We start from the raw sequence: 67,333 nt of genomic DNA, 5'->3' as shown, positions 1-67,333 counted from the left end.
CTGTCTCCATCCACAGCATTGATTGGCCCGGGAGAGAAGTCCAGAAGAATGTCCTATAACAGAGACAACATTAACTCAATACATCAGTCCCTAACCGCTAACCACCGACACCTACCACCGACACCTACCACCCTAACCCTGGTCACTAACCTGTTCGCCTTCTGTGATGTTAACCATGTAGATAGGATTGGTGCAGACACGATTTGATTGGTCGTTGGAGAGGGGCGTGCACGGCAGGAATTGTGGGTACTGGTCGTCTCTGTCCAAGATATTTACGGTCAGGATGGCACTGGTGAACTTCTCTGCAGTGTTCATCTCCTACACATACATAAATACACACATACACACACACAGACCGTATCAGACTGAAACAGACTGGTTGGTGGTTAGGAACAGTTCCAGTCATGCAATCTGATTGGTGTGCATTATTCACAAAATATATCACGCAGATTGTAGGCGCAGCCAAACTCTTTCTGTAGCAGTAGGTCGTTTTAGTATACCAAAGCGGATATGGTGATCTCCAGTTGTGTTTTGGTCTCGTAGTCTAGAGGCTTGGCCAATATCACCTCTCCACTGTTAGGGAGATCCACTCTGAAGTAGGCAGCATCAGGCTGGAACAGAGACCACCCACAAATACTGTACACACTCATTTAAATACACAACATTATTGATGCAGTAAGGAGACCTGGTGTATATTTATGTATAAAACGTTATTAATACTGTACCGAGGTCTGGTCGATGGAGTACATAATGGCGTCGTCATCTGCATCTGTGGCCTGGACTGTAAACACCACTGTATTCACCTCAGCCAGCTAGACAGCACGTAATAGTCTGTTTCAGTGTGTGTGTGTGTGTGTGTGTGTGTGTGTGTGTGTGTGTGTGTGTGTGTGTGTGTGTGTGTGTGTGTGTGTGTGTGTGTGTGTGTGTGTGTGTGTGTGTGCTTACATGTGTAGTTTACTTACCTCACTGATGCTGCGAGGCTGAATGGTGCTCTCCACAAACTCAGGAGTGTTATCATTCTCATTCAGAATCTCCACCATGATCCTGTACTCACTCTGAAACACACACACACACACACACACACACACATACACACATTTAGAAGTTTGGGATCCATAATAAAATCACTGTGGTACAAGGGACAAATATATTTCCAGAAATTAATAGTCTCTACCTGCACAATGTCCTCCTCATAGCAGGTCAACGCTGCCATCAGGACCGGGCCCTGCACCTGAAACACACACACACACAAATACACACACACGCACACGCACACACACTTCATATCTGCACAGCAAGTTGGCAATTATTGTCATGAATCTTGACCTGGAGGGAGCTCTGCAGAGAGGTCACTAGCAGCCACAAAGTCATAAAATCTTCAGGGCAAGATTAATGCGGGGGCTTACAGGCGCCCAAGTCGTAGAGGGCCCCAGAGTCAAAAAAAAGAAAAAAAATGGTTTATCCAACCATAGGAGCCCGCTCTCAATGTTCAAAATACACCAGTCAGCATAATTTTGCCACAGAGGATCAATAGTTTCTAAAAAAAAAGAACTGTGGATTAAGTTTTATCATGAATTATCATGGATTAAGTTTTATCATCATCCTTGACATAGATTCTACAAGTGGACCTAAACCATGCAAGGAAAATGCACCGCACACCATAACGTAATCTTCGTATTCTTCATTTACTCAAGTGCTTCCTTTATTTCGTCAGTTACCAGTATGCCTACAGTCGGGAAGGCCGCAATTTGGGCAGCATGCACGCCAGATATACAGTTTGTTGCATTGTGGTCAAATAGACATATAATCCATAGAAGGGTTTTTGGCCCTATTACCCTGGCAATATGACTGTTACACTCGTAGGTACACTCATGGGTACACTAACAATGGCTGTCAGTCCTGATTTGAATGGAAACTACCACCTATGATTTCTTAATCTGGTCCTGCTCATTTTAACTCTAACCTTAACCACACTGCTAATCCTAATGCTTAACCCTAACCTTAAATTAAGACCAAAAAGCTACTTTTTGTTTTCATAAATGTTAACAATTTAGCCAATTTTGACTTTGAAGCTGGTCCATCTTGCAGAAATCGCTCAGTTCTACCTCCAGTGCAGGATTCATGATAATAAAGGTCAACCTGAATCTGCATATGACTCTGCTGTGTGTTGTTGTTTGAGTCATGTACCAAACCAAGACCAAATCCTGTCATCATTGTGACAAAGTTGCAATAACATTTTTAAGATTACCTCCCGGTCCAGAACTCTGTCCAATGGGGCCTTGAGTCTGATGCTCCGCCCTTCCAGGAAGAACCAATCAGCATCCTCCCCAGTTAGGCTCCAGACAACATCATTGGCTGTCAGCTCTGTGTTAAGCTCAATGATAAGTTCTCCCATCATGCTGTTCTCTCTAACTGTGGAAAACACATCCTGGCCCTCCAGACATGGGTTCCCTGCCAATCAGACAAGTCTATGATTAGCACAGTAGCCAATCAGACAAAGTGCTGAGCCTTTGAGATATAAGCCACGCAGGAAGCACAATTTCTGCTGAAAACACCTTGTAGGTAGATATTTAAAGGTTATTTCAACTAATGGATTTAATCAATAAATACATGAATTCTGGCAAAGTAATAACAGAACAGCCTACAAGAAGGTGTGCCAACCCTGCTAAAAAAACAGTACAGACCAGCATAAATTTCAAGCTGGTCCATGCTGGTCAAGCTGGTCTGACCAGCAGATGTGTAGTGGAGGGTATACGCAGGTATTCGCCGTATACCCACCTTTTTTTGTGGGTGTTGCGGATACTCACAATGCTTATCAAAGTAGTGTGGTGTAGTGGAGGTATCAATTAATAAGGCTGATGGAACAGATCTGTAACGGCTGTTCTCCTCCTCGTTTGAGGAGGAGCATGGATCGGACCAAAACGCAGCGTGTTGTGAAGACATGATGATTTTATTTAGACAAGACGAACACGAAGTACACTTGATAAATTTACAAAAACAATAAACGACGTAGACCGACCTGAACATGAGAACTTACATAAAACGAAGAACGCACGAACAGGAACAGACTAGACAAAACAAAACAGTCCCGTGTGGTACATAAACTGACACGGAAGACAATCACCCACAAACAAACGGTGTGAACAGCCTACCTTAATATGGTTCTCAATCAGAGGAAACGTCAAACACCTGCCCCTGATTGAGAACCATATAAGGCTAATTAACAATGAAACTAAACATAGAAACAAACAACATAGACTGCCCACCCAGCTCACGTCCTGACCAACTAAACACAGCTAAACAAAGGAAAATAAGGTCAGGAACGTGACAAGATCAGAATGTTTAGCTTAAAATGTTGATAAACTATAATTTCTTCACATTTTAAGCGCAGCAATATGTACACAGCGGTAGGCATACTCGCAAATGTTCCAAAATGCAATTGGCTGCAAAACACTGTTCTAAAATGCGCACAGCGCATGCAAGAGGTTTCATGTACAGAGATAAAAATATCCTTAGAAATGTTGAAAGAGGGGAGATGCAACAACTACTACAACTACAGTGCCTTCGGAAAGTATTCAGACCCCTTGACCTTTTCCACATTTACAGCCATTACATCCGTATTCTAAAATTGATTCACTTGTTTTTTTCCCTAAAAAAACGACACACAATACCCCATTAAGACAAAGCAAAAACAGATTTTAGCAAATTTATATTCATTTATGAAGTAATAAATGCTGAAATATCACAGTTATTTTCAAGTCTCTACAGAGATGTTCGATCGGGTTCAAGTCCGGGCTCTGGCTGGGCCACTCAAGGAAATTCAGAGACTTGTCCCCAAGCGTTGTCTTGGCAGTGTGCTTAGGGTCGTTGTCCTGTTGGAAGGTGAACCTTCTCCCCAGTCTGAGGTCTTGAGCACGCTGGAGCAGGTTTTCATCAAGGATCTCTCTGTACTTTGCTCCGTTCATCTTACCCTCGATCCTGACTAGTCTCCCAGTCCTTACCGCCGAAAAACATCTCCACAACATGATGCTGCAACCACCATGCTTCACCGTAGGGATGGTGCCAGGTTTCCTCCAGACATGATGCTTGGCATTCAGGCCAAAGAGTTCAATCTTGGTTTCATCAGACCAGAGAATCTTGCTTCTCATGGTCTGAGATTCGTTTAAGTGCCTTTAGACTGAAGAGTGGCTTCCATCTGGCCACTCTACCATAAAGGCCTGCTTGTTGGAGTGCTGCAGTGATGGTTGTCCTTCTGAAAGGTTCTCCCATCTCCACAGAGGAACTCTGGAGCTCTGTCAGAGTGACCATCGGGTTCTTGGTCACTTCCCTGACCAAGGCCCTTCTACCCCGATTGCTCAGTTTGGCCGAGCGGCCAGCTCTTGGAAGAGTCTTTGTGGTTCCAAACTACTTCCATTTAGAAATGATGGAGGCCACTGTGTTCATTTTTTAGTACCCTTCCCCAGATCTGTGCCTCGACACAATCCTGTCTCAGAGTTTTACAGACAATTCCTTTGACGTCATGGCTTGGTTTTTGCTCTGACATGCACTGTCAACTGTGGGAACTTATATAGAGAGGCGTGTGCCTTTCCAAATCATGTCCAATCAATTTAAATTTACCACAGGTGGACTCCAATCAAGTTGAAGAAACATCTCAAGGATGATCAATGGAAACAGGATGCACATGAGCTCAATTCCGACTCTCATAGCAAAGTATCTGAATTCCTATGTAAATCATTTCAGTTTTTTATTTTTAATAAATGTGCAACAAAAAAATGTAACCTGTTTTTGCTTTGTCCTTATGGCGTATTGTGTGTAGATTTACAAGGGAAAAAATGACTCATTTCCTTGGGCGCGTGTGCGCGTGTGTGTGTTTTCAGATTTTTTTCAGCAGGGAAGGAAGAAGCTTAGGGAAACGTGGTGATGGGTGTAAATTGCGATAAACATATACCAGTACACTACAATTACTTACAATTTTCTCGTCTCACAGTTTGGTCACCACTCCCGGCCTCCCAAGGCAAGCCATCTTCTACAATTGTATAGGGATGCCCTGCACGAACAAAAACAGCTAACTTTTACACACAGCTTCATTGGATACTCAGTCTAAATTAAATGAAAGTGCTTACAAATTCGTAACATATTGCACGAATTGAAATGTGTAACATATCATACGAAATGGATGGTGTTGTACAAAATTGTGCACAATATTCGGGACCCGTTTTGGCTCGTGGGTGCTACTTTCAGTACTAATAGCTAAAAAGTATGTACAAAACCTCTGGAACGCATCTTTAATTACGATGTGGAACACTGACAGTCCAACAGGGTCTCGTTCAATAGTTCTACTTGTTCACAAACACACACACACCATTCAACAGAAAACTGTCCTCCCTCCCTACTTGTTTTCTTTTCTTCTTCTATGAGACAGTCAGGGTAAGATAATAATACGGTTGTGGTGATGGGTCTTACCTGTGGCTCTGAGTGGACTGAGGAGGAGTAGTGGGAACCAGAGCAGGACCCTCCACCTGCACAGACAAGGCCTCTGTGGTTGCATCATTACAGCCTCAATCCAACACCAGGTCTCAATCACAGCCCCTAGCCCTGGATCTAGAACCTTCCTTAGCACAGCTCCATGCTCCGGGCCCAGTCCCAGCCTCTCATACCACAACCCCTGGCCTGGAACAGAGGAAGATAAGTGTGGTAACATAAGAGTCATTTTGTTGTTAAACAACAAATCGTTTTGCCACTGATCAATGCTAGGCTATCTGTGGCTAGCTAGCCGTATTAACATGTCTGTCACTGAGCAATGCTAAGCTAACTACGACTAGATAGCTGTCTTTATTGTCATTGTTGTAACTTAAGTGAGTGATGCTAGGCTAACTATGGCAAGCTATATGTCTGTATTTACATAGGCAAGCTGTCATTGAGCAGTGCTAGGAAGGCTACAACTAACTGACACAGTGGCCATTGAGCAAAGCTAAGCTAACTATGGCTAACCAGCTGTCTGTATTGACAAGGCTGCCACTGAAAAATGCTTGGTTAACTATGGCTAGCTTGCTGTCTGTTTTATCATGGTGGTCACTTTGACTAAACGATGCTAGGCTAACTACCTAGCTTTCTGTATTGACATTGCTTGATTGACTGTGGGCTTGTTCCCTCTATATCCCTCACCTTTTCACATTACACTTTATTCAGTGGCTAATGTTAGAATTGGGCACATTGGAATTCCTGGTCCTGCTTTTAACTGATCAAGTTAAGGTCTTTACTGAACCTGTAATTAATGTTTAGTTGGATGGAGATAATCTCTAAGGGTCAGGACTTTAACACACTTATACACACTTGCATGCACACACATACAACACAGACACACACACAAGTAAGTGGGATTTTCTTCAGCTTTCCCTGTCTGACAAACCACCTCACCTCTAAACCCCCCTTTCACCCCACCTCACCCCTGCTCTCCCCCACCTCAGCCCTCCCTGAACCCCTCTCCTGCTTGACTCTGAGACCGACAACCACCCTTCACCCTTCCTATAACCCTCCCTCTCTCCACTGACACAGCAGTACCTTCTAGATGTGAATGGGCTATTGCCAGGTAAGTGATTGAGAGTCACGTAAGGTGACAAATCAGGTCAGGATAAACAACATTGTCAGATCTGTAGAGTATTTAAAGACACATATCCATTCCTGGAGTCTAAATAATGAATCCTGTCTCTTGGCTGTGCTGCCATCAAACCTCCTTCCATGGGGCCTAGTTCTGGTTCCTGTCAGGGTTGGGGATCACTCCATTCCATCTCAATTCCAACAAATAAAGCATCCATGAGTAAATTTGAAATCACGCTGAAATGACAGTCCCATTCCATTTAATTCAGATCATTCATCTCTCCTAATAAGGGCCCATTCTCTAGTCTACTCGCCCTCTGAGAACCTAGAAACACAACCAGTAATACACTAACAATGTACCAGCAATACCATCCCGTTACCCAACTACACACACACACACACACACACACACACACACACACACACACACACACACACACACACACACACACACACACACACACACACACACACACACACACAATGCGTAGTCACTTTACCCCTACCTACATGTACAAATTACCTCGACTAACCTGTACCGGTACCCCCTGTATATAGCCTCGTTATTGTTATCTAATTTTATTGTGTTACTTTTTATTTCCATTTTTTACTTTATTTTATTTAGTAAATATTTTATTAACCTTATTTCTTATAACTGCATTGTTGGTTAAGGGCTTGTAAGTAACCATTTCACGGTAAGGTCTACACATGTTGAATTCGGTGCATGTGACAAAACAAATTTGATTTGATTTTGATGAACTCAAAAATATTACCCTGCACACACACGCACGCACGCACACACGCACACACACACACACATCATTTTCCTTGCTTTACTATCCTTGTGGGGACTTTTGGGGTTTTCCGGTACCCACAAGGATAATAATACAAGCCCCTCCCCCCACACACACATACAGACACACCACCTTTACTTGTGCTGACTGACCTTTCGGTGTTAGATCATCTGTGGGTTATGTTCTTAATGCCTAGAGAATACAACATATCTGCTGGACGGACTGTAGGAACACATATACATACACAGCCTTCCAAGCTGACCCAGGGAGCGTGTCCTCACAGCAATAAGCACACACTAAGAAACATAAGCACAGATACACAAGCAGACACCACCAAACGTACAGAAAGAAACACGGACGCAAACACACAGCACTTGAACTCTCTCACACACACCAGACAGCAGCTTAAAAGGTATTTCCTGAGGATAACTGTCGGCTCAGGGGGAGGGATTTACCTGGTGACAGTCCGATAACCAAACAGGGTACTTCGAGAGCACTAGAAAGATCATACTAGAACAGCATGGAGGTTAAAGACAGGAGTCAAATCTCACCTGACTGCCCCATTTGCCTTCCTGCACACACACCTCTGGGATCCCTGGTGGTTGAATATGGTTTCCATCAGGCATTACAGGTCCGGGTTGTGGTGTGGATATAAAGATGTGGCTGATTAAGCCTATCGATGATCTAGTTACAGTGGAGGCAAGGGACACACGTCTTATTAGGGTGTTGTTTGAGCCAGTGTGCGAGTGCGTCAGATGTTCAAGCTTTAGAGAGAACATGCTCTTCGCTAATCAGGCTTGACAAGGGATTACCAATCAAACATAGGCTTTTAACCATGACACCCCCGCCCACTTCTCTACACACACACACACACACACACACACACACACACACACACACACACACACACACACACACACACACACACACACACACACACACACACACACACACACACACACACACACACACACACACACACACACACACACCAGACCCAGAGAGAGAGAGGCAGAGAGTAAAGACTCTATTTCTCTCTCTCTCTCAATTCAATGGGCTTTATTGGCATGTGAAACATACTGTATGTTTACATTGCCAAAGCAAGTTAAATAGATAATAAACAAAGTGAAATAAACAATAAAAAATTAACAGTAAACAAGTTTCAAAGGGATAGAGGCATTTCAAATGTCATATTAAGGCTATGCACAGTGTTGTAACGATGTGCAAATAGTTAAAGTACAAAAGGGAAAATAAATAAACATGCACATCGGTTGTATTTACAATGGTGTTTGTTTTTCACTGGTTGCCCTTTTCTTGTGTCAACAGGCCACAAATCTTGCTTCTGTGATGGCACACTGATATTTCATCTAATAGATATGGGAGTTTATCAACATTGGATTTGGTTTTGAATTGTTTGTGGGTCTGTGTAATCTGAGAGAAATATGTGTCCCTAGTATCGTCATACATTTGGCAGGAGGTTAGGAAGTGCAGCTCAGTTTCCACCTTATTTTGTGGGCAGACCCACACCAGAGCTGAAGACCGGCTTAAAACTAGTTGGCTCATGGAGGTCTTGTCTAGGATGTGGTTGTGGCTGCCTGGTTGGTCAGGTAGACTCACAGCTTTCAGGTAGATCAGATGCTGGCCCCTTCGAGGGGTACAACTGATAACAGGACCTTTGTGTCTGCACAGCTAAATCAATGGTGTACATTTAACTTTAAAGGTGTAAAATGAACACTAATTTCAGTGAAGATATGAGTCCCACTGTACTGGGGTTAAAATAACAATTTTGGAAATGTTAAAGATTGAACTATGTTGCAGTGTGTAGGAGGAAGTGCTTAGACATATAGAGACAGATATCACATTATTGAGCAAAGACAGGTGTACATTAGAATACAAGAGGAGAAGGCAACTCGTGATTTGCCATTCTGGTAAAAACAGGAAACTAAGACATAACAGACATAATGGCCAAAGCCATTAAAAAGCATAAAGGCTTAGGGTAAAAAGGAAGAGGCGACACTTAAAGTGCATTGTCTATTGTAGAGGACAGGAAACTAAAGCAAGGCCATAAGTGCATATGATAGCTGGACATACCGAGGTCAGAGGGACACACAAAGGAGGGTGCCAGCCAAATGACCAACAGATGGACTATAGGCATAATACATACATCATTCTTAGGACACGAAAGGGTCCTGCCACCATTGTAATCTAATCAAGAGCGGATACAGGCGTTATTGGGCATGAACAAGCAGGAAGTCTGAACTGAAAGATAATGGTGGCAGATGACCTAAGGGAAGTAACTTAATTTACATGTAGGATGGACTCATATGCTGTATGTGTATAAAGACAGAGCCAGTGCTCTGTGAAAGTGTGTGTGGTCCACGGACCATCCCGGCTTCTGATATTTTGTATTAAAAGCCTATATTGAATTCACAAGTTCTTGTAAGTGTTATATTTTGAAACGATTATCCACGACAAGTGTTGCCCATTTATCTCTTAAATGTAAGCATCTGCCTCTGGCGCTAAAGGTTGCACGTTCAAATCTACTGATAGAAAGTTATTATTTCTTTTTTTTTTCGGAGCCTATCCCAAACCTTAACCCTTACCTTAACCATTCATTTCTTAACTTAACACTAACCTTAAAAATTCAAAGTTAATGCCTAAACTTATCCTTAAACACTTTGAAATTTGACGTTTGAGAAACATGGATGAACAACTAATTCTGATGTCAGACTGTGATATCTTGTTGGTTGAGGTGTCATTTGATGTTTATATCTCTCATATAGGCTTAAAAGGTGTCATGTGATATTTTTCTCTTCACTATGGCTGCGGTTCAAACTCATAAAAGACACACCCTCGTCCACTTACCCTCGCCTTATGCCCTTGGGGGAATCCCCTTCACCATCTTGGAGTGCGGTCCAAATGATTAGCCAAGCAAGGGAAACTTGCAACATAAGCTCCTCAGCCCTCGTTTTTTAGTCGAGTTTGCGAGTGTACAATTATGTTCACTCCGGGGCCTGAAACTCCCCATAATTCAATTTGCGACAATTGTACATCTGCTAAGAAAAGACAGCCCAAAATTAAAACCCCAAAGTCAATATGGAGTCAACATACAAGGGGGGTGTCAATGTAAATAGTCCAGGTGGCCATTTGATTAATTGTTCAGCAGTTATGGCTTGGGAGTAGAAGCTGTTAAGGAGCCTTCTAGTCACTTGCCGTGCAGTAGCATAGAGAACAGTATGACTTAGATGACTGGAGTCTTTAACAATTTTGGGGGCTTTCCTCTGACACTGCCTAGTATATAGGTCCTGGATGGCAGGAAGCTTGGCCCCAGTGATGTACTGGGCCATATGCAGTACCCTCTGTAGCACCTTACGTTCAGATGCCAAGCTGTTGCCATACCAGGCAGTGATGCAACCGGTCAGGATACTCTCGATGGCGCAGCTGTAGAACTTTTTGAGGATCTGGGGACCCATGCCAAATCTTTTCAGTCTCCTTAGGAGAAATGGTGTTGCCATGCCCTCTTCATGACTGTCTTGGTGTGATTGGACCATGATAATTCATTGGTGATGTGGACACCAAGGAACTTGAAACTCTTGACCCGCTCCACTGCAGCCCTGTCGATGTTAACGGGGGCCTGTTCAGACCGCCTTTTCCTGTAGTCCACGATCAGCTCCTTTGTCTTGCTCACATTGAGGGAGAGGTTGCTGTCCTGGCACGACACTGCCAGTTCTCTGACCTCCACCCTATAGGCTGTCTCGTCATTGTCGATAATCAGGCCTACCACTGTTGTGTCATCAGCAAACTTAATGATGGTGTTAGAGTCATGTTTGGACACACAGTCGTGGGTGAACAAGGAGTACAGTAGGGGACTAAGCACGCACCCCTGAGGGACCCCAGTGTTGAGGATCAGTGTGGCAGACATGTTGTTGCCTACCCTTACCACCTGGGGGCGGCCCGTCAGGAAGTCCAGGATCCAGTTGCAGAGGGAGGTGTTTAGTCCCAGGGTCCTTAGCTTAGTGATGAGCTTTGTGGGCACTACGGTGTTGAACACTGAGCTGTAGTCAATGAACAGCATTCTCACATAGGGGTTCCTTTTGTCCAGGTGGGAAAGGGCAGTGTGGAGTGCAATTGAGATTGCGTCATCTGTGGATCTGTGTGAGCGGTATGCAAATTGGAGTGGGTCTAGGGTATCCAGGATGATGGTGTTGATGTGAGCCATGACCAGCCTTTCAAAGCACTTCATGGCAGTGTGGAGTGTGATTGAGATTGCATCATCTGTGGATCTGTGTGAGCGGTATGCGAATTGGAGTGGGTCTAGGGTATCCAGGATGATGCTGTTGATGTCAGCCATGACCAGCCTTTCAAAGAACTTCATGGCTACCGTGAGTGCTACGGGGCGGTAATAATTTTGCCAGGTTATCTTCGCTTCCTTGGGCACAGGGACTGTGGTGGTCTGCTTGAAACATTTAGCTATTACAGACTCGGTCATGGAGAGGTTGAAAATGTCAGTGAAGACACTTGCCAGTTGGTCCGCGCATGCTTTGAGTACACGTCCTGGTAATCCGTCTGGCCCATGCCTTTGTGAATGTTAACCTGTTTAAAAGTCTTGCTCACATCGGCTACCGAGAGCGTTATCACACAGTCGTCTGGAACAGCTGGTGTTCTCATGCATGCTTCAGTGTTGCTTGCCTCGAAGCGAGCTTAAAAGGCGTTTTGCTCATCTGGTAGGCTCACGTCACTGGGCAGCTCGTGGCTGGGTTAACCTTTGTAGTCCGGAATAGTTTTCAAGCCCTGCCACATCCAACGAGCATCAGAGCCGGTGTAGTAGGATTCTATCTTAAAGCGTCTGGATTAGTGTCCCACTCCTTGAAATTGGCAGCTCTAGCATTTAGCTCGATGTGGATATCATAAGGTACTCTACCGGAGTGTGTGTGTGTGTCAGGGAGGGTCGACTGACACGCCTCAGAATGCCCCTGACCTCACTGCACCACACCACTCCCAGGGACCTGTTGCTGAAACAACTGTAACAGTACACACACACACGCCACACACACGCACTCAGGAATACACACACATATATACAGCATACAATTCTCAGCAGATCCTCTCAAACTCTGTCAGGTTGGATAGGGAGCGTTGCTGCATAGCTATTTTCAGGTCTCTCCAGAGATGTTCAAGTCCGGGCTCTGGGCCACTCAACGACATTCAGAGACTTGTCCTGAAGCCACTCATGCGTTGTCTTGGCTGTGTGTTTAGGTTCTTTATCCTATTAGAAGGTAAACCTTCGCCCCAGTCTGAGGTCCTGAGCGCTCGGGAGCAGGTTTTCATCAAGGATCTCTCTGTACTTTGCTCTGTTCATCTTTGCCTCGATCCTGACTAGAGAATCTTGTTTCTCATGGTCTGAGAATAAGGACCGATGCTGGAGATGAGAAGCAGGTACAGGGAGTTAAACATTTAATGAGGAACAGACAGGTAGCAGGACAGGAACAGCGTCAGCACACTGGTAAACAAGGACATATGACAATCAATGCAGAAGCAGAGAACAGAGCGGGGAACAAGACAGATATAGGGGAGGTAATGACAGAGGAGATTGAGTCCAGGTGAGTCCAATGATCTCAGACGCACGTGACGAGGGGAAGGCAGGTGTGCGTAATAATGGCAGCAGGAGTGCTTAATGCTGGGGAGCCTAGCGCCTTCGAGTGCCAGGGAGGGGGAGCGAGAACAGGTGTGACACAGAGTCTTTAGGTGCCCTTTGGCATACTCCAAGCGGATGTGCCTTTTACAAAGGAGTGGCTTCCGTCTGGCCACTCTACCATAAAGGCCTGATTGGTGGAGTGCTGCAGAGATGATTGTCCTTAAGGAAGGTTGTCCCATCTCCACAGAGGAACTCTAGAGCTCTGTCAGAGTGACCATCGGGTTCTTGGTCACTTCCCTGACCTTGGCCCTTCTCCTCCGATTGCTCAGTTTGGCAGGGCGGCCAGCACTAGGAAGAGTCTTTGTGGTTCCAAACTTCTTCCATTTAAGAATGATGGAAGACACTGTGTTCTTGGGGACTGTCAATGCTGCATAAATGTTTCAGTACCCTTCCCCAGATCTGTGCCTCAACACAATCCTGTATCGGAGTTCTACAGACAATTCCTTCGACCTCATGGTTGGTTTTTTCCTCTGACATGCACTGTCAACTGTGGGAACTTATATAGACAGGTGTGTGCCTTTCCAAAATCATGTCCAATCAATTGAATTTACCACAGGTGAACTCCAATCAAGTTGTAGAAACAACTCAAGTATGATCAATGGAAACAGGATGCACAAGAGCTCATTTTCGACTCTCATAGCAAAGGGTCTGAATACTTATGTAAATAAGGTATTTCTGTTTTTGTGGGGTACTGTATGGGATACTGTGTGTAGATTGCTGAGGAAATGTTTTTATCTAATGCATTTTAAAATAAGGCTGTAATGTAACAAATTGTGGAAGAAGGAAAGGGTCTGAATACTTTCCGAAGGCACTATATAGTGTCCATGTCTATGTAACCATGTCAATAAAATTGACATCCTACAGTAGCTCAAGGTATGTGTGACTGTCCCAAAGGCCTACAGATGTAGGATCTTAAGTCATTTGAGTCATTTTACTACAGCAGGAAAATAATCCTACAGCAACAGGAAATGTGAATTATTATATGGATTATAATTAATGGACATTTATGTAGCGGTTGAAACATTTTTCGTAAGGGAAAATCAAGTATGACATTTCTAAGTGGAAATTACAAACTTCAGAACCATTTTTAAACCTCAAATGTGTGTGCACCTGTTCATTTACATGCGTGCATACATGTACCTGTGTGTCAAGATTTTGATTGTGTGACTTAATTTGTTTTCCTGCAACAGGATGATCAAATTAAGATCCTACATCTGTGTGTGTTTCAGGCTGTCTGTATGAGGGTTGGGTGTGGGCCAACGGGGAGTCTTGGGGTGATGTGTCTGACCCGTGTGAAGTGTATGCGTGTCGCGATGGGTTCAGTCCGCTGTGCGAGGAAACGCTGCCCTGCTGTCAGCTGTCCTTACCCAATACAGAGCGAGTGCTGCCTAGCCTGTGACGGTGAGATGGTGTTCTTGCCAAGTAGCACACACACACGGTCACACACACAATATGCACACACATTATTCAGTGCTTAATACAGTGTTTAATACCTGTTTGTACAATAGAAAGAAAGTATACCCAAACCTGCATCAGCCTAGTTTGAACAAAAAGGGAATCAGGTGTTCAACTGAGGCGATAGAAAATCCCTCCAAAAAATCTCACCCAGGACACTTTGACGGGTGACTATCAAGGAAAAGAAAGACAAAGGAGTACTCTGTTTCTGGATAGATCTGATTATTTATTGACGGAACATACAGTCAGGCGTTTCAGTGTAATCGCCTTCATCAGACATATATTTGTACGTTGTGTGTGTAACTTCCTTTTTCTCTTTCTCCCCCCCCACCCCACCCTCTCTCTTTCTCTCTCTCTCTGTAGGGTGGATCAGTGAGGTGTGTGAAGAAGTTGTGTCCAACCCACTACCACAGAATTGTGTGTGTGTGTGTGTGTGTGTGTGTGTGTGTGTGTGTGTGTGTGTGTGTGTGTGTGTGTGTGTGTGTGTGTGTGTGTGTGTGTGTGTGTGTGTGTGTGTGTGTGTGTGTGTGTGTGTGTGTGTGTGTGTGTGTGTAGAGAGGAGAGGAGAGGTAGTGTGTAAAAAGCAGAGGTGCCCTGCTGTGTCCTGTCCACACCCTGCGCTGGACGGCTACGCGTGTGCGGTGTGTGTGACGGCTGTCGCTTCAACGCACAAGACTGTTCCAATGGAGAGCGCAGTGTCTCGGTATTTGTCTGTTCAGACTGTGTGTTTAAGGAAAGAGTGTATGTCCAGGAGACAGCCTCTACCATGCAGACGACCCCTGCAGGGGCGGCAGGTAGCCTAGCGGTTAAGAGCATTGGGCCAGTAACCAAAAGGTTGCTGGTTTGAATCCCCGAGCTGGCAAGATGGGAAAAAAAATGGACTGTTCTGCCCTTAAGATAGGCAATTAACCCCCAACAACAACTGCTCTCAGAGTGTGTGTATGACGTGGATGTCGATTAAAGCAGCCCCCTGCATCTTTTTGATTGAGAGTGGTTGGGTTAAATGTGGAAGACACATTTTGGTTGAATGCACTGTTGTGCAACTGACTAGGTATCCCCTTTCCCATCTGCAAAGTACTACACACACAAACACAGCCTTGGGTCTCGATACTGTAGCTCGTGATTGTGTCCAGGTGATGCTGGATGGAGAGCAGCATCCGAGGTGTTACTGTAAGCAGTGTCCCAGCCTGGAGGACTGTCCTAAAAGCAATATTCTGTTCTCTGGACCAGACCCTTGCTGCCCGGTCTGTGCACGTCAGTACACACACACACAGATCCCCCAGTTTACACACCTACTGTACCTCAGTACACACACACACAGATCCCCCAGTTTACACACCTACTGTACCTCAGTACACACACACACACAGATCCCCCAGTTTACACACCTACTGTACCTCAGTACACACACACACAGATCCCCCAGTTTACACACCTACTGTACCTCAGTACACACACACCTACATAGGTAGTATATCAGTACACATACACTCTCTCTCACTTTAAGGCTTCCAGTAACGTGCATGTGTGTATAGCCCCTCAGAAACTGCACAACAACTCTGATGAACCCTGCTTCACCTGCCAGTGTAAGGTACCTTGACCACTGACCTGTGTTGATTGTGTTTGTTTACAACTGTATATTGTGTGAAGTAGTTGTATAATCATGTAAAGCTGTGTATTGTGTGTTGGACTAGTGGTATAACATGTGTGTTGTTGTGTTGGTCATGACCTGACGTGTCTTTACCAGAGCTGCCCCCCTGAAGAACACCACACATTCCCTGACTCCTGCTGCCCCGTGTGTGACTGTACCGGCTCAACCCTACTCCCTGTTCCGTCTGATTCTCAGTGTTCCATCTGGTCTCTCAATATTCCATCTGGTCTCTCTGTGTTTTTCCGTCTGGCCTCTCTGTCTTCTGTCTGGTCTTTCAGTGTTCCGTTTCACTCGTGTGTGACAGGACAAGACTTCCGCTGTGATCCCAGGTGTGTGTTGTCCCCACTGCATTCCACAGCCAGCCACCTGTGTAGCGTTCGGGGATTCCCACTAAAGGACCTTCGATGGCCGCATGCGCCACTTCCAAGGGACCTGCACCTACCTACTGGCCCAGGACTGTGACGGAGGGGACTCCAGGTATGCAGTAAGGTTTTTTGTATTAACAAAATTTATATTTAGCAAGGTTTGGTATTTGGTTGATTTGAAGTCATTTATGTACACCTGTCTGTATGTATCCAGTATCCATACGACCAATGATGACCGTGGTCAAAAGGGAGTGTCCTGGACCAAAGAGGTGACTGTCTTCATAGGAGATGTGGTGGTGCAGCTACTCCAGGACTGGGTTGTTAAGGTGAGAAAGTTTTTGGGTGTGGATGTTCTAGCAGAGAGCCAATCAGAGTGTGTGTATTAGAGGTAAGAGCCAATCCGAGGTGAGATGTTTTTTTAATTCCAGGTAATCACCCTGCCATTCCTCAAGGAACCATACATCTACCTGGAGCGCCGGACAAATACCATCCTACTCAACATTATAGGAATAAAGGTACTGGAACTACTGTATCTATTTACTCTTAGCTGTCTTAACCCTTACCGTGTTCACTCTTACATGTCTGAACTCCCCTCCCCCCGCAGGTGTTGTGGAGTGGGCGGTCCCACTTGGAGGGAGGTGTTCCGGGGTCGTATAAAGGTCACACCTGTGGTCTCTGTGGCAACTTCAACAACTACCTCCAGAGTGACCTGCGAACCCCTGCAGGAAAAGTCAGCCAATCAGAGGCCGCCTTTGGAAACAGCTGGAAGGTGTGTGTCTGTCTTGTAGAGTGTTAACCACAGACAGACAGACAGACAGACAGACAGACAGACAGACAGACAGACAGACAGACAGACAGACAGACAGACAGACAGACAGACAGACAGACAGACAGACAGACAGACAGACAGACAGACAGACAGACAGACAGACAGACAGACCGACAGACCGACCGACCGACCGACCGACCGACCGTCCGTCCGTCCGTCCGACCGTCCGTCCGTTGGTGGGCAGGGATAACAGCAGTCGTCCTGTAGGCCTGGGGAGGATGTTGACCCCTGTAAGGCAGCAGGCTACCAGGCCAGGAAGTCAGCTAACGCATGCTGCAGGTAACACACACACACATACATCAGACTTGGGTTAAAAAAGTATATATTTTTTTCAAATACATTAGCTGCTCTTGAGCTTACCTACTTACTTGATTGATTGCGGAGCATTGCAACATTGCCTGCGGAGCCAATGTTGACAAGTTTCTGTGTGATGCCCTGGAGGCCTACGCAGCGCAGTGCAGAGAGGCAGGGGCTAGACTGTACTGGAGGAGCTCCTCACTGTGTGGTAAATACACACACAAACAAAACCACATTATAACACATTGTTTTATAACATTATTTTACATCTGTCTGTGTTGACATAATCTCTCCCCCTATGTATACCCTCCTCATTTCCCCCTTGCTGTCTCTCTTTCTCGCTCTCTCTCTCTAGCGGTGGGCTGTCCAGCAGAGCGTGGTTTCGTGTTTGATGTGTGTGTTCCGCCATGTCCAGTGACATGTGTTAACGGTGAAGTACCACTAGGAGTGATAGAGAGACACTGTTTTAAACCCTGTGTACCCAGATGCCAATGTCCTGCTGGACTGGTACTACACAACAACCACTGTGTACCGCCAAAGACATGCCTCAAGATCATACACGACAAATCCTAACGCGCAGACACATACATACATTTCTAAGGACTGCATGGACCTCTCCCAGCTCTGACAGTGTGAATGAACTTTCTGAGGAGGAACCTCACTCACTCCCTTACCTTGTTGTTGATTTATTAAGATTCTGTGAAGCTGAATGCATTTTTATCAACATTGTAATGAATGCTCTGTATTTTAGGACTGTACTGTCAGTGTTTGTGATGTGACCATTCCCTGCCTCTGTAGCACTCAGGATGTTGATGGACATATTCAATATCTCCCTATCCCAGTCTGCTGTCCCCACATGCTTCAAGTTGGCCACCATTGTTCCTGTACCCAAGAAAGCAAAGGTAACTGAACTAAATGACTATCACCCCGTAGCACTCACTTCTGTCATCATGTGCTTTGAGAGACTAGTCAAGGATCATATCACCTCTACCTTACCTGACACCCTAGACCCACTTCAATTTGCTTACCGCCCCAATAGATCCACATACGATGCTATCGCCATCGCACTGCACACTGCCTTATCCCATCAGGACAAGAGGAATACCTATGTAAGAATGCTGTTCATTGACTATAGCTCAGCATTCAACACCATAGTACCCTCCAAGCTCATCATTAAGCTTGAAGTCCTGAGTCTGAACCCTGCCCTGCTGTGCAACTGGGTCCTGGACTTCCTGACAGCGGCCGCCCCCAGGTGGTGAAGGTAGGAAACAACACCTCCACTTCGTTGATCCTCAACACTGGGGCCCCACAAGGGTGCGTGCTCAGCCCCCTCCTGTACTCCCTGTTCACCCATGACTGCAGGGCCACGCACGCCTCCAACTCAATCATCAAGTTTGCAGACGACACAACAGTAGTAGGCTTGATTACCAATGACGAGACAGCCTACAGGGAGGAGGTGAGGGCTCTGGGAGTGTGATGCCAGGGAAATAACCTCAACCTTCACTCAACATCAACAAAACAAAGGAGCTGATCGTGAACTTCAGGAAACAGCAAAGAGAGCACCCCCTATCCACATCGACGGGACCGCAGTGGAGAAGGTGGAAAGCTTCAAGTTTCTCGGCGTACACATCACTGACAGACTGAAATGAGAGCATCCTGTCAGGCTGTATCACCGCCTGGTATGGCAACTGCACCACCAGCAACCACAGGGCTCTCCAGAGGGTGGTTTGGTCTGCCCAACGCATCACCGGGGGCAAACTACCTGCCCTCCAGGACACCTACAGCACCCGATGTCACAGGAAGGCCAAAAAGATAATCAAGGACAACAACCACCCGAGCCACTGCCTGTTCACCCCGTTATATTCCAGAAGGCGAGGTCAGTACAGGTTCATCAACGCTGGGACCGAGAGACTGAAAAACAGCTTCTATCTCAAGGCCATTAGACTGTTAAATAGCCATCACTAGCACATTAGAGGCTGCTGCCTATATACAGTACATAGACTTGAAATCACTGGCCACTTTAATAATGGAACACTAGTCACAATTTTTTTTTTTACATATTTTGCATTACTCATCTCATATGTACAGTATATACTGTATTCTATTCTACAGTTTCTTATTCTATGCCGCTCTGACATTGCTGGTCTATATATTTATATATTCTTAATTCCATTCCTTTAATTAGATTTGTGTGTACTGTGTGTATTGTTGTGAAATTGTTAGATATTACTTGTTAGATATTACTGCACTGTTGGAGCTAGAAACAAGCATTTCGCTACACACACAATAACATCTGCTATTTGATTTGATTTGATAGGGCTGCTGGTACACTATGGTGCTCTGCAGGGATGTAGTGGGAAAATAAAAAGGTGGATAAACACTGTTATTGTCACGTTCCTGACCTTATTTTCCTTTGTTTAGTCTTGTTTAGTTGGTCAGGACGTGAGCTGGGTGGGCATTCTATGTTATGTGTTTCTATGTTGGGTTCATTGCATTAGCCTGATATGGTTCTCAATCAGGGGCAGGTGTTTTACGTTTCCTCTGATTGAGAACCATATTAAGGTAGGCTGTTCTCACTGTTTGTTTGTGGGTGATTGTTGCTGTGTCTGTGTTTGTTCACCACACGGTACTGTTTCGTTTCGTTCGTTCGTTCGTTCGTTCGTTTGTTCCTGTTCGTGCGTTCATTGTTTTATGTGTTCTCAAGTTCAGGTCTGTTAACGTCGTTTATTATTTTGTAGTTTGTTCAAGTGTATTTTCGTCTTCGTTATTATTATTAAAATTATTATGTATTCAACCCACGCTGCGTTTTGGTCCGATCCTTGCTCCTCTTCAGACGAGGAGGAAGACGAGCGTCACAGTTATTAACATGTTGTTACTCCACTACATCCCAGGAGCTTTTACTGTAGAAACCCTGTTGTATCCACAGGGAATTATTGGAATATATTTGAATACATGATTTTTCTTTGTTACTTAATGTGTAATGTAACATGTGTTATGCCGGACACAGACTGGCAATATTGGTCACATTCCCTCTGCCATTTCACAACAAATAAAGATGACTGTCCAATGTGTGGTTTCTGTGCGTGTTTTAATACTTTATACAGGCCAGGGGAACTACTTGCTCCTAGGTGAGACCAGTAACATGGTCAGGTGTCACCTGTCTGACTTAGGCTGGCAGACAACTTTCGGTATTGTTGCCTGGTAACCTAATCCGGCTGTTGTCAGGGCGACTGACGTAATAATGGCGATAGTGTGTATAATTCATCAGTCTACAGCGTAAACATGGAGCAGGTAAGACACTATGGCTGGCTGACAATATTTATTTTCTTCAGTACTGTCTTATTAGTATTGTGTTTGTGTAATGTGTGATGTGTACTGTGTGTGTGATCTCTCCAGGGTGTGATGGAGCAGTGTGTGGCTGGTCTGTACCAGTCTTTAGGTCGTTCTCTTGGAGGACAGCTCTCTCCTCAGGATGTGTGTGTTCTGTTCCACAAGGTGTTCCGTCTACACACTGGCTTGGAGGATGCACACACAGCTATAAAGAAGGTGACACACACAAACAAACACCCAGCGATAATGAAGTTAGAAGTACACACAAACAAACACCCAGCGATAATGAAGTTAGAAGTACACACAAACAAACACCCAGCGATAATGAAGTTAGAAGTACACACAAACAAACACCCAGCGATAATGAAGTTAGAAGTACACACAAACAAACACCCAGCGATAATGAAGTTAGAAGTACACACAAACAAACACCCAGCGATAATGAAGTTAGAAGTACACACAAACACTCTTTCTGTTTCTCCTCCTCTCTAAATTCAATTAGCCTGGTTGACGTCTCTGTTCAGCTATTACATTCCACTCCTTGCCACTCCTGTCTTTGGCAAATTAAAGAAGTGACAACCCACTGGGCACAGACCATCAATTCAACGTCTATTCTACGTTGGTTAAACGCAATTTCATTGAAATTACATGGAAACAACGTTGATTCAACCAGTATGTGACCAGTGGAAAGGAGTGGAATGTTAGCTAAAATGACTGGTACCCAGACAAAAATTATATAGGTTTGACAGGCAAATATGTGTTACTATTGCCAAGCTGTATTGTTTAAACCTCTTCCCCTGCCTCACTCAGGTTGCAGGGGGTGATGAGAGTTGGTCCTGCAGTGATGGAAAGGTTTTAGAAGTTCTCCTTGAGATGGAAAGAGAGAGAGAAAGGAGAGATGAGGTATAGTAGCTATCACAGCTCTGTGTGTATGTGTGTGTGGGGGGGGGGTGGGGGGGGGGGGGGGGGGGGTGATGTCTGTGTATTACACCTGGGTTCAAATACAATTGAAATTCTTAATGTTTGAGCTTAAAACAATTTGAATGAGGTTTGTTTCTGAACCCTGATTCTACAGATCTACTGGGACCTTCAGTTGCTCAACACAGGAAAACTCAGAGACCTGTACCACACAGACACACACACACACACCACAGACACACATACAAGAGACACGCACAACATACACCTCAACCAAGACCTGTACCACACCACCAGTCACGCTCAGTACGACAGAGACACACAGAACATACCCACAGAGAAAGAAAAGGGAAAGGAGAGAAAAGAGGGAGGAGTGTGTGAGTGGAGACTGAGGAGAGCAGTTAGACAGCGCTGGGCCAGGTAAGCTGTTAGTTTGTAAGACTCTCTCTGTCTCCCTCCCACTCTCTTTCTCTCCCTTTATCTGTCTGCCCCCCTCTCTCATATATGGGTGTGTGTGTCTGTCCCCAGACTGGTGCAGGAAGGTGTGTGTGGAGCCCTGCCGTCTTTAAGCGGTGGTTGGAGGTCAGGGGTGAGAAGTCAGGCATTGGGGTGTGTCTCTCTGTCAGAGCTACTCCTACTGGTAGGAGTGAAGTATGATGCCGTCACACACATACTCTTCACAGAGATGCTGCAGGAACACCATGGTGAGACACACACACACACACACACACACACACACACACACACACACACACACACACACACACACAGTACATCACATTTGTATACTCAGTACATATCATCATGTTTGTGATATTACAGGGCTGGTTGCCTGGAGGACACTGTTGCCATGGGAGCGTGAGGAGAGGGAGGCGGAGCTGGGTTTGCTATGGGAGGAGACTCAGGAGTCAGGTGACATGCTGAGTCTGTCTGACCTACCTGGAGCCTTCAGGATATACAGGTAACACACATACTTAGGATAGTTTTGGGCTGTGCACAACAAAGATGCACACTGAGTTTATTTTGAGGAGTGATCTAATTGATTGGCAAACCTGAGGATGAGCAGGTATATGTGCAGCAGATGGCTATGCCTCTGACCAGGTGATGATATGATTGACAGGTGCAGTGAGGGTGTGTCCCTGATGGGCTGTCCTGATTGGGTGAAACCCAGGGAGCAGTCTTGGTCGGCCATCTCTCTCCTCACTGAAATACACACCAGCCTTGAGCACGAGACAAACACTCTCACTGCCCTGGCCAAGAGGTACAAACACATAGACACACACACACCAATTCCACAATAACAGCCCTGACGAGAGGCAAGCACAACATTTTCCAGGTCCTGCAATAAGCCAATTACAACCTTGACTGTCAGATCGTGTCCTTCTTCCCCTGCAGACTGGACAGGGAAACCCTGCAGTTGATGGGTCTGTATGCCAGCCTGGCCACCATCAGAGCTCAGAGGGAGACACTGTCCCATGGTGCACTGCTGGCTGCCAGACAGGACTGGGAGACATGGTGAGGCCTTCATGACAACCACAATGGGAATAAGTCTCTGACTTTAATGTGTCAATGATTTCCTACATCTGCCTTGTTTCCAGGCCCAGGATTATAGGGTCCTGCAGGAGAGATCAGGCCCTGCTCTGGCTACAGGAGGAGAAGGAGGAGGAGGAGGAGGAAGAGGAAGAAGAGGAATCCTCTGTCTTTGAACAACAGGTTATGTCTAGCATCTGTCAGTAACACTGCTGTTGCCTCTTTGTTTTACTGTTATATGCCCCCCTCCTGCCCCTCTCAGCTACTGGAGTTTGACCTCTAGCCTCTGACCTCTGACCAGGTGTTGCTGAGGTGTCTGGTACTGAATCAGGAGCGGGAGAGAAAGTGTCTGCTGAGGCTGCTGCACGGGGACTCTCCAGACAAGCTACAGGGCCCAGGAGAGCAGAAGTCACCTACAGAGGGTCAGTCTGTATATCAAATATAGCTAAATGACTGCTTTTATCTATCTGGATCTCTGCTATTATCTGTAATGTAATCAGTGATGTCCAGTAACCAGTTGTGTGACTGTGATCTGTGAGGTGTTGTGTTAGCAGAGTGGGTCCAGCAAAGGGAGGGGGCGCTGAGAACGGGGTGTATGAGGAGGCTGAGACACACACACACCTTCCTGCTGACTCAGGCCCAAACACATGCCCAGCTCCAGTCCTGTCTTCAGCCCCAAACCCAACCCCAATCCTCCCTCCAGCACCAGTCCCAGTGGGAAGGCTGTGCTCTGGTCCTGCTGGTTGAGCTGATGGATCTCCATGAGGCCCAGGTCTCTGCAGTGCTGTTAACTCTACTGGACAGGGTCAGTCACAACACTGTGTTAAAATCAAAGCAACTTTCCATTGTGGCTACACTGGCAGTTCTATTTGGTTCACCATTTGAAGTGTGTGTGTGTGTGTGTGTGTGTGTGTGCGTGTGTGCGTGTGTGTGTGTGTGTGTGTGTGTGTGTGTGTGTGTGTGTGTGTGTGTGTGTGTGTGTGTGTGTGTGTGTGTGTGTGTGCGTGCGTGCGTGCGTGCATTGCGTCTGTGTCCAGGGTGAACAGCGCCTGCTGACCCTGATAGAAGAGTATGAGTCTGAACTCAGAGAGCCTCGTCTCTCCTGCTTGCTCACACTCCTCACCTCTAACCCCTGCCTGACCTCGGACCCCAACACACTACTGACTGCTGTTGACCCCTGCCTGGGGCCTTCTGACTCAATCTCAGTCCAGAACAACTCCTCAGCCTCCCCGCCCACAGACCTGACCAGAGGTGACACAGAACAACAACACACAGGGGACCTCTGCACAGATAATACACAGACACACAGATCATTAAAAATGACACATCACATATTGTGTGTATGTGTGTCTCCAGGCTGTGGGACGGCCCTGGCTCCAGAGGACCTGCCCTATCTGGAGATCCTGTGTGTTTCAGACACCATCCACTCCCTCGACACACACCACACACCCTCTGCCTCCAATGGATTCTCTGCAGAGCGAGAGGTGTGTGAGGGACGAGAGGCGAGAGAGGGCAGCCACAGAAAGACTCCTCAGAGCTATGAGAAGCAGGGTTCTCTCATCACTCTGGCCTGGAGCAAACCACCGGATGGAGACACTGAGCAGCAGACAGGAACAGTAAGATATGCTACATTACCTCACACACAGATCTAGGATCAGAAACACTACCACACACCAGACCTGGCATAACTATAGTTTTTACTATGCTTAATGGAAAGTAACTATTTTTCCAGGGGAACAAATAGATCCCAAAGAATGACTACTTTTCAAAATTATTTGAATACAGATTTGAGAAAGCAACAACATTTTCAAAATATCTGAATACAGATCTCAGCAAGAGACTACCTTTCTGAAACTATTGGGTTGATTGCCTTCAACTAATGGCAGGGCTGTATCTGGAACGGCATGTTGAAGATAGAAATATCTGAAAGTCATATTTGATCAACACAATACATTTCTATCTGAACTTTCTGTAACTGTCCATTCTCCTGAATGTCCATTGCCCCACGTGTACATAATCAAGTCAAATAAGTTGTGACGCTCAACTACTGTATGACTCTATCAACATGCCACTGAATCTGTCGAAAGCTGCAATGCATTTGATCATTTCGTAAAATACTTCAGAGTAATTCAAAGCCAATTGCAAACAATGCAAACAGCAAGTTGGATGCTTACAGAGCAAATTATACGATTGTTAAATCAACACTGAAAGTGTGGAGTCTGTGGACCCATATAGGCACTGAAATAGTGTTAAAATTAACACATTGCTTAGTGTAAAGTCTTATTTAAATATTTCCCAGAGTGCCTTGCCTTTCGAGTAAGTTGTAGAGTTACCACCCATGACTGTATTTGTTAGTGACAGAGACATGGTTGTTGCATTCATAAATGTTTATTTCTGTAGACTTCACAGAATAAGGTCTGAGGCAAATATGTAAAATATATATATATATACTGCACAATACCACACGTATTTCATAAGGCCTTATTTTGAGGGGCTGGATTTACCCTAATACAGGGGCCAGAAACTATACACCATCTATCACATTGAACCAAAACCACACCCATCATTATTATATTTCCCAGCATGCTCTATGGCCGTTAGATAAAAAAAACATTGTTTCAATATCTATGTTTGTGCATGTATATTGATTGATTGATTAATCTTATGCGACACAAAGATAAATAAAATACTTTTTTCTAAACAAATCCAATCAAGTTAGTTAGATGTTTTTTGCAGCCCTTATTGAAATGTTTGTTTCAGTTTAAATGCCTTAGGTAATTATAATCCATACATTTAGCTCGTGTGGCCATGAGATAGGGGTAAAATGGTGTACAGGGAAAAAAAATAGTAATCGGAAGCTGAGGCTTTCTGAAAGCTTTGGTGCTTTCACCAAATTGTGCTGAAAAACGGTTATTTTGTCGGTGCTTCGTTATCTATTCACAATGCACATTAGAGACATCTGCTGGTCATTTTGCAACACAAGGGATGCAGTCCAAACACTTAAAAGAAACATCCTCGTCCACTTACCCTCACCTTATGCCCTTGGGGGAATCCCCGTCGGTCATCTTGGTGGGCGGTCCAAATGGTTAGCCAAGCAAGTTTGCAGCGTAAGCCCTCAACCCTCGTTTTTAGTCGGCTTTGCGAGTGTACAGTTATGTTCACTCCGGGGCCTGAATCTCCCCATAATTCAATTTGTGACGATTGTACATCCGCTAAGAAAAGTCAGCGAAGTGTATACTCGTAAGACGTCATGATACGTCATCAGAAGTGTCTTCTTAATTTGAAGGCTGAGAGGATAGGGTGTGTATTTTAAGTGTTTGGACCAGTATGAAAAAGCATGTGATCAAATGAAGCTTTGTATGTTATTGATGACGTACTTCTGATAAAGCGATTTCGACACATCCCTCATAGCTCCGGTATCAAATGTAACATCACTAGAAAAAAATTAGAAAAATGGAACATACAATAAGTAAATATGGAATGGGAGAATGAACAAGCCTTCTGGAAGATCTGATGAAGGAGAACATGGTGGATAGGAAAAAAAGTAGAAAATTAGAACATGTTTTGAGTGAATATGGAGTGGTGGATCACACAGAACTTTTGGAAAAGCTACAGAAGGAAATTGAACGTGACCAGAGTGAGGATGAATCAATTGTGGTGGCAGGTGCGGTGAAGACCGCCAAGTTTGAGCCTCGTCCTTATGATGACAAAGATTATTCTGGCCCAGTGGGAGTAAGATTTTTGGAGAGAAGGTATCGTTGCCTTGTGGCAGATCCATATGTGGTGTCAGGCTGGGTGGAGAAGAGGTTGGGTTGATGAAAGTGATTCGAAATGTAATCGTGTTGATGTTTTGCGTTTCTGCCGTTCAAAGGGAGCGTGCGCTCCGCGCCATGCGACTGGGGTCAAGAACTGTGTCTGCGGTCCAAACACTTAAAAGACACATCCTCGTCCACTTACCCCCGCCTTAAGCCCTTGGGGGAATCCCCGTCGCCATCTTGGAGGGCGGTCCAAATGGTTAGCCAAGCAAGGGAAGTTTGCAACGTAATCCCCTCAGCCCTCGTTTTTAGTCGGCTTTGCGAGTGTACAATTATGTTCACTCCGGGCCCGAAACTCCCCATAATTCAATTTGCGACGATTGTACATCCGCTAACAAAAGTCTGCGAAAACTTAAAAACAACATCAATGGAGAAGTGAACATACAAGTGTAAGTAAAAACGAATGCAAATAAGTTAGAAATTGTGCTACTAATGCACATGACGGCACAAACACGTCTCATAAAAAGTAAATATGTTTTTGTTTGGTTAGCTTTTGGAAATTGTAGAAATAAAACATTTCCTTCTTCAGAAGTTCCGGCTAGGCAGGCTAACGTTAGGTAACTAATTAATTTGCTAGCTATCATACAGTAGGTGTATATTAATAATTATATATTTAATATAAGTAGACATGCACTCATAATTGACTGTAGCGCATACAAAGCACCCACAAGCTACCAGTGGCTGAAAACACAATCATCGCGGGATGAATGGGTGACGAATTTCCGGCCAAGGGTGGTCCATTTAAAAATCCTTCTTTCCTCACTCGCCCCTTGCCCTGCAAGTGTATACGCGTCAGACGTCATGATACTTCATCAGAAGTGTCCACTTAATTTGAGCTTTGGACCACAACCTGTGACTTGCTTTCCTATCTGGAGCAGGGCACGGTTGAAAGTAGTGGTAAGTGGAGTGGCGTTAAGTATTGAGGAGGATCAACTGAAGTTGAAGATTCCCGGTGTGACTCTCGCCGTTGGGTGCAATGCAGACCCAGTGGAGAGCGTGGTGAAACAGAGAAGACACTGTCTGTACTACTGAGTTTTTCCATTACAGATTACAGTGTTTCAGTTGTTAAATGTATGGTCATGTGGCAGTAGTGTGCAAGAGGGAGATTCCTAGATGTGAGAAGTGTGCAGGAGGACTTGAGACAATAGAATGTGTATTATCGGTGGAAAAAGATGTGTGTGTAAACTGTATGAGTACCCATGGTGCTGGTTGTCAATTGTACCGCAGAAATGGAATATAAATCACAGAGGATAGATGTTGTGGTGGCAGCTGCAGAGAACTACTTGGGTGTACGAGGTTTTACTGCATTAAATTTATACGATGTTTTGAACAATAGAGTCCCGTTCTCCCAGGCTGCTGGCCTGGAGTAGGATCAGGTAGGACCAAAGTAGTTGAATAGTGGTGAGGTTTTAATGGGTGCAGGTTTAGTTGGTAGGGCAGTTTTTCTCAACACATAATGAATTCATACTACAGAATAGTAGGCAGGAAAATACAGTAGTTGGCGCCATGCACCTTTAATATTTGTTTGCAGACCATCATAATACCGAAGAAGAACAATTCATACAAATTATGTAATAACCTCATTATTATGGAATTATAAAGCAATTTATTGTGTCATGACGTGGCGCTCTTTGGGTATAGCGTGCCTTCCCCCTCTCTCTCTCGCCTACACTCAGGCTGCTGTTATCTCAGGTCGTAAATTCCTGGAGGAGACTCTCTTCCTCATGGCCAGACAGTATATAGAGAGAAAAGGTTTCACAGGAGAACGGAACCTCTTCTCCAGCATAGAACTTGAGGACTTAACAATGTACATGTTTTGTAGAAGATGTACACGGTCGGGGAAGAATCCAGCTACGACCGGTCCATTTCGTTTAATGTTTGTGAAACTAATGAGAGACAATACAGCAACATTACCATAACCCTGTTTATACAAGAGTCTCAGTTATGAGGCTTGCATCTAATTGTTGTATAAAATGAATGTAAAATGAATGAGTAAAGATGAAACTATTTGTGAAATTATGTAATGTGATTTTAAACTGTTTAATGAAGGAAACTCCAATTCCCTTGAGTTTAACTAAATCATTGGCCGGCCCCATGAGCACAGACATTAATCTGGCGTCATGGGACAGCCCCTTTCTGCTCTTCCGAATATAACCCCCACCGTAGGAATTTATCTTCAGACCATGCTTCTTTCACTTACGAGAGGGCTAAGGTTTGAGTAGAGACCATGCTTCTCTCAATTACGAGAGGGCTAAGGTTTGAGTAGAGACCATCTTACCTCGATAACCACGAGAGGGCTAAGGTTTCAGACGTTTGCTGAATTCTTAACCATACCACGTGGTTCAACTCTGAGACTATCGAACCGACAGAATAAGAACAAATCTTTGATACTAATTACTTGTCTGCAGCTAGGAATTCGGTACCATTGAACGCAAAGACCGACAACCGCCGAAACATCTATCTATAACAACATTTCTGAATGTTACTCTGAACTATCCATTCTAACCACAGCAGAGAGAGAGAGGACGGACAAACTCTCCAACAGAAACAAACTTTCCAACAGAGATCACAACAACACACTGAGCGTAAATATATATATATATTGATTGCAATTATTCCTGAATGTTGGAGCGTTCATGTGTAACAGTATAACTTTACGGCGTCCCCTCGCCCCAACACGGGCGCGAACCAGGGACCCTCTGCACACATCAACAACTGACACCCACGAAGCATCGTTACCCATCGCTCCACAAAAGCCGCGGCCCTTGCAGAGCAAGGGGAAACCCTACTTCAGGTCTCAGAGCAAGTGACGTAACTGATTGAAATGCTACTAGCGCGTACCCGCTAACTAGCTAGCCATTTCACATCCGTTACACTCACCCCCCTTTCGACCTCCTCCTTTTCCGCAGCAACCAGTGATCCGGGTCAACAGCATCAATGTAACAGTATAACTTTAGTACGTCCCCTCGCCCCGACACGGGCGCGAACCAGGGACCCTCTGCACACATCAACAACGGTCGCCCACGAAGCATCGTTACCCATCGCTCCACAAAGGCCACGGCCCTTGCAGAGCAAGGGGAAACCCTACTTCAGGTCTCAGAGCAAGTGACGTAACTGATTGAAATGCTACTAGCGCGTACCCGCTAACTAGCTAGCCATTTCACATCCGTTACACATGTACAAAGGATTAGCATTTCAATTGTTATAATTATCAACTTTGTAGTGTCTTTTAACTTTCGCGCCCTCCTGAGTCCCTTTGTCTAACAAACCGCCATGCCGGTTTAGCCCACTAGGGAACAATCCCCTATCATTTCCTTGTAACCATATCTACTTATTTGTTTTGTGCATTTCTGTGATTATTTAGTTAGTAAATAAATTATTTAAGACAATTGATGTATGGATGACTCATAGTGAAGACTGGGTTCATGCAGATAACCAACAATTTACGATGTTTGGAATGAGACTAACGTGAGGTAAAGAAAAATTCATTAATTAGAAGACTAATTGATCAGATATTAAAATATATTAGGAAAATCATAACTTTGTAATCTGAATATTTTCCTTGGTGCCCCGACTTCCTAGTTAATTACAGTTACATGATTAATTTAGTTTAATCACGTAATAATAATTACAGAGAATTTTTTATAAAAATAAGTCTTCAGTGTAATGATGCCAAAGACACGACACTAGCTAAATCCTATGTAACAACAATGTTGCTATTGTTATGATCAAAAAATTACTACAGATGTATAAGAAATTGATGTAAAGTGTTACTGTATTACCGTATGTCTCACTTATTTTGAAAATATGTTGTCATTTTGAAGCTGCAAACGTGGTCTAGTCTAATGTTGAGGTGATTCAATGTACCTCAAGTATTTAATTCTAGCTATAGTCTATATCATGATTCATATATAAGAACCCTCCAAACCATATGCTTATGATAATATATTTAGACTAATTCAACTACAGTGCCTTCAGAAAGTATTCATACCCCTTGACTTATTCCAAATGTTGTTGTGTTACAGCCTGAATTCAAAATGTATTACATTCACATTGACTCACCCATCTACGCACAATACCCCATAATGACAAAGTGAAAACATGTTTTTAGAAATCTTAGCAAATGTATTGAAAATGAAGGTGAAGTTTCACCTTCCAATAGGACAACAACCCTAAGCACACAGCCAAGACAACACAGGAGTGGATTTGGGACAAGTCTCTGAATGTCCTTGAGTGGCTCAGCCAGAGCCCAGACTTTAACCCAATCTAACATCTCTGTAGAGACCTGAAAATAGCTGTGCAGCGACGCTCCCCATCCAACCTGACAGAGCTTGAGAGGATCTGCAGAGAAGAATAAGAGAAATACCCAGCAAGACTGGAGGCTGTAATCGCTGCCAAAGGTGCTTCAACAAAGTACTGAGTAAAGGGTCTGAATACTTTTTTTTCATTTGTAATAAATTTGCAAAAATGTATAGAAAACCTGTTTTTGCTTTTTCATTATGGGGTATTGTGTATAGATTGATGAGGGGGGAAAACAATTGAATCCATTTTAGAATAGAGCTGTAACATAACAAAATGTGGAAAAAGTCAACGGGTCTGAATACTTTCCGAATGCACTGTATATAAACTATATTTGGCCCAGGTCCGTCTCACACACAGATCTAGGATCAGAAACACTGTCACACAGAGATCTGAACTGTGTATTCTTTGTGTTGTGGTTCTGTAGGTCATGTCTACTGCAACAGAGCAACAAGAGGAAGTGGGTGAGGTGAGTGTGCACTGTGACACACACAACACCCCCGGATACACACACTATGACGCACCTGGACACAAACACTACAACGACACAACCAGAGACACAGACCAGGTGAAGGTGTTGGACTCGTCTCTGTCACAGTACAGCTCTGAGGTTGAACAGCTCTTACCACCTACAGACCAGCACCCCACCACGGGCCAGGTAGTCTATGTTAGTCTCTCTAAGATTCCGTCTGGCTCTCAGATTCCATGTGGCACTCTTAAGATTCTGTTTGGCTCGCCAATGTTCCATCTGGTTCACTAAGGTTCAGATTATAACTGTGATGACTGTGTGTGTTGCAGAAGGAGTTGGTGATGGAGCAGTCAGAGAAGGCAGAAACACTTTCTAATGTGCCCACACACACACCTATCACACACACTCTGCCCCCTGAGCACACACACACTGAGGAGCCTCCAACATGGGGCAGAGCCCAGCAGGAGGCTGAGAGAAGGCGCGGAAGTCCACCTGTCGATGAGGAACACACCGATGACCTCACTGCTTTGGGAGCCAATGGAAGTGCTTACCCGCGCTCTGTGGGAGGGGAGAGGGAGGACATGACAGAGCTCTGGGCCCTGAGTAGACCTGCACCCCTTACATCAGCCCAGGAGACCCTCAACACCCCACACACTACTCTAGAGGGAGATCGAACAATGGAGGGAGAGAAAACAATGGGGAGTGTGATGGAGAGAGAGAGGACATTGGAGCCGGTCTCTATGATGGAGAGAGAGAAAACGATGCGCAGCTTGGTGGACCTGCAGAGGAAGGTGGAGCAGAAACAACAGCGAGACAGAGAGAGACAATTACTGAGGGTGAGACAACTACTGAGAGTGAGACGGAGGGGGGGGGGGGGGGGGGGGGGGGGGTGATCAAGAGAAGGGAGAGAGAAAGAAGGAATGGAATAGACAGGGACAACTACTGAGGGTGTGTGAGAGAGCAAGAGCGATGTACAGAGGGTGGGTTTTAGAAAGAAAGGCACAGAACAAAGGGAAAACAAATATTATAAAAGAGAGATGTCACTAAGGCATATGACTACTTCCTGTGTGTCAGGTCCAGGAGCGGCTGTCAATCATTCAGAACAAGAAGTCCCAGGAAGACCTGATGGGCCTCAGACAGACTGACAGACTCCGACACCTCACACATAACCTGCCCCAGGTGACAAACACACACATAACCACATGTAATATACCCCATTGTCAGGCATTGGAGGGGGTGTGTGATTCTGGACTGTGTGTTTCTGTCAGGCGGATAAGAGCCAGCAGAAGACAGTGGTCAGAGAGAGACTGGAGCAGCTGAGGAGAGAACGCTCCTATGTCATGCAGTCCAAACGAGACAGGTAACACACACACACACAATATGTAAGAGATACAGGTAACAAACCAGACTGGTGTCAAGTTCCACCTTTCACTCGTTCTTTATTCCCATCTCTTTCCCTTTTGCTCTCCCTCCTCCCAGGAATACAGCAGGCTTCAAGGAGCTGCTGGGTCCAGTGAGACTCCACAGTGCAGAGACAGACGACACTGCTGACTCACTTAGGCTAGCCACCAGCACAAGCTAATTATGCTATTATGCTACACATCTGTCTCACTAGAAATCTGATAAGTATTTGCTGGTTAAAGTCCCGCCCCGGCTGTTCCCCCCTCAATCTGTCATTCACTACACTACTACCCACCCTGTTTACAAGCCACATTAGCCAGTTCTGGCTTCTTCTGTCATTGGCTTATACTGTAGCCTGATGGTAAGTGGATGAACACAAAAACAGAGCTGATGGTGACAGTTTATTATACAGTTTAATTGTCATCCTAACAAAAAATGAGCATCATCAACAATAATAACATAATTTACTAAATAAAGCCCCTGTCTGTAGCGTGTCCCTCCAGTGGCCTATATAGCATATATACAGTGACAGTCAGATGACTACATCTCTACAGTTTAAAGTAGCCTCCTATCCACTCCATCTGTACTGATCTGACAGAACGACATGAGAAAGGAAATCCATGTGTGGCCTAGTAACACCATGCTGCTTTCACCTGGATCATGTTCAATAGTGCACACTAATGCAAAATGTTGAAACAGGAAATTATTGTTTTTCCAGGTAGTGTTCCAAAACATTTGTGCCAACTGACCATGACCATGCTGTCTTGTCCCATCAGTGCAGATGAAGAACAGGAATTTGGATAGGAGGGAAGGAGGCAACTGTAGAGTATTGAGATGTGACCGTGCACAGGGGCTGGGGTTGGTATTTACAGAGCTAAGGGAATGGAAGTTGAGATGGCATGTGTGACAGTTGTACTGGCATGGAAAGTTGTGTATAATGCACAGGTCAGAGGTTAGGGGTCAGGGGCTAAATGTTACATGGTCAAGGTGGGAGAGAAGTTCAAAACATATAAATGTTTTTATCTTTAATTGAACATAAAACGAGGTCTCCACTCACACTGGCGATACACACAGAACACACACCGCTATGAGCAGAGAAGCCAGAACATTCTACAGCAGCTCACACACACCCAGCTACTAAATCACACACACACACACACTCAGTTTAGAGTATGCTACTCAAGACAAAAGCTCTGTGGTCACACGCACGCATGCGCAAAAGCACAATCCTCACAGAAGAGAAACATGTTTTTTTCTGACAAAGGTAAATAAGCCTAAAGATTCAAGCTATTTGATTGGTGGAGAGAAATCTGAACCAGGTAGTCCCGAGGTGCCTCAGCGATGGGAGACGTTTGAGCTTACAGGAAGCAATACAATAGCTTTCTGTGTGGCACAGCAGGCCACCATGTAGACCAGGGGCTATGGTAGGTCTGTGTTAAATGTGTTTTCAGCATGCGCTGGTGTGTGACTAAGACTAGACTACGACACTGAAGCCTGTTAGAAGATAAATTAATAATTTCACTAGACAATATTTTCATTTTGTACACAAGGTTCCCAAATGACAATGTTTCCAGACAGATGTAGAGCCTACAAACATAAGATGTCAAATGGCCACTAAACACCCATCACAGCCTGCTGACCACACTCAAACACTGATTGGCTGATGGAGGAATGAAGAGGATGGAGGGTCCTGATGGGACCTGGGGGAGGGGCAGTGGAGGGGTGCCCTTCCCTCCGAGTACTCAACAGATGGGCACACAGACCAGCGAGAGAAGGGTGTGTATGTATTCAATCTACTGGTGGGCACACTGTACCCCTGGGCCATGTGGTCCACCCTCCTCATCAGAGCTGTCGTTGTAAGCCTCTCTCCTGGCCCCCGCTGACCCCTGACCTCTGACCTCACAGTCCTGGAGGTCAACCTCTTCCGCCTCCGATGAGATAACTGGAACCTCCGCACGCCCAGGCAGCAGATCCTCCAACTCCTAAAAATACAGGCAAAACACACATTCTGCATATCTCAGTACCAGGTTAACCGGTAATAGCCGTCTTTTGGATGATACAAAAATGTAATCGGTATATAGGTTAATTTGCATAATTTAGTGTAATTAAATTGGCGGTGTATTTTTGTTAGTTTCAAGATTATTATTTACACACGCACAGCATACAGATACAGAGCCAAGTTTATGCAGAAAATTGGACAGACAGTGCAAGAGCTGCTGCTACAGCTCCTGTTGCTGCTGGAGTGAAACATGCTTTTATAAGCCCAATCAATGCACAACAATTCTAAATGAATTCATGTGTTAAAAACTGTTTTGATAGCCACCATTACAAATAGGTACTATTTTTATTTCTCAACTGGTAATTGAAGTGCACTTCCCATTCAAGTGCATATACAGTGCCTTCAGAAAGTACTCACATGCTAACTTTTTCCACATTTTGTTGTGTTATAGACTGAATCACCTTTGTTAAGTGATTGTTTGACAATCAGATGAAAACATCATGACTGGTTGTGTTTATGCCACGTTAAAAGGCATTTGCCGCGTGTCCATAGGGCTAGAGGAAGCTAACAGGATGACTACACCGCGAGCGTTGCAAAATAAATTTTGAAATCTATGTTATTCAATTATTGCACCCACACCGCTTGCGTGCGCCAACGAGCATCTGTGTTGCCAAGGGCTAAAATAGAAAGCCATTCTATTTCTGATGCAGATTGCGCTGCAAGTCCTGCCTCTCCCATCTCCTCATTGGTTTATAGAAGCAGGTACCCACGTGCCATCTCCTCATTGGTTATACCCATGTGGGTGACTGAAAGACGAACGAGGTCAGTGGCAGTAATGCACCTAATTTATGAAAGTTACCAATATAAAGTCAAGTCAAGAGAAGAAAAAGCCTGGAAGGAAGCGAGATGACTAAAAACGAGTCGGTTGACCGTTTTATATGTGGATTAATTGTCGGAGTAGAGGACCTTGAGCATTTCAGGTAAAATAACAACTCAATGTTTATATCCCAGGACAAATTAGCTAGCAACAGCAAGCTAGCTAAATAGGACAAATTAGCTAGCAAGTGCAAGCTAACTAGCTAAATTGCCATAAATGTTTAATGCTTTTTGACCTGTCCCCAAATTCATATAATTGGTTCAGAGTTTGTTTTGATATTTTAACCTGCGTGTCGTGATCTCGTTTGGTGTGTGGGGACACAATAAATGTATGCACGATGGCGTACGCGCGCAGCCGGTTTGGGTTCCGTGTAAGCGTTCCCTAAGGTAAATTGAATTAAAATTGCCAAAATGATATCGCCTAATTAGCTTACTACTGCCTATACATAAATAAATAAAATCATTCAAAATAGACTACTACAACAGAAAGCATGATATGGCCACAGAGGATCATTAGCTTAAAAAAAAAAAAGACGAAGAAGCTGGATTGCTTCATCGCATAACCTGAATTTGGAAGGGCCCGCAATTTGGGCAGCGCACGCTGCAAATACCAAATAGAGGATGATGGCATTGCGACTCAGTGAAAAGCAGAGACCCACCCTGGCATATCGCAATATTTAAAAATACAATTGCGGAAAAACTATTTGGAAAGCAAATGGCTATTGATGTAAAGAGATGGCAATGAAAAGCTTCCAATCTGTCTTTTAGTTATCAAAATTCTTAACTTAATTGAGCGAACAGTAGCCTGTCATATTGGCACTAGCGGAGAACATCTGCCATTTTCCCTCCCGGTGAGTGCGTATATTCACCATCTTTGTCATTGGGTCAGCGTCACTTGTTTGTTTTTGGACAATAATTTCCTCAATATTGAGGACAATAACAACCCAATATTGTTAATCAACCAGGTTGTCATTGAAATACTTATAAAGCAGCCTTACGTTAATGCCAATGCTGTTTTCTATGCATGTTTTCACTTAATACTTTGGGATACTGGTGCTGTGTCGGAGTTGGAGTAAAAAGCTGTATTTGTCAGATTTGATGAATATATAAATGTTGGGAAAGAAGACCTGTAAAACAAATCTGTTTGGTTTAAATTTATACTTAGGCTATTGTAACAAGGCATATGCCAGCATTGTTGGCTAGACTTTCATGGCAATGGCCATTAGAGTTCACTTTTCCACGTATGAGCCCTGGTTAGAGTCACTATTGCAGCTTTCACTTTATTCCGCTATATTGGTGGCCGCGTTGGGATCACCTCCAGCTCACATCTAGTTATGTGATCTAGAGGTGGGAAGCATTCGGTTTTTCAACATTGTGTTGGGTGTAATTACATTGATATATCTAGTGAACAATGGATAAGCAACAATGGGAGTGACAAATAGAAGTAGTCACTACAGGTGTGATCAAGCCTTACATCCAAGTTGCCTGAAGCTGAATGGAAAGTGCTATGCTCTGACCAGTTATTCAGAAGAAAATCCTCTGTGACGGTCAAATTTGCATAAGTTAACTTATCAGTGTGGACCCAAAACAAACACATTCTACACATTTACAAACTACCTGTTTAAAGTGTAATTATAACCATGGTGATCTTTTGTTACTAAAACTTATATATCTAATAACCTGACGATGATCCACATCATATGGGCAGATAAATAATGTAAGCTTGTTATGCAGCAAAACACAACTATCCTTTTTTTAGGATGCAGACCAGTAATATGAATCACTGTTGATCCATCCTGTTCTGATCTAATGAGATGGATGTAGGATTTTCTACGTCCTAGAATCGAGGCCTTTCACAGTCATGAAGGACATTGGCTCTTCTTGATTCTCATTGGCGAAGAATGAACTCGAGTTAGGGGTCAAACTCTCCTATACCACTTTACCCAACATGTTATACCCCAGAGGTTGAAAATAAACCCTTTTTAAGGGGATATAACTTGTATCATTATTATAGGGCTATGAAAGCCATAGCCTAATGGCTTCAGACTGAGAATGTCTCACTATTTATTTACGGAGAGCAATTTCTGTTTTATAACAAGTAGTATCCATTTATCTACAGTAGTGTGTTAATTAATTATTTCTTTCTTCCTTGGAAATACAGAATATGTATAAAATGCCAAATATACCAAAAGCTAAATCAAGCAGAGATTTACAACTATTTAACCATGTTAATCATTACTGAAACATGCAAACTACAAAAATTTAACCAAAGATAATGAATACATGACAACTGTAGCATTGAAGGCAAGGAAGTCAGCAAGCATCTGGCCTCCCTTGATTTAAAAAAAAGTATACAAAAACTTGCCAATCAGCGTTGAGCTAAACTGAGCAAGCTCAATTGTGAATGGTCGAGGAGCACCCAAAAAAAAGTGTCAGGGGAAGCTAGCTTGAATTTTGGCGTCACTCCTATCAAATCCCATTGAAAACACACATCATTGACAGAAAAACTTGAATTGCTGCATCTCCTTGTGTTGTTATCCTCCGGTAGCTGGCTAGCTAGCTAAAATTGGGCCTTTCCTAAATTAGCCTTGGATGGAGATAGTGATTTGGACTTGTGGTTTTGCTTAATTCTATGTACTGGCCAATGATTATAACGGCTATTCTGATCCAACCATTAATTTATACATTGTTGTGCCCCTGGCCTGAGAGGATGGAGGTTCAATATGTAGCTAGATAAGGTAATTATTTCATAAAGACTTCCATATAACATTGAAACCTATTTCACTCATGTTCTACTCCAAAAAAATTTTTTTAGCCTAGGCCTACTGGTTGTATGAATTTGGGATCTATCGCCCCACAACTGTCCCGGAGTCTGTTTGGGATAGGCCATTTCTTTCTCGCACAGAATGACAAGCTGACCAATAGAAAAAGTAAACTGTTCTACTATGGGGGATAGTAGATTGACATAGACTAGTGATTTTGCTGTTCATTACTCGTCTTATTGTGCATCGGAATTCGGTAAGAAGGATGCACATAGTTGCATCCTCGACTTGTTCTGTTAAAATGAATTACCATAATCTAAATGTGATTTCTGTCATTCTGAGCACTGTGGGTGGACGGCCTAATTAGGTTATGCACCCAATGCATATGGGACTGGTCAATTTCTCAAATGTACGATATATTAAAATTCTGCCAGTCAAATGTCCAGCGGCGCTACATTTTCCTAACGGAAACCCTGCTCAGTACGATCATGTAGACAAAGTGATGGTTGAGACAATGTGTGATGTCCTGGACTGAACTAAATGGTTGGACACCTTAGGCAGGCCAGTTGGTTCTTAGAGGTACTTACAGAGAGTTTCTCAGGACTGATCCAGTTGTTTTCAGGGAACTGGATGTCAAACTTGATGAACAGATCTCCCTTCTCAAATGGGTTCCTGTACTGAGGCATCCCCTCTCCCTTCACCACCCGTATACAACCTGACACAAACACACACAATCATCAATTTAATGATACAGGTCGGACCAAATAGATATATACTTGAGGTGATGTGTGTTTTTTACCTGGCTCTATAACCTTGCCGGGGGGATATTTGACAGCGAGCTGGCGTCCGTCAAGGTGTGTGACTGCTAGTTGGAAGCCACACAGAGCCTCCACCAGGCCGATACGCTGCGTCATGTGAAGGTCATGGCCATCACGACGGAACCCCTGCAGAACACACACACACACACACACTTAACACTTTCTCAGCACTTTGAACTGCTCTGAATGACAAGTGGGCGAGAGTTTCAGGAATGTCTCAAACTCAGAAGGTGTGAATTGAGGGCCATCTTCATGGAGGAATCTAAGGAATTTCCGAACACATCACTTGAAGAGGTTTCCAGTAGTTTGTTTAAGTCTTCAAGTACTCTCTGCTACAATGTGTGTGTGAGAGTGTGTATATTACCTCATGCTCCTTCTCCTGTAGGACCAGTAGTATGTCTCCAGGCTCAGTGCCTGGGGCCTGGTCAGCCTCTCCTGTGAAGCTGATCTTCTGGCCGTGTTTCATGCCTTTATCAACATGGACCTCCAACAGCTTGGTCTCCTTGTTCACCTTACGACCCTCACACTTCTTACAACGGTCCTTCTCACTGATCACCTCCCCTATACAAAAACATCAAAAGGATTAGTTTCCTATAAAAAAATGTGTTTCAAAAGTGTATTCATAAAATTGCAGACTATGTGAATGTGTGTGTGTTTTCCTACCCTCTCCGTTGCAGTCTGTGCAGACTGACTGCATCTGTTGGACCATGCCAGGAGCCAGCTGTCTGATCATGATCCTCATGCCTCTCCCTCTGCAGGCCACGCACTTCTGCACCGCCCCCGCCTTACCCCCCGCACTGGAGACAGACCAAAGTGAGGAGAGTAAAGTATCACATTAAACAATATAGCTCATGTTAAAGATGTGATTTATTTCAAGAAGTGGAGTAGCTCAGCAACTACTAACATTGATTTTCACATTAAATACATTCTTTAAAAGTGTGTAAACTCACCCATTGCAGGAAGCACACAGGACATTTTTGCTGAGCTGTAGTTTGGTTGTTTTACCATTGTAGAGGTCTTCCAGTGATACTCTGTGTTAGAAAGGTAGGCAGGGTTAGGTAAGGCATAACCAACAATGTCTGGATGGAAGACTAGAGAAGTGAAGGGAGAGTAACTGTCACTCACTTGAGGGGGTGCACCATGTCCTCTCCTCTCCTGCGTCCCCCGTTGCGTCCTCCCCCTCCACGTCCCTGCCCCCCCATAAAGCCAAACAGCCCCCCTCCAAAGATGTGGGAGAAGATGTCGTCCATGCCAGCCCCTCCACCACCTCCCTCCCGCAGCCCCTGCTCTCCATAGCGATCATACAGCTCCTTCTTCTCTGGATTGGTCAGCACCTCATAAGCAAAACTGATCTCCTTAAACTGGGAGAAAAGGGGTGAACCATTAGGGACCTGCCATTATCATAACTACCTCCCACAGACATTCTACAACCTCAGGTGACATTTTCCCACTGTTTACTTTAAATCTGCATGAACAATCACCACATGCAGTTGTCTCACAGATACTCCTCTCCCAATGCAATAATCTAACGTGGTTTACTTTCCTCTCCTTCATCTGCACTGATGTTACACAGGTCAGTTGAGAGATGCAGAACATGCTGGTTGGGAATTAGCTTTCACCTGCCAGTTATCTCAAGTCAGTGCTGTATATGAAGCAGATGAGACCAAGAGAGAGAAGGAGCCTCTACAGACTAGCCAGGTGCACTCCTGCTCTAGAGAGGAGGCCATTTGACTAATACCAAAGTCAATTAATACCCATCTTAGTTACTGCTCAATATAGATAGGCATGTGTAATGGTACTACCATGGCTGGTGATCGTGATGTGGCGTGATTAGCGTGTTATGATTCGTTGTGTGCTGTGTCACATGTGTGTATAACCACCTCTCTCTTACCTTGTCCCCGGCATCTGGGTTCTTATCAGGGTGGTACTCTTTGGCCAACTTGCGGTATGCCTGCACACAAAAGAAACAACTACTTCAGTTACTGTCTCTGGGCTGTTATAGGGCCAAAATGTTTCTAACTGCGTAGCTTTACACTGCTGCTGCCGCAAGACCAACACTGTGAATCTGAAAATCTTCCAGCTAGCTAATAGTCTAACCAGAAATTCTGATCGTATGTACTAACCGGCTAGCTAACACATAGCCTAACTAGTACGTCTATGGTTCTACGCTGACAGATTTGTTTCCTCACGCTAACGTTAAGCCAGCTAGCCACTGCAGCTAACTTCGAGCAGCAATCTGCAGCGCATCGTCTAGCAACGATCTGACTCTGTCTGGGATAACGAATGTTACTTTCTATGCATTAAGAAAGGCCTAACGTTAGTTTCCCATGTATAAAATACATCTAACCAACTTCCTAACAGCTAACTAACTGTCTAGCTACATTAGATCGAGTTGTCAATCAGAGAAAGACATAGCTAGCTTTTCATTATATCAATTATTTTCTCCAGAAATATCCGCTGTCTAACTCGCAAGGCTAGTTAGCTTAGCATCTGAACAGTGTTGGCAAGGCCACACCAACCCAGTTTTGCTGTCTAATTAATCACCAAAATGTCTGTGTAGGCACTGTGGTGGTGTTCTTTTTTTAACAATAATAACACCTGTCACGTACCTTCTTTAGCTCGTTTTCGGAAGCGGAGGGTGAAACTCCGAGGATGTCGTATAGCTTGGTATCCACAACGTTGGCCATAATGCTATCTATCTAGGGATACACACAGAGAAAGACCTGCGGAATTGCGGATGAAAGGAAACGAGAGAAGACAAGCCGGGTGGAAACGTCATACGCAATGCGTCAATTTGGGTCAGCCCGCTGTCAGTCAGCTGATATGCTCCAGAGAGATAGCAGAGATGATGAGAGTCATGACGTACCGTTAGCTACAAACATACATATGTATCTGTATAACATTATCTCTAGGCTAACAGTTACAGCTTTGGATAACGTCTGCTTGTCAATTTTGGAAGTATCCTCCTGACTGTGTGACCCAGTTATCATTTTTACTAATCTCCTATTAACAATAATCCGTTAGGGCGGGGGCATACATATAGCAGTGTGAAAGCTATGGTTTAATGGTGCCACCCATATTTTTGTGAATTGTAATAGTCAGCACAATCTCTACTCTTTACCACAACGATAAATCACAAGTGCCCGTAGCTACCTTTTACTTTTGCGCGTTCCCGTAACAGTGTCCGCCATTTTGATCAAAAAAATATGACAGCATCCTTGTCTGTCTTGCTGCAATCTTGAGGGTAAAAGCGACAATTAATTTACTGGCGCTGGGATTGATTGTACTATACACGGGTGGAAGGGTCCGGCAGCCTCTTGTGAGCTGTCAAAGAAACACTCGCCAGATTACTGACAGATTTGGTTGATGGGGCGTGCAGCTCCAGTTGACTGGCTTGGAATATAAACAAACTGCTCAACTAGCTACTTTAGCAGACTGACACTGACGCCCTGGAGCTAAATGACAAGGTAGGTGCTTGTCGTAGCTGTGCCATAGCAAGATTGCAATAATCAGCCTGGCTAGCTATATACGCAGTCTAATTAGCTATCTAGCTAACAACATCCTACTAGCTAATATGGTCAGACATATTTGACAGTCATTGGCAGCTAGCTAGCCACCTTGCTACGCAGCACAGTTTCCTAATCTTGAAGATTAGGAGAGTCAGAGATGTGTGTATGTGCTGGAACCCACTGATTCTTTCTCCCTTTCTATCACTTTTTCGGGTTGCAGACCGTTTATCAGTGTGTGTGCGCCAATGGTGTGTGTGTAATCGTCCATGCAGATGACCATTCCTTCCTGGGTCTTTGAGACAAATGACTGAAGAGGTCTGACCAAGGACACACATTACTTAGGTATCCCCCCCCCATTCAAGCCCCCTCCTCGCATCCTTCTTGAGTAAGACCGTGGGGAACGAACCTCATCACACTCCAGACCGAGCAGGAAATGTAAAGTTGCAAAACCTTTGATACACAGTTGGTGAGGATGACTTTCTATTCACTCTTTCTCCTTGCAGCTGCAGCCATGTTCTGGAAGTTTGACCTGCACATGTCATCCCAGCTGGAGGCCCTGCTGGAGAAGGATGATGTCACGCTCACTGAGCTCATGGAGGAGGAGGACGTACTGCAGGAGTGCAAGGCCCAGAACCGCAGGTTATCCTTCAGCATTAACATCTGCCATAGAAAGCACACTGTTTATTAGCATTAGTTTGAGCATTTCGAATAGGAAATGGTGTCATGCTAATGAGTGTCTCTTCACTCCTCTCTGGGCCCAAGGCTGCTTGTCTTCCTGTCCCAGGACACCTGCATGCAGGAGCTGCTGCACCTCATCACCACAGAGCCCCCTGCTGGCCTGGAAGAAACAAGACGTTTTAAGTGAGTGGACTAGGGATCATCAACTAGATTCAGCCGCGGGCCGAATTGTTTCTCGAGCGGGTGGTTGGGGGGCAGGAACATAATTACAAATAATTTATAGATGGCAAATTGACCGCAAGAAGCCCAAACAGAGATAACATTTGACTAAAACATAATCATTTCAAACCTTGCTTACTTTTGTATATGATCACATCTCTCTATTATGCGTGGGAATACTTGAGAACTGATTTCCAAAATTAAATCACTTGGAGGTGATTTCCTGGTGTTTTTAGTCTTATGTCCAACAATTAAAAAATCTATTTGTTATTATTTTTATTTTTGCTCAGAAAACTTTGGGGGCCAAGAGGAGTAGAGAGACACACACACACACACTGTCTGTCAGTCAGTGGGATACTTTGCTGAGTGTGTGTGTGTGTTCCAGGCACCCTAACATAGCGTGTGAGCTGCTGACGAGTGATGTGGGGGTGATAAATGATAAGCTGGGTGGAGAGAAGCCCCTGCTGGATACCCTGTACTCTTTCCTGGAGCAGCCCCCTCCCCTCAACCCCCTTCTTGCGTCCTTCTTCAGCAAGACCATCGGAAACCTCATCACACGCAAGACCGAACAGGTACAGTAACACCAACTCTCACACAGTTGATCATTTTATTCTGGTTGTGTTGTAGTTTCATTGTGGCGGTGATTCATTTTCTGCAGAAGAAGGAAGGTTTCCTCTCTAGTGTAGAGCCCTATAAAATCTGTGTTGTGGAAAATGCGCACGGAATCAAGACATTAAAACAGAATTCAACAATATTCAAAATGTATTCCACTTAGTAGGAAATCAACTAAATGTATTGATCTTATTAGAAAATGCATCTGTTATTCGTATTTTCCTGCAACTTTCTGAAATGGTGTGTGTGTGTGTGTGTGTGTGTGTGTGTGTGTGTGTGTGTGTGTGTGTGTGTGTGTGTGTGTGTGTGTGTGTGTGTGTGTGTGTGTGTGTGTGTGTGTGTGTGTGTGTGTGTGTGTGCGCGCACCAGGACTTCCGTTAGCCGGCTACTGGCCGTAAAACATTTTTTATTTTTTATTGATAAGCCGATAAATTAGTACCGTCCAATTGCCCGGGAGAAGAAAAAAATCCTATTGCGAAATAAAACTTATTCATCATTGCTTAACATTTTTTTATATCTATATAGTACCAGTGAAAAGTTTGGACACACCTACTCATTCCAGTGTTTTTCTTTATTTGTATTATTTTCTACATTGTAGATTAATAGTGAAGACATCAAAAGACATATGAAATAACACAAATGGAATCATGTAGTAACCAAAAAAGTGTTAAACAAATCAAATTATATTTGAGATTCTTCAAAGTAGCCACCCTTTGCCTTGATGACAGCTTTGCACACTCTTGGCAAAGTTGTCATCAAAGCAAGGATGGCTACTTGAAAATATATTTTGATTTGTTTAATACTTTTTTTGGTTACTACATGATTCCATTTGTGTTATTTCATAGTTTTGATGTCTTCACTATTATTCTACAGTGTAAAAATAAATAAAAACCCTTGAATGAGTAGTTGTGTCCAAACTTTTGACTGGTATGTAGCCTAGTCCTACAGGTTATATGATTTTGGGAACTATTGTCCCACAACTGACCCAGAGTGGTCTCCTGATGTGTTTTAAGCATCGTTATGGACTTAGAACATCCAATGTTGTTGTTTTTCTATAAAAAGTTTGATTTTGAGAGTGAAAACTGGGAAAAATGGAAACCTCGGAAAAACTAAACTGAATGAGGCAAAAATAAAACAGATTTTATAGGGCCCTACTTGGGTAGATAATATTGGTTGTAATCATTTTGTTGTATGATGTTGTTGTAGCCTATATTGTTGTATGGTCATTTATTTTGGTCTTTAGATGATCTGGTTGACAGGTGGTTGTGTTGTGGTCTCTGTAGGTGATCTCCTTTCTGCGGGGAAAGAAGGGTTTCCTGGGTCTGGTCCTGAATCACATCAACACATCAGCCATGATGGACCTCCTGCTACGCCTCATCAGCTGTGTAGAGCCTGCTCCTCTCAGACAGGACACACTCAATGTACGACACACACACACACACACACACACATCCACACATCCTCAGTGTGTGGTAAAGTATGTAATAGTGTGTGTCTGTGTTCCCTCTGCAGTGGTTAAATGAAGAGCAGCTGGCCCAGAGGCTTATAGAGCTCATCCACCCTGGGAAAGACGAGGAGGTAAGACCGACACACACACACACACACACTCTACTGATGACTAGAGAGTGCTGTCAGCGGGGTAACTCCAGCCGTGTGTGTGTTTCAGAAACAGTCAAATGCATCCCAGACTGTGTGTGACATCATCCGTCTGAGCAGAGACCAGGCCAATCAACTCCAAGAGAACTCTGAGGCTGACCCTCTGCTTGCCGTGCTGGAGTCGTAAGTCACACTTACACACACACAAACACAAACACAAACACCTGTAATATCCTCTGCCCTGTGTGTTCCTGCAGGCAGGAGTGTGTGGGTCAGCTGCTAGACAACATGTTTGTGGGAGAGAGGACAGAGAGCTGTATCATCTGTGGAACTCAAATCCTTCTAACCTTACTGGAAATCAGGAGGCCAGGGTGGGTGTTCTATTCTCGCATACTTAAAAAGCCTGGTGCTCGCCAGCTTGCGGTCCTAAAAAAGGGAAATGAGTTAGCATCTTTTACTGCTGTTTCTGGTTCATTCCTATGGGGGAAATTAATGGGGTTTTGGGATATATGCAGAAAGTAAGGTCTGAGTTAACCCAGGCTTAGGAAATCTTATACGTTTTGTTCTATGAGATAATATCAGTCCGTTAAAATGAGCCTTATGAATTATGAAGCCTTTACGTACTTGTTTTGATGACATAAATGCTTCAAAATTCACAAAAAAACTATCAGAATTCCAAAGATTGCCGAAGTCATGATGGAAAATGTTTTCTGGGGATGTGATGTATTACACGGAACCCAAATCGAATCATGCGCCATCGTGCATAAATGTATTTTGTCCCTCCACACCAAACACGATCACGACACGCAGGTTAAAATATCAAAACAAACTCTGAACCAATTACATTAATTTGGGGACAGGTCGAAAAGCATTAAACATTTATGCCAATTTAGCTAGCTAGCTTGCACTTGCTAGCTAATTTGTCCTATTTAGCTAGCTTGCTGTTGCTGCCTAATTTGTCCTGGAATATAAACATTGAGTTGTTATTTTACCTGAAATGCACAAGGTCCTCTACTCCGACAATTAATCCACACATAAAACGGTCAACCAAATCGTTTCTAGTCATCTCTCCTCCTTCTAGGCTTTTTCTTCTCTTGACTTTATATTGCGAATGGCAACTTTCATAAATTAGGTGCATTACCGCCACTGACCTCGTTCGTCTTTCAGTCACCCACGTGGGTATAACCAATGAGGAGATGGCACGTGGGTACCTGCTTCTGTAAACCAATGAGGAGATGGGAGAGGCAGGACTAGCAGCGCAATCTGCATCACAAATAGAACTGACTTCTATTTTAGCCCTTGGTAACGCAGACGCTCGTTGGCGCGCGCAAGCAGTGTGGGTGCAATAATTGAATAATATAGATTTCTACATTTATTTTTGCAACGCTCGCGGTGTAGTCAGCCTGTTATGGAGGACCCGGCAAGCCAGCCTATTCCCTATAATGTAAACTCCAACAGAAATAACTTCAAATAATTTGCACTCATGACTACTGGATTGAATGTAATTTTCTGCCAATTTACAAGCAGATACTTAATTAATTAATTGTTACCAATCAACTTGCAAGGTTGCTAGCCAACTAGCTTGCTAACTTTAGCCCTAATAGTTTACTAACGTTTGCTCTACCAGCCTGCTATCGTTACATTAGCACTGCAATAGTCAGCCAGTTGTTATCAATACCTAGCGTACAGCTACATTAAAGTACATTTAAGTTTTGGAAATGCATAAAGCCATCTAACCAGTTTTCAAAGAATGTTAGCTATATGCAGTTATCTTAGCCAGCAAGCTAGCCAGCCAGCTAATGTTAGCTATTTAGCCAACTAGCATAGCCAACCACACCTAACACAACTTAAACATAACCGCAGATTAAAAGCAAAGAGATCTACAGATTGAAGTGTTTGGCCCATCCCATGGTAAAACTTTTCAGAGTGCAAGCTGAGTTGGCTACCAAAGCGAGGGGTAGGTGGGCGTTTCGCTGGGCCGAGGGAGAGTCAGGGAAATCCAATAGCTATATAGTGAGAAAAATATAAAATAGATAGATTCCAGAAGTCAGTCAACTAGCGTGATAGCACTAAGCCAAGGTGGGGAAAAGTTACAAAACTCTCGTAGCCTACTTCACAGAGAACATGCTGAATAGTTGACAAAACAAACAGGAGAACAGATTAAAGAACGGGTACTACACAATTAGAGCAAGCAGGTATGATTTTTCTATTTTGTTTTGAGCCTACGGCAAGAAGGCACCAGAGCCTGCCATGCTAATGGGTTCCCACTAGATAACCGCCACAAAGTTCGTAAAGAGCATGGGGATGCCGCAGGTGCCCCATTTGTATATCACACCTCTTGATCAGTGGATTGTAGCTCACCACCGCCAACACTTGGTCTGGAATGTAATTACGTGCTAGCATAGCTAGTGGCTAACGTTAGCCAGCTTGAGCTAGCTGCCGAGCTAGCATACGAACTAGGCAGCACAGAATAGATTTTCCATGTGACGTTGAGAAATAGTGCATTGTGGGTTGTTTAGAAGATATCCGGAAATAATGTATTAAATATGTAATGACCCAAAAACAAAACCATGTTTGTACTTATAGCTAACCAGATCGTGACTACAACTAAGTTACTAAGTCTTTGACCACACCGTTTTGTTACATTGGCGAGCAAAAACTCATGCTTCCTACCCTTTAAACCTGTGTTTACCACAGACCTTATTTTCAGAGTTTATCCAAAAACCCCATTCATTTCCCAATAGGCTTTGGCCAACGAGCCATGGCGGAGTTAGCCTCCGTTATTGCCTTCAAAAATAGTAAATTAATATTGCTCTCTATTAGATAGGATGTATAGGAATGTGGTCACAGCCTCTTTTTGGTTTCACTACACACACACATTTCCTCTTATGACAGGACGACATTTCTCAGTAGCTACTGCCCATGGATAGGGGGTGTAAATGGGAAAGTTGTGACTGATCTAGATGCTTATCTAAAGATACTTATCTTACCTGTGTGTGTGTGTTCCAGGGTAGAGGGTATGTTGGATGTGTGTGTTCAGGGACATGAGAGGTGTGTCAACAGTAGCATCCTGCAGGCCATCCAACCCCACCTCACACACTACCACCAACTACTGCTGGATCCGCCCAGGGTAAACTTGCACACGCACGCAAACACACACCTTCAACATACACACATCCTGTAGTCTCTGACTTAGTCACCCATACAGTCTTGCACTGTTATGCCATGTATAGTGTCAGAGCTGTAATGTCAACTATTCAACACATCATAAAACTCAATGACGTGTGTTTGTAGGTGACCCCCATGCTTACCAGTCTAGGTGTGTTGGAGGTGCCACTGGGTAACTGTCGTCTCCATGTGGCCAGGCTGATGGCCTCTCTGCTACAGACCACTAACACCAGTTATTACATCTGTTGTAACAACACCATTTATAACAACACCGTCACACTGGAGCTCTGCAGACTCAACACCATAAACATTCTACTGGTCAGTACACACACACACACACCATGTCCTGGTTTGTATACACCTTTACCTCTTTTATCCGTTAACCTGTTTTTGTTGTGTGTTGCAGGACCTGTTCTTTAAGTACACCTGGAACAACTTCCTGCACTTCCAAGTGGAGCTGTGTGTGGCAGCCATCCTCAGCCACTCTGCACAGGAGCAGAGACCCCTGGTTACACAGGAAAATCCCAGGCTTCAGCAGGAGCCCCAGGAGAAGCAGGCCTCGCCTGGCCCCACACTCCCACTGCCCTCTGTTCCTCCCGACATCTCCACACACAACCCACTGGTGACCCATGTACGTGTCTGTCTGTCTCTCTCTGTCTCTGCCTGCCTGTGTGTCTCAGTAACATTCTCTCTCTCTTTCCATCTGTAGTTGTTTCAGGACTGTCGTCTGGTTCAGAGGATATTGGAGGCCTGGGAGGAGAATGATAAGATGCAGTAAGATACTTAAAACTGTTAAACAGATAGCAATGCAGCTGTTTTTGAACCTGTTTTGTCATCTGTGATTGGTGTATCACTAGTATAGTGTGTTAACGTTCATAAATATAATTGTGTGTGTTACATATTGGCACGAACGTGTATGTTCTCAGGGCGGAGGGGGGCATGAGGAGAGGCTACATGGGTCACCTGACTAGGATCGCCAACACTGTAGTCTGTAGCATGGAGAAAGGACCAGTACACAGCCAGATCAGCAGCCTTATTACAGGTAGGGCTGTGTGGGTTACTTAGGGACACAACAAACCTATTGTAGAATAACTGTCTGTGTGTGAAGCTGTCTTTACTGTGACTGTGTGTTGCAGAGCTGCTTGTGGATTGCAAGGGGCGCTGGGAGATCTTTGTAGACCAGGCCCTGACAGAGATCAACAGGAAGAACACTGTAGACCTGGTATACACACACATACATACACACACACACATACACACACACATACATACACAAGTAAAACCCCTGGCCTTGTGTGTTCCAGGTGTCTCACAACCTGCGCTCCTCCAGTGAAGACGATGACAGACAGAGTCCCTTCCCCAAAGAGTTGTCACTGCAACAGGTAGACACACACGCATGTATTTACATGTATTTCCAGATAGTCATCTACTGCTCCTACTCTGTCATGGTAGTTACCATAATCCAGTTCTGTTTTCAATGTCTGCTGTCTTTCAGACATTCTCAGACTACCAGATCCAGCAGATCACTGCTAACTTTGTGGATCAGTTCGGCTTCAATGACGACGAGTTCTCAGAACACGGCGACAACATCAAGTAAGACACACACACACACACACACACACACACACACACACACACACACACACACACACACACACACACACAGCATCAAGTAAGTCCTCTAAGTGGTTCTGACTTGATTGTGTGTATGTTGTGTGCGGCAGTGCCACCTTTGACCGGATCGCAGAGATTAACTTCAACGTGGACACAGAGGACACTGTGAGTGACAGAGTCCATAGCCTCTCTCCTAGGAGCTTCCATTTTAAATTCACTGTCTGAGTCATTACGTAGACTGGTCAACGAGTACAGTTGTGCAGGGATCTATACGCATACATTGTGGTGTGTGTGCATGCATGTGCAGGCTAAGACTGTAGCATTTGAGGCCTGCACTAAGGAGAAGATCCAGTCGTTTGATGACAACGAAGAGGAAGATATCTGGGAGGAGAGAGAGATTAACTACACTACACACACCAAGTCTAGGACCAGGTATACAAACACACACACATTCACACACTTAGATTAACAATACGACACACCAGGACCAGAATACGACACACCAGGTCCAGAATACGACACACCAGGTCCAGAATACGACACACCAGGTCCAGAATACGGCACACCAGGACCAGAATACGGCACACCAGGACCAGAATACGGCACACCAGGACCAGAATACGACACACCAGGACCAGAATACGGCACACCAGGACCAGAATACAACACACCTGGTCCAGGACCAGAATACGACACACACGGGACCAGGTACACATACAACACTCTCTGTCTTGCTCTCTCAGGTTTGGGGGGTCGCGGACGTCTGTTGGAGCGGCTCAGAGTGATGGGGTGAGCGATACTGCTGATAGCTCAACAGGTTCTGAAACGGAGGAGTGGGAGGTGCCTAGTGAGGTCACAGGTCAGACGAAACACAGCAAGAACATCAGCCAGACTGAGAACATCAGCCAGACTGAGACTGCACAGAGTAAGGATGACTATTTGAACACAGGTCTGCTTGTGTGTGGGTATTCAATGTGTTTTTGTTCATGGGGTGTTTTTGTGGTTGTATGTGTTTATCACTTTCTTTAGTTGTTTGTTGCTGTGGTAGTCGATGCGTATGTTTCTGGTTCTTCTTGTTTTGTTTGTGTGTGTCTGGTCCTCAGCTCTGAGTTACATTTATTCCTCAGGCCCTGGCTGGGCGGCTAGTTTCGGGGAGGTGAACTCTAAGGACCCCTCTCCTGGAGTGGGTGTGGATCCATGGGCTAACCCCACCCCCAAGTCTGGAGTGGGCGTAGACCCATGGGGTAGCCCTGCCCCCACACCTGGAGTGGGCGTAGACCCATGGGGTAGCCCCACCTCTAAATCAGGGGTGGGCATAGACCCATGGGGTAGCCCCACCCCCAAGTCCGAAGTGGGCGTAGACTCATGGGACAGCCCTGCCCCCAAGTCAGAAGTGGGCGTGGATGCATGGGGCAGCCCCGCCCCCCAACCCATAACTGCAGAGAAGGGCTGGGCCAAGTTCACTGACTTTCAGCCCTTCTGCTGGTGAGTGTAGCCACATTTCAGTCTGTCTTTATGAACATTCTGCTGCTCATGTATAAGTTTATATTTGTGTGTGTGTATTCAGTTCAGAGACAGGTCCGAGGTGCACTTCTCCAGTAGACTCAGAGATCTGTGGGTTAGACAAAACAAAACCCAGCCAGGACAAGAACTGTAAGTCTGTGTGTGTTCTCCCTGCATGGCGTGTGTAACCGTGTGTGTTCAATTTGCAAAGTGTGTGTGTGTATGAATAAACGTGTGTGTGTGTTTTCTCTGCAGCTTGTGTGTGGAGTGTGTGTGTGGCGAGGAAGGCTCCCCTGGTAGCATCAGACAGCTCTTCATCAGGAGGCTCAGAAAGTGATGAAGAGGACAAGACTGAATCTGTTACTATGGAGACGGTATCCAAGGAAATTGTTACTACAGAGACCGTTGTCACAACCGCCGGACGGGAGACCATCAGACTTAGGATGGACGCCAAGAACGAGAGAGCTGTCTTCACCAGGTACACACACACACATCTCTTCTCAGTCGTGCAGTATATTCCTTTCCCTGCCTTACTGTCCAGTGTCCTCACCACACCACTCCTCTCATCTTACCTTCTCTCTTTTCCTCTCTCCTTCCCTCCCTCCCACTTTCCAAATCTGTCCTCCCTCCTCTTCTCCTAATTTCTTGTCTTGCCCTCTTCCACTCCTCTTCTCTTCCCTCCACTCCCACATTCCCTTCCATCTTCTCTCCTCCACTTCTGAATTTCCTCTCCTCCTCTCCAGAGTGTTTCATCCTGCAGTCAGAGGGTATGTAGTGTATGAGGTCTCTAGCCATTGAGTGTGTTGCCTTTGGAGTTGTATTGGCTTGGGAGTGTTACAGAGTGTATAACACTTTGCAGAGCAAAACCCAATGGAAACATAGCCACAGATGACATCTGCTAACAAAAAAAAGACAGGTTTTTATTGTCGCATATACCAGATAGGTGAAATGTATTGTTTTGGTGTTGGACATAGTAGTACCGCGCCCCTGGAGCAAATTAGGGTTAAATGCCTTGCTTAAGGGAACATCAACAGATTTTTCACCTTGTTGGCTCAGGTATTCGAACCAGCGACCTTTCGGTTACTGGCTCAACGCTCAAATCGCTAGGCTACCTGCCACCCTATTAGCAGTGAATGGACTGCAGTTCTGCTGCAAGACATTGAGCTTTGTGTTCAGCTGCATGATAACTAACTGTATGTTTTTGACCTCTGACCTTTGGCTGGGCATCCCTACATTCCTCTCTGACCTTATGACTATGCCTCTCTACTCTAGGTCTATGCTGAGTTCTGATGGGTCTACTAGAGGCAAATCCAAAAGCGCTCGAAAATCCTATATAGTGCACTACTTTTGGTCAGAACCACATAGGGCTGCCACATACAGTGCATTCGAAAAGTATTCAGACCCCTTCACTTTCCACATTTTGTTACGTTACAGCCTTATTCTAAAATTGATGAAGAAATTGTTTATTTAATCCATCTACACACAATACCCCGTAATGACAAGGCGAAAACAGGTTTTTAGAAATACCTTATTTACATTCATATTCAGACCCTTTGCTATGAGACTTGAAATTGAGCTCAGGTGCATCCTGTTTCCATCTATCATCCTTGAGATGTTTCTACAACTTGGAGTCCACCTGTGGTAAATTCAATTGATTGGACATGATTTTGGAAAGGCACACATCTGTCTATATAAGGTCCCACAGTTGACAGTGCATGTCAGAGCAAAAACCAAGCCATGAAGTCGAAGGAATTGTCTGTAGAGCTCAGAGACGGGATTGTGTTGAGGCACAGATCTGGGAAAGTGTACCAAAATATTTCTGCAGCATTGAAGGTCCCCAAGAACACAGTGGCCTCCATTATTCCTAAATGGAAGAAGATTGGAACCAGCAAGACTCTTCCTAGAGCTGGCCGCCCGGCCAAACTGAGCAATCGGGGGAGAAGGGCCTTGGTCAGGGAGGTGACCAAGCTCCGGAGTTCCTCTGTGGAGATGGGAGAACCTTCCAGAAGGACAACCTACTCTGCAGCACTCCACCAATCAGGCCTTTATGGTAGAGTGGCTAGGCACATGACAACCTGTTTGTGTTTGCTAAAAGGCACCTAAAGACTCTCAGACCATGAGAAACAAGATTCTTTTTTCAGTTGCAAAGACTGGGAGACTAGTCAGGATCGAGGCAAAGATGAACGGAGCAAAGTACAGAGATCCTTGTTGAAAACCTGCTCCAGAGCTTTCAGCAACTCAGACTGGGGCGAAGGTTCGCCTTCCAACAGGACAACGACACTAAACACACAGCCAAGACAACGCAGTAGGGGCTTCGGGACAAGTCTCAATGTCCTTGAGTGGCCCAGCCAGAGCTCGAAATTTAACCCGAGCGAACATCTCTGGAGAGACCTGGAAATAGCTGTGCAGTGATGCTCCCCATCCAACCTGACAGTGCTTGAGAGGATCTTCAGGGAAGAATCCGAGAAACTCCCCAAATACAGGTGTGCCAAGCTTGTAGCGTCATACCCAAGATTTTTATAAATTTGCAAAATTTTATTTTTTTATTTTTTTTAAATAACGTTTTTCCTCTGTCGTTATAGGGTATTGTGTGTAGATTGAGGGGGAAAACAATTGAATAAATTTTAGAATAAGGCTGTAACATAACAAAATGTGGAAAAGTCAAAGGGTCTGAATACTTTCAGAATGCACTGTAGGGATCTGGCCAATAATAGTGCCCTATACAGGGAAGAGGGTGTGATTTGAGACACAGCCAATATGTTATTACTTATGTCTTTCTACTCTTACAGTGAGGCTGACATGAGAGAGAAAGAAAAGATGAAGGAGAAAGAGAGGGTGATGGGTGGAGGAGACCCTCTCAATGCCACCGCTGCTCCCCTCAAAATTCGGCCTGCCACCGTCACAAAGTAAGTGTGTATCTGTGTCTCTGTCTTGTGTACCTGCTTCTTCACTGACACCATCACCTCCACTCTCCCCACAGAGACACACCATCCTTGGCAAACGGACCGGCCTAGTACTACGGTACAATGACACACATACACACTCCATTCCCTAGCAAACTCTAACACACTCCACTTCCCAACAACACTCCATGCCATGCAACGTCTTGTATCGTGAGGAGTGCTGCCCTGTCATAGGTCTGTGTCTAGGACATCTACGGTGGCTGAGAGAGTCAGAAAGCAGAAGAGAAAAGCCATTCCGGAAGCCAAACCACAGCTCCTAAACACAACAGTTTATAAACAGATGAATGTGATGTTTGTCCCTGCCCTTCTGCTGTAGTCTCTCCTACACACCTATCACCACACTGCGACGTGTGTGTGAGATCCAGCTTTATGTAGTGTTGTTAGTTCTTGACTCAGCCGGATTTTTTTACACTTTAAGTTGAGAAGACGCTCCATTCCCGCTGGAGTCACATCATCAGCGCAGAGTAAAGTCTGAGGCCTGGGGAGCAGGGGAATGAGTAGTCAGTACTGACTGTAAGATCTTCAAAGACAAAGTGTGTTCCTAGTTTTTATTTATTTGACTCAATCATTTCAGCATAGAAAATCCAGCCTGATTATGAAAATCCTCCACTGTCTTTCTCCCTCTGTGTGGACTTTTCCGTCTGTTCTTTCTCTCTGTGTGGACTATTACAGGTAGTGAAAATATTGATTCCGTCTGTTCTTTCTCTTTGTGTGTATGTGTGGGAGATTTGGAATATATATTCTCAGGTTAAAAGAGCAGTTCTGTGGATGTGATGAAAGCACACCTGTGTGACGTCACACACAGCATGATTATTCACACACACACACACACACACACAAGACACACACAAAGCGTGAGGCATACACACACTCCACTGCGTGAGTGTATACACACACACACAAACACAGAGTTTGCGCAGACAGAAGCACTCACACCCTTCCATATCACCCATCCACAGAGCTGTGTAAATGTAATATTGTGACCGTTGAACCTTTTATTAGGTTGTGGTATAATGTAAACGTATTATAATGTAAACAGTATATATATATATATATATATATATATATATATATAAACACGTATCTATTTTTGGTATCAATTCAGATGTATCGGAAAGCGGATGTTTAGCAGGTTGGTGTGTGTGTGTTTATAATGTTGAAATGAGGCAATAATGACATCTGTGTTATGGTTTTTACCCCAGCATCAGACCCTGAAACCCTGCTACATGCTTCCTCCTGGGTGGGTGTGTGGTTGAGTGGGTGTGTGGGTGGGTGGGTACATGTATGTATATGTTTAGTGTATTGGAAATGTCTTCCATATACAATTCCTCATGCTATATCATCTTATCAGTATCTAAAGCGCTCTCTCTCCCTTCTCTCATTTAGAGCATGTCATTCAGGTATGACTTAGTGAAGTTAGTTTCTGTTGTTGTGTGGTTTTATGTTTAAAGCACTTTGTGATGGTGGGCAGAACCACCAAGGTCTTTTACTCACAGCTGAGGAAGAGAGGTTTGACTTAAAGGAATCAGTGAGTTATTACAAAATCTTAATAATATTTGTATGTGATATGACGATTTGATCCACCTATTGTGATGCCAAAGTGGGCTAGAGACTAATGAAATTGGCTAGATTTGGGACAGGGAGAGGGATCCACCCTGATTCAGGGTCTGATAAAGCTAACCAGAGTTGCGTCATACCTTCACCCCAACACCACACTGCATCTGACCCATATCACACCACACACTGCATCTGACCACCCATACCACACCACACACTGCATCTGACCACCCATACCACACCACACACTGCATCTGACCACCCATACCACACCACACACTGCATCTGACCACCCACACCACACACTGCATCTGACCACCCACACCACACACTGCATCTGACCACCCACACCACACACTGCATCTGACCACCCATACCACACCACACACTGCATATGACCACCCATACCACACACTGCATCTGACCCATACCACACCACACACTGCATCTGACCCATACCACACTGCATCTGACCCATACCACACTGCATCTGACCCATACCACACTGCACCTGACACATACCACACCACCCACTGCACCTGACCCATACAACACCACCCACTGCACCTGACCCAAACCACACCACACACTGCACCTGACCCAAACCACACCACACACTGCACCTGACCCATACCACACCACACACTGCACCTGACCCATACCACACTGCACCTGACGCATACCACACCACCCACTGCACCTGACCCATACAACACCACCCACTGCACCTGACCCAAACCACACCACACACCTGACCCATACCACACCACACACCTGACCCATACCACACCACACACTGCACTTGACCCATACAACACCACACACTGCATCTGACCCATACAACACCACACACTGCATCTGACCCAAACGTGTGTGTGCTCTCTGTAGTCGGAGGCCTTTTATAAAGGGTTCTGATGCTGGCGGTTCCTTTTGTGTATATGTAATTGTGTGTGTTACTGTTGTCAAACCTAGCCTGTAAATTCAGATATCAAACTAATAAATATGTCAACCATCAACACTGGGCTCTCAATGTCATTGATCCATGTGCTTAAATTATACACAGAGTATAGATGGAGGGAGGGGGTGGAGTAGAGATGGAGGGAGGGGGTGGAGTAGAGATGGAGGGAGGGGGTGGAGTAGAGATGGAGGGGTGGAGTAGAGATGGAGGGAGGGGGTGGAGTAGATATGGAGGGGGTGGAGTAGAGATGGAAGGGGAGGGAGGGGGTGGATTACAGATGGAGGGAGGGAGGGGTGGAGTAGAGATGGAGGGGTGGATGGAGTAGAGATTTTTTAAATTTAAATTAATCTTTATTTAACTAGACAAGTCAGTTAAGAACAAATTATTATTTACAATGACGGCCTACCAGGGAACAGTGGGTTAACTGCTTTGTTCAGGGGCAGAACGACAGATTTTTACCTTGTCAGCTCGGGGATTCGATCCAGCAACTCTTCGGTTACTGGCCCAACGCTCTGACCACGAGGCTACCTAGTGCAGGGAGATGGCGGGAGGGGTGGAGTAGAGATGGAGGGGGAGGAGTAGAGAGCTCTTGGCTCAGTAAATATGTTTGTGGAGAAACCTGCCTGTCCACCTCACAGAGGAGGAGTCTAGGGGCGTGGGACACAGACAAAGAACAGACACACACACACTAACACGAGGAGGGAGCAGAGGACTTTTCTGTACACACAGTGGATTTTACACTTGTGGAATATAATTCATACTTGGAGCTTTGCTGGAGGAGGTCTGTGTGTTAGTGTGTAGTATAGTGTACCTACATTAGTGTGTTTTGTATGAGTGAATGTGAGAGCATGTGTGAGTGTGTTATGTTGTGTGTGTAACAGCCCGGCCCCGGATGGAAAGGGTTGTCGCTGGCTACTCCGAGGTCTTAGCTCCCAGCCATGGGGGGCTGCCAGAGTCACCCCTCTGCTGCGGATACACAAATAGTACCCCAGCCCTCTGACGTCAACAAACTGTAAGTATCTCTCCCCTTCCTCTCTCTCAATCTATCCATTCCCTCCATCTCCTCGCTCTCTTTTCCCCCCTTCCCTCTCTCATTGTTCTATGCTAGTTCAGATTAGACTGGGTTTGTGAGTAGGGCTGGTAGTAGGTTGAACAGTTAGTTAGAACTCAAAAGATCTGAACTGAGGTGGATAGAGCGAGAGAAGTAGGAACTGGGAAAGGGAGAGACGGCTGCTGGACATGGTAAACTGAGGAATGTTCTCTTTATAAGGACGTGTGTGTGGCACATATTTGTCTGATAACATCAACGGATATAGATTCCTTGACTGAGGCAAAAAGCAGGAACAATGGGATTGTGGTTTAAACAGTGTTTAAGAAGAGATGGTGTGTGCTTTAAAAAATGTCATGAATATATAGATGGCTTGTGTGTCTTTTTGAACAGAGCCAGTTATGCTGGGCTTACTGTTTGCTTCGTCCACAGAGTGCAGTGAAACGTTAACACACACACACACACGAGTGAGAGAGCAGGCTCACAGTGGATTCTGTTTACCTATAAACACACCACCTACTTTGGATTCATTTGTGTGTGTGTGTGTGTACAGGTGGTTGGTAGAGAGTGTAGTCTAAATAAAAGGACAATTGTGTAGAGTAGAATAGGGAGGAAGTTTAGTTGACAGTTCCCTCAGCGTGGTAAAACCAGCCTGATCGCTGTGTTCACCGCTAATTCACTATATTGATTCCCAGTGTGACCTTCCCTCTGTCTGTACCATCCCCAGATGCTGTTTAAAAGCAATTATGAAGATTCCTACATACTTTGTCCTGACCTTACCCTTTAACCCTAACCTCCCTCTGTCATCGTTCACTTGCTCTCGCTGGCTTTCTCTGTCTCTCTCTTTCTCCTGTGGACAAAGGCCATGCTGTTTTGCCAATAGGACACACACACCAAGGCAACCCCAGCAGGGACTGAAACTCCTCATAGAGAACAGAATGTGTCTTATCAGTGTAACAAGGTCACACACACACACACACACATTCTCAAATACACACACAGATATCAAGGTTGAAAGTATTTTCGTTGCTTTCACTTCACTGACTGTGTGGTGATATAGTCAGTGGAAAACATTGACAGTGTAGTGTAGTACAGTGTAAAACTTGGACCTGCTTTGCATGAAGTCAAATCTCTCTGGCTCCAGTCCCTGGTTTAGACTCTCTAGGACAGAGACATATCACAACCAATATCACAATACATTTAATGTGTCTGTGGTTATAATGCATTATAACAAGTATTACCCCTCTCACTTTATCATCTCCTCAGACCACCCCTCCTCAACTCTGATTTGTTATGCCGAACAGATGCTTCCGTAACGACCAGACACACAGCTCTGTAATCTCATTACACAGGTGCATAATTAATTCGCTTTAGCACCCATGAGCACCGGAGATAACCAAGCTAGCACATTTACACTGAACAAAAATTGAAACGCAACATGCACCAATTTCAAAGATTTTACTGAGTTACAGTTCATATGAGGAAATCAGTCAATTTACATGAATTCATTAGACCCTAATATATGCATTTCACATGACTGGGAATACAGATCTGCATCTGTTGGTCACAGATACCTTAAAAAAAAAGTATGGGTGTGGATCAGAAACCCAGTCAGTATCTGCCTCATGCAGCGCGACACATCTCCTTCGCATAGAGTTGATCAGGTTATTGGTTGTGGAATGTTGGACTGGATATTGGCAGGAACTGGAACACACTGTCGTATACGTTGATCCAGAGCATCCCAAACATGCTCAATGGGTGACATGTCTGAACTGGGACATTTTCAGCTTCCAGGAATTGTGTACAGATCCTTGCGACATGGGGCTGTGCATTATCATGCTGAAACATGAGGTGACGGCGGCGGATGAATGGCACGACAATAGGCCTTCGGATCTCAACACGGTATCTCTGTGCATTGAAATTGCTATCGATAAAGTACAATTGTGTTCGTTGTCCGTAGCTTATGCCTGTCCATACCATAACACCCCTGCCACCATGGGGCAGTCTGTTCACAATGTTGACATCAGCAGACCGCTCGCCTACATAACGCCATTCACACTGTCTGCCATCTGCCCGGTGCAGTTGAAACCCGGGATCCGTGAAAGAGCACACTTCTCCAGCGTGCCAGTGGCCATCGAAGGTGAGCATTTAACCTAAGCTAGCAGTGTTATTAAAAGTATAATTGAAATCTTCAGTGAAAGTTAAGGAAGTTATTTAAAAACCTTCAAAAAACAATAATTTCCATTGTCGGTTATGATGCCGAACTGCAATCAGCTCAAGACCCTGGTGAGGACGACAAGCACGCAAATGAGATTCCCTGTTTCTGACAGTTTGTGCAGAAATTCTTCGGTTGTGCAAACCAACAGATTCATCAGCTGTCAGGGTGACTGCTCTGAGATGATCCCGCAGGGGGAAAAGTCGAATGTGGAAGTCCTGGGCTGGCGTGGTTACACGTGGTCTGCAGTTGTGAGGCCGGTTGGACATACTGCCAAATTCTCTTAAAGGACGTTGGAGGTGGCTTATGGTAGTTAAATTAAATAATCTGCCAACAGTTCTGGTGGACATTTCTGCAGTCAGCATGCCAATTGCACCCTCCCTCAAAACTAGAGACATCTATGTCGTTGTGTTGTGATAAAACTGCACATTTTAGAGTGGCCTATTATTGTCTCCAGCACAAGGTGCATCTGTTTAATCAGTTTCTTGATATGCCACACATGTCTGGTGGATGGATTATCTTGGCAAAGGAGAAAAGCTCACTAACGGGTGTAAACAAATTTGTGCACAACATTTGAGAGAAATAAGCTTTTTGTGTGTATGGAACCTTTCTGGGATCTTTTATTTCAGTTCATGAAACACGGGACCAACACTTTACATGCGTTTATATTTTTGGTCACTGTAGGTCCTTGGAAGTTGTGACAGAGAACGTTTTTGGTTTCCCACTGGTCTGGTAACGAAGCCATAAGTTTCCTGACCGGTAAAACAACTTTTTATTTAGACATTCTGAGACCAGGAGTGAAAATGTTGCTTGTTCTGGGAGTACATTTTTTAGTTTGCAGGGAGGTTCTGAGATTGTTTTATGAACATTCTGAGAATGGAAATTATTGTTTATTTGAACGTTTTTAAATTACTTTCTGTCACGATCGTCGTAACATTGAAGAGAGGAGGACCAAGGCGCAGCGTGATAACAATGCATCCTTCTTTTAATGAAACGAAACGAAGAACACTTGACAAACTAACAAAACAACAAACGAACGAACGTGACGCTATAAACAAATAGTGCTGACACAAACACTACACATAGACAATCACCCACGAACTACCTAATGAATATGGCTGCCTAAATATGGTTCCCAATCAGAGACAACTGTAGACAGCTGTCTCTAATTGAGAACCAATCTAGGCAACCATAGACATACATACACCTAGACTAGACACTGCCCCATAAACATACAAAACCCCTAGACAATACAAAACACATACATCCCCCATGTCACACCCTGACCTAGCTAAAATAATAAAGAAAACAAAGATAACTAAGGCCAGGGCGTGACACTTTCACTGAAGGTTTCAATAAGACTTTTAATAACACTGCTAGCTTAGGTTAACTGTTTTGAACACAGATAGGACATTGAAATGAATTTGCTTAGGCATTTTATTGTGGCACAGCGTCAGTGAGATTCGCACTTATGATCTTGTATTCTCTATCCGTTGAACTAGTCCACTGCACCACCGGGATGGCGCTAGTGTGTTTCTTTTTAATTTTTATATTCATTCAAAGTTTTATTTATTAATTTTAGTCTATTCAAACAGACCCCATTTCAAAGTGCGGCCAATACACCTGAACAAGATAGAGAATAGACATAGTTTTGTTGACGCTGAGAACGGAATGTATATATTTTTTAATAACATTCTTAGAACATTCTTTGAACGTTACTAATGTTGTGTGGGTTTTATGTAACAATAACAAATAGAACTATGAGGAAACCTGTAGGAAACGTTATGCTGAAGTACTGAAATTCCCACAGAAGAACGTTGTTTCTTAATGTTCTCTGAACTATTTGAGAACATTCCCCAATGTCAAACCAGTTAGAGAACGTTCCTTGAACGTTACCAAAATTGACAAATCTAACCATGTTTGAATTTTAAGGTAAAAGTAATGAAATACCACAAAAAAATATTTTTGTCAAATTCCTTAAATGTGCTGAGAATGTTCCAAACCAAGCAACTATCCTGCACAATTCCCAGAAAGTTGTGGGAAGGTTGTGTACAAAATAACCATGGGATAACCATGCTCTCACCAAGCTCTAAGAAACATATGGTTCTCAGAACGTTATGTGCTAGCTGGGCTCATTGTACTACAACATGCATGAATATATACCGAATGTGTATTTCAGTATGTATATATTCACACTCGCTGACACACACTGGCTGAGATAGAATATGCCGAAAGTTCTGTATGATATATCTCACCTCAAAACCTCCAGTTTACAGTGTGGACTCCCTAGTCCTCCAAAGAGCAGCTGTACTCCTAAATCCTGCAGTTCATTGTTACTCAGATCCAGCTCTATCAGGTGTGAGAGATTTGACCTCAGAGCTGAAGCCAGAGAAGCAAAGCCTTCCGCTGTGACTTTACAACTCTCAGCCTGCAGTGGGAGAAAAACATTTACATCTCAGCTCTATATGAAGGATCAATTTATATTTTCTAACAAATTAGTTTTAATGGCATATTTGAGCGATGTCATTACTTCAATGTCTTCGGTTTACAGTGTGGATTCCCCAGTTGAGCAGAGAGCAGCTCCAGTCCTGCATCCTGCAGTTTAGTATCACTCAGGTCCAGCTCTCTCCTAGATTGGAGGAGTTTGAGCTGAGAACTGAAGCCAACACATCACAGCATAGTAATAACGCTATAAGACTACAATTATAATGATATAGTAGTAAATGTATTAACCTGAAGGTATGAATTAGTTGAGAGTCAATTGGAGTTCTTTTCCAGAATAACAAGACAAACACAATTGGTTTTCAGAACGTTATGTGCTACCTGGGAAGAGACTGCAGCAACAGCTGTGTGTGTGTGCATATAGTAAACCATATAGTCCAGACTGCAAACTATGCAATCTGATGTCTGCAGCTGGAGCAGTGAAACATGGACACTTAAATACTGACAGACACACTCACACTTTAACTGTGTGTGTGTTGTATTGTTTAGGGGAGATAATAACAATGAGCTGGTGTTGGAGGAGCGTCCCTATCTGCAGCAGCAGTATATCTCTGAGAGGATCACACACACCGACATGACCGCCCTCACTGCCCTGCCACCCGGACTGGACCAGGCTGAGTGGCTCGCCAGCAACAGTCAGTACACACACACACACACACACACACACACACACACACACACACACACACGTAAGCATGCTCTCACACACAAAAACCACACAAGACCAGACATTGGGAATTCAGAAATGGGAGCCCTATTTGGGAGTGTTAGGATTAGGGTTAAACCAGGGTTAAACATAAAGTGAGTTAGGGTTATGCCAAGATTAGAGTTAGAGTTGTGGTTGAGGTTACGGTTGAACCGGGATGTAGACATGAAGCTAGGGTTGGGATTGAACCAGGATGTGGACATGAAGATACGGTTACTTTAGGGTTATGCCAAAATAAGAGTTAGGGTTAATTTGGTATATCCCTAATCCCAATATTGCATTACTATAACTTAAACTGTTTCTCTCTCCCCCTCTCCAGCGGTAGTGTTCTTTAAGCATATTAACCTGTTCTCCAGTGCCCTTTCTGAGTTATGTACTCCTACCACCTGTCCTACAGCCTGCGGACCAGATAACACGTAAGTCACACTCACACACACACGTACGTACGTTAATATTCACACTCATGCAGACACACCCTTCTGCTCCCTCAATGTGTCTGTGTGTAGAGTGTATATATGGACAGACGATCAGGGGAAGAAGTTGAGGTGTTCCGCTCCTCTCTACTTTGACTATACCATGTCCTACATCCAAGACCTACTGACAGATGAAGACGTCTTCCCCACCAGAGCAGGTACACACACACACACACACACACACACACACACACACACACACACACAGTAAATGAACACAAGTGCTGCAGACATTCACTGCCCTACTGATCATCAACCAATGACTACAACATAACAAACCAACTAATCTATCAGTCAATAAAATACTCAACCCTTCTCCCCTTTCATTCCCTCTCCCCCACTACCTTATACATCATCCTCTGCATCCTCACTATTTCCCTTCCCTCTCTTATCCCCAACACCTCTCTACATCCTATCCATCTCATTTCTTCTCTCCTCCCCTCCTTCCATCACCAGGGTCAGTGTTCCCAGCAGGCTTTGTGTTCTTGGTCAAGAAGGTGTTTCTGCTGTTGTTCCGTGTTCTGGCTCATATCTACTGGAGTCACTACAGAGAGGCCCTGGTTCTGGGACTACACCCCCACCTCAACACATTGTTCATACACCTCACACACTTCAGCCTTCAACACAACCTGCTGGAAGCAGAACACACACAACCTCTACAGGACCTGATCATTGCTCTGGGACAGTACAGCCTCACCTGACACACACACAAATGTACCTTCACAGATGTACACACACACACACACACACACAGCTTCAATGAATTTAGAGAGACAGACTCAGCGACTCTGTTGTATAAACTGTGAGTTAACCTTTGAATGCAGTGGGCTAAATCAGGGTCACTTGGTAGTCTTAAGAAAATCTACTTTGAAACAAAAGTATACAACTCACACATGGGCTTAAAAAAAAGAAGACACCTGTACCATGTCAGATATAGAGTTGAAATGTATTCAATTTTGAATTTACATCCCAATAGACTTTATATACTGTACATCACAGAAGACTGAAATATAACGAAACTGTTTGACATAGAAACACCAGATTTTCTGCATTTTAAAAAATCCTGTTTATTAATTATAAAAAAAAAATATGAATAACATTCTACCAACGAGGCCACTAGGTTGTTTGACTGCAGGAAAGGGTTACGTAAGAAGAGGATGTGTATTGCTCTTTATGCTTTTGCATGTGATATGTATAATAGATAATATATGTTATGAAGATGGTGTTATTAAACTGAGGTCAAATGAATTTCAACGGTCATGTATACTGTAGGTCAACTATTATGCTCTCCTTCAAATCAAATTTTATTAGTCACATGCACCGAATACAACAGGTGTAGACCTTCCAGTGAAATGCTTACTTAGTACTTGAAAATACTGATAAAACAGGAGCCTGTCCTTTAAGACAATTCCTAATGGTACAAGTAAAGTATGCTATAATTCATTAAACTATTACCCGACTACAGGCTGCTACCAGGAACCAGTCCCTGAATGGGTACAGACAAAAAAACATAATAAACATTTTCTACCTAACTAACAATGCAGTTAAAAAAATGATTTTCTTAAATGGATAAGAAATAAAATTATCAAGTAATTAAAGAACAGCAGTAAAATAACAATAGCGAGACTATATACAGGAAACCCTAGCCTTATGTTCAATTCGGCTACACACAAGTTATGTTCCAGGTTAATACAGTAAGTACAGTCACAGAAAGCACAGTTTCCCTTAAATGTTGCTGAGAATGTCTTCTTTCAGATGCTCTTTTCCCTGGGTTAATAGCCCCAACCTTTAAATAGAGCCAAATGTTTGATGCATGTCAAAGTCATAAATCCGTCAGATCGTCCGTGATCCAACGTCGTAAGTCAACATTTGTCAAAACTCAGTTTCAGCTCAAATTCAGATCAGTGTTGCTCAGCCTCTGAACATCATAGGGAAATCCTTCTCATATCTATGTGGTCGGCGAGGTTGCACCATTCCAGTGCAGCTTGTTTCTAGGACACTCCAGTCAAAAGTTATATAGACTAAGGTCAAGGTCAAATTGTGGGGGTCAAATTGACCCAGAACATCATGGATGTCACTTTTCTTGTACCATGTAGTGATTTATTTTATTTA

At 44.3% G+C, this 67,333-nt stretch overlaps 3 protein-coding genes across 5 annotated transcripts; 2 read left to right on the top strand and 1 right to left on the bottom strand.

The window, feature by feature from the left end:
* Positions 1-33,833: 33,833 nt before the first annotated feature.
* LOC120053966 (dnaJ homolog subfamily A member 2-like) lies at positions 33,834-42,707 on the bottom strand. The gene is made up of 9 exons (XM_039001304.1): positions 42,510-42,707; positions 41,792-41,851; positions 41,026-41,261; positions 40,851-40,931; positions 40,564-40,697; positions 40,265-40,461; positions 39,882-40,026; positions 39,670-39,797; positions 33,834-35,427 (listed from the first exon to the last, which is right to left on the bottom strand). The coding sequence occupies exons 1-9, from the start codon at positions 42,585-42,587 to the stop codon at positions 35,239-35,241; spliced, it is 1,248 nt and encodes a 415-aa protein (XP_038857232.1). The 5' UTR covers positions 42,588-42,707; the 3' UTR covers positions 33,834-35,238.
* A 24-nt stretch (positions 42,708-42,731) lies between these two features.
* Positions 42,732-57,597, top strand: LOC120053964 (serine/threonine-protein phosphatase 6 regulatory subunit 2-like). 3 transcript variants are annotated; one of them, XM_039001301.1, is made up of 25 exons: positions 42,732-43,367; positions 43,630-43,751; positions 43,913-44,048; positions 44,172-44,270; positions 44,692-44,878; positions 46,202-46,339; positions 46,431-46,496; positions 46,585-46,697; positions 46,772-46,885; positions 49,524-49,644; positions 49,809-50,000; positions 50,089-50,313; positions 50,392-50,456; positions 50,609-50,724; positions 50,819-50,904; positions 50,987-51,064; positions 51,178-51,275; positions 51,407-51,461; positions 51,604-51,728; positions 52,040-52,245; positions 52,424-52,781; positions 52,864-52,949; positions 53,055-53,277; positions 55,589-55,705; positions 55,780-57,597. In XM_039001301.1, the coding sequence occupies exons 3-25, from the start codon at positions 43,921-43,923 to the stop codon at positions 55,811-55,813; spliced, it is 3,030 nt and encodes a 1,009-aa protein (XP_038857229.1). In that variant the 5' UTR covers positions 42,732-43,367; positions 43,630-43,751; positions 43,913-43,920; the 3' UTR covers positions 55,814-57,597. The 3 variants fall into 3 exon arrangements, with proteins under 3 accessions (XP_038857229.1, XP_038857231.1, XP_038857230.1); XM_039001302.1 differs by having other exon boundaries at positions 42,733-43,367; positions 52,040-52,221; XM_039001303.1 differs by lacking the exons at positions 51,407-51,461; positions 51,604-51,728.
* A 1,337-nt stretch (positions 57,598-58,934) lies between these two features.
* LOC120053962 (MOB kinase activator 2) lies at positions 58,935-66,142 on the top strand. Its single transcript, XM_039001300.1, has 6 exons — positions 58,935-59,058; positions 59,159-59,289; positions 64,532-64,677; positions 65,068-65,164; positions 65,255-65,379; positions 65,678-66,142. Exons 2-6 carry the CDS (start codon positions 59,216-59,218, stop codon positions 65,920-65,922), a joined length of 687 nt encoding a protein of 228 aa, XP_038857228.1. The 5' UTR covers positions 58,935-59,058; positions 59,159-59,215; the 3' UTR covers positions 65,923-66,142.
* The last annotated feature ends 1,191 nt before the right edge of the window (positions 66,143-67,333 follow it).

Source organism: Salvelinus namaycush, chromosome 9 (assembly GCF_016432855.1).
Source record: "Salvelinus namaycush isolate Seneca chromosome 9, SaNama_1.0, whole genome shotgun sequence".
NCBI classification, from domain to species: Eukaryota; Metazoa; Chordata; class Actinopteri; order Salmoniformes; family Salmonidae; genus Salvelinus; species Salvelinus namaycush.
Note: the sequence above shows the minus strand (reverse complement) of the source record. Positions and strands in the feature narration are given on the sequence as shown.

Excerpts from the sequence above, each read along its gene's own strand:
- LOC120053964 (XM_039001301.1), top strand. The coding sequence starts at position 43,921 with ATGTTCTGGAAGTTTGACCTGCACATGTCATCCCAGCTGGAGGCCCTG. Across the intron at positions 50,457-50,608 it reads GAGGAGAATGATAAGATGCA|GGCGGAGGGGGGCATGAGGA; the intron begins GTAAGATACTTA and ends GTATGTTCTCAG. Across the intron at positions 51,729-52,039 it reads CACACCAAGTCTAGGACCAG|GTTTGGGGGGTCGCGGACGT; the intron begins GTATACAAACAC and ends TTGCTCTCTCAG.
- LOC120053962 (XM_039001300.1), top strand. The coding sequence starts at position 59,216 with ATGGGGGGCTGCCAGAGTCACCCCTCTGCTGCGGATACACAAATAGTA. Across the intron at positions 64,678-65,067 it reads TGAGTGGCTCGCCAGCAACA|CGGTAGTGTTCTTTAAGCAT; the intron begins GTCAGTACACAC and ends CCCCCTCTCCAG. Across the intron at positions 65,165-65,254 it reads GCCTGCGGACCAGATAACAC|AGTGTATATATGGACAGACG; the intron begins GTAAGTCACACT and ends GTCTGTGTGTAG.
- LOC120053966 (XM_039001304.1), bottom strand. The coding sequence starts at position 42,587 with ATGGCCAACGTTGTGGATACCAAGCTATACGACATCCTCGGAGTTTCA. Across the intron at positions 41,262-41,791 it reads ACCCAGATGCCGGGGACAAG|TTTAAGGAGATCAGTTTTGC; the intron begins GTAAGAGAGAGG and ends CTTTTCTCCCAG. Across the intron at positions 40,027-40,264 it reads TACAGGAGAAGGAGCATGAG|GGGTTCCGTCGTGATGGCCA; the intron begins GTAATATACACA and ends TGTGTTCTGCAG.